Source organism: Sylvia atricapilla, chromosome 14 (genome assembly GCF_009819655.1).
Source record: "Sylvia atricapilla isolate bSylAtr1 chromosome 14, bSylAtr1.pri, whole genome shotgun sequence".
NCBI classification, from domain to species: domain Eukaryota; kingdom Metazoa; phylum Chordata; class Aves; order Passeriformes; family Sylviidae; genus Sylvia; species Sylvia atricapilla.
In genome coordinates, this window is record NC_089153.1 from 10,787,518 (window position 1) to 10,857,685 (window position 70,168).

Sequence of the window (70,168 nt, forward strand, 5' to 3'; positions counted from 1 at the left end):
TCTCTTTTTATACCTTGCACAGACAATACCAAGACTGAACAAATACGAAAATCAACTCTATGGCTTAGAGTGGCACCTTGCCAAAGATATTACAGTCCTGGAGAAGCTAAAGCTTCCTCATCCTCCTTCTTGTTGCTTGGATACAACAGTCATCAATTCTCACTACAGTCACTACAAAACAATAGAAATTCAGGATCGTCTTAATCCATCACAGCACTGTCAGGGAACCCTGACACCGCTGCCTGCTGCTCTGGCTTCTGTAATAACCCTCACAAATGCCATGGGGCACAGGGCAACAAACTCCGAGGATGCCACAGGACTGAGCTCATCATTTCAGCTGTGGTTTTACCTGGGCAGCTTTTTTACTCCTGCAGAGCAGCTTTCAAAGAAAACACGAGCACACACAGCAGAGCACAGTCCTGTCACTGGCTGCTTTGTAAAGGCTCCTTCTCCCACTGCAGCCAAAGAGCTTTTGCAGGGATTAGTGATACCTTCAAACCTGCTCATGGTCACCTAAAGTCAGCTCCAGTCTGGGGCACCAACCACCTGTAACTCACTGCACACCTGGAGGAAGGGATGGGCTGGCTCTCTAAAGCCTTGAGGAGGAGCCTGGCCACTGTTTAACAGTAATAGTATTGTAATAGTGTTGATCCTAATTACAATGAAAAGTCAAAAACCTTAATCTGGGCCAGGCGCTGCATGAAATCAACTCAAAATGTTGCTGCCTCTCCCCCAAGAGCTGTCAGCACTGCTTCTTCCTTGGAGCAGGGGCACTTCAGGCAGGGCTGTGGAGCCACTTGGACAGTCTGGAGCAGCATCTTCATGTTTGACCAGCCAGTTACATGGATAGAGCATCCTCTGTGATAAGAAATCTGTGGAACAGCAGTGGAATCAGCTCTGAATCACCACTGCCTTTGTGGAGGGTTAACACCAGTGTCCCAGCAGTGTATTTGGGCCTTTATTGTGGGAGAGGGATGGTTTACAGTCCAGTTTTAGAGAGAAAGGGAAACACACTCCAAATGATGAAATAATATAGGCCAGCTGTAGCATTACCACAGACCAACAGAGGGTCAGAAGATCAGTGTTGGGTGCTCATACCATGATAACAGCCCAGGCTAAGCCCAAGCTCTCCCAGCCCTTCCCACCTAACCCAGGACCATCCCTGTCACTGTTTCACCCGCTGCCTCTTGGCCATGCTGTGCTGCTGTCCAGGTGTCCATCCCAGCACCCTCACCAGTGACAGCAACCCCCTGTTTCTCCTTCCCAGCAGGTGGAAATGCCCCCACAGCCTCATTCCCCTTCAGGCAGGAGCGTGGGCACAACTCAGGTGGCCTTGGCTGAGGGCACCTCCATCAGTTCATGGAGGAAGGTGAAGTTTGGGGTGCAGGTGCCAGCCTGTATCAGTGGAGACAGACAGCTCATCCTCAGGGCTGCCCAGCACACTGAGCCAGGCTGGGGCTGTGTTTGTGTGGGGGCTGAGGGTGTCACCTGGCACAGGAACTGGGTCTCTGCTGTTTCCTTTACTCCTTCTCACAGAAGAGAGTGCAGGGATGGCTCTGCCAGGGAATTCACACCATCCCTGCCACCGTGTGCCTCCACAGCCTCTCCCAGCAGGCTGGCAGGGACAGTTCTGCTCAGAGATTGATATACCTCTGCCCCAAGCTCTCTCCTCAACATGTCACACTACAGCACAGTGACCCTCAGCAAGCAGAGAATCGAATTTAATACACAAACTGCAGGTTCTGCAGATGATTTTGCAAAGCAGTTTGGACGTGGATGGATTTTGGCCTGGCATTGCTCCCTCCTGCCCTGGTCCCACCCCAGCTGGGGGCTGTTCCCTCCCCCAAAGCCCCACCACAGCCCCCACTGCATCCCACCAGCATCCCTCCTTTCCCCCAGCCTGCTTCCCTTCAGCTGTTAAACTCCTTGCCTGCTGGATTACCTTTAATTTATGCCCCCAGTGCCCTTTCATGGATTATAATTCTGTATGAGATGTTTGTGCTGTATCCTCCCCCAGTATTAAAGTGTCAGGAGTATATCCCCAGGCCATCCATCTTCAACACTTCCGCCAGGGCTTGGCAATTCTCTGACATGAATATTATGGCTCTCCATGCAGAGCCTCCATCACTCAAGCTGACAAGTGTTAGAATCTCCTCTCTTGAACAGGGTAAGTGACCTTTTCATATGCAGCGTAGGTTCCCGGTCACGCTGCATCTGGTGCAGGGAAACCAGTGAGTGCCAGCAATTCCCTAAAGTCTTAGCAAACAAGCCACAGGTCCTTTTCCACTTGCAAAACCAACCCTTAGCAGGAAAAAGTTAAAGGCCTGAATCAGCCCCTGGTTACCTGCTGCTGGTGCCAGTGCCATAGAGGAGGATGGAAAAGCATCCATCCCTTGCCTTCTGCAGGATTTACCAAGAGGTATTCTCAGGGAAAGATGGGAGGATTTGGGTGTCTGGCTTGTTGGGAGTACACAGGAAAGATTTCTGTCACCAATTAGTGACTTTAGTGACTTGGAAACCCCAACTCTAGTTTTAAACAATATATTTTTAAGTGAGGTGCCTAAAGTTAGATCCCTAAACCTCACCAGCCTGATTTTCAAAGCTGCTGAACTCCTGGGCTTCCCACAGTTGTGTGCAGGAGCTTCCCTCTACCTGTGCCTACGGAGAAGCTAAGGAAGAAAACAACCTTTAAAGATGTTTTCCAGCTCTGACTTCCCAGATGTGCTGCCCCGGGGATACTCCAGTCCATGTTGCTCGACAGAAGATGAATCCCCTGGAGCAGAACTGTGTGGTGATTCCAGTTAAATCCCTCCTATAAAATTCACATGTTACCCCAAGCCTTTGGCTAAAGAGGTGCCTAATGTTTTTTTCTTTAGAGGGCAAAGGGACTTTCAGAACAACTTTGCCACCTTCCCCCGGCACAGGGACTGGAGCTGGCTCACTGCCAGCACAGAGCAACAAAAACTTGCTAACACCTTTTCGGCTCCCTCTTAATAAAGTCGGGGCAATTAACAGCTTCGCTATTTACAAAACAAATCCTCTTTGCAACACCTGAGAAAAACAGTTACAAGTGTTTCCCAAACATTTCTAAGCTGGGGAGGACACCTAGAATAACTGTCTGCTGGGATGAGCTGCATCTGCTTTCCCTGTCCGTGCTTCCCATGGAATGCTGCATACTCAGTACGAATTCATACTGCATTTCCAGCCAGGAGTCCTAATCGAGCACAGCTCTACTGGGAAAGGCTCCAAAGGTTACTCCAAGGAGAAAGAGGTGTGCAGGCAGCCAAGATGTCAATTTATTGCCCACTTGCTGGTCCATATTTCTGGTATGGCCACATGGTACAAGAGGTAGACACAGAGCAGGTGTCTCCAAAAATGCCCCCAGGGGCGGCCGGGAGGGAGTTGCTAATGTACAGCATATTTATATCTCTGCAGAGGGATTCACAAGCTCCCCCACCTCTTTTTCTGGTTCCCTGCTCTCTCCTAGGATACAATCCGTGCCCCCCACTTTGCAAATCACTGTCCTGGCTTACAGTGCAGTAAATTCCCCCCTTTCAAGCAAGCCCCAAGGAGCTGAGCCATATAACAGAAGATTGATGGATTGGAGAAAGACAGATAAATGTAACTTGCAATGTACTTTCAAAATTAATTTCTTCTTTCCTCCTTTTTGCTTTCCTATCCTGTTCCCCCTTTACCAAACACACAGAGTGGCTCATATTTTATAAACAAGAAGGATGAGGTGCTCCCTAATTAAGCTATAATTTATCTGTAGAGATGGCTGCTGGGACAGTTTCACACAAGAGCTCTCCCAGACGAAGTGGACTTGGTTCAAATACTTCTGGAGATTAGAAAAGACCCTTTTAAAGTGTGCACCAGGTCTTGGACCCACACTCATCCCTTCCAGAGGGTCTGAAACACAGAGAGGAAAGGAGAGGGAGCTGGTGGCAACTCTGAAGTAAGGAGCAGAGATTGATGGCTGCAGCTAAGAAATGTTCACCCGACACAGTCAGGATGCAAAGATGAGTTCCAATCGTGAGACAGAGTGAGTCAGAGCCAGAAAATGAAAGAGAGTAAGTCTGAATCTGTCATAGAATGGGATAGTGGGGCTATACAAGTAGTAGGACATGATGGGAAATAGGGAGATCTCTGATAGTATTTTAGCTATTTGTTTTCTTTCTCTCTCTATTCTTCCTTCAGTGTCCCATGCAACATTAATTGGAGCCCCTTGTGGGCACAGCCAGGAGAGAATAGCTCGTCAGGGGACATGTGAGCACAGAGCCTGGACAGTAAACAGCCCTTCATTTCCTCCTCTGATGTTTTCAACAGCACATGGGATGCCATAAAAGATGATAATGACGAGGTCAGTAGAAAGACTGTAAAACAGTGGGGAGAAGCACAAGGGTTACCTCACTTGGGCTCAAACTCGGGCCATGCATGGGCTGAGTTTGCTGGTTTTAAGCTCTGTTTGGGACTATGGCTGCACTCCCTGTCCCATCTGGCCTGGCTGCCAGCACTCCAGCTGGGCTGTGATGAGCTACCTGGTCTGAAATGTTGGGTTGTGATGTCAGTGGGACTCTATTGACTCAGATCAAGCCTGAACACAAGCAAGGATGAGAAGTACTTCTCACATTTCTCAATTCCACAAGCTTTTCTAACACACAGAGCTGCAGCTCCTGGCCTTCACTTCTAGGGGTCATCCATCAAGAGCAGAGTCAGCAGCTTTAAAGGCAGTAATTTCTATTTCTCTCCATTTTGCCCAGCTAAACCTACTCTGGCCCAGCTCTTCATTCCCATTCCTGCCAGGCAGACTTCTGCTGGCTGGCTGCCATCAGTTGTGATAGGGACAAGGTACCTCCTCCCTATCTCTAAGTGGATTTTGAAGCCAATGAGCAGGAGAATAATTAAATTAACTCACTCCCAAATACCTCCCGAGGTGCCAAGCATTCCCAGCATTACAGCTGCACCACAGGTGTCTGGAGAGCAGGTAATTCCAGTCAGGGGCAGGCTGCAAATGTGGCTCCTGGGGACATCTCTGCTGGCACAGGAGCGCCAGCCAGTCCTGGACAGGGGTGCTGGGAAGAGATTCTCAGGATGCCTTTGCTCGAGCCAGCTTGAGTCCAGGAGTTAGATAGTATATTTATGCTTTGATGTGCTTAAGTTAATAAAATTTATCCCAGGGCAAATGCAGTTGGGTTTCCCAGCCTGGACTACTTCACTCTCCTGTTTCTTGCTTGTCCCATGGGCTTTCCCCCCACAGGGTGTGAGCACTGTCATCTCAGGTCTCAGCCTCTGTTTTACCAAACAACCTGCTATTTGAATTCCCTGACAAACACCTATATGCTTTTGACTGTACCACACTGATTTCCTTCTTTCACCTACTACAGGCCATGAGACTTGAATCTGGATTTGAGACAGCCCATGATTCGGGAATGATCAGGTCACAGCCTGCACTCAGCTCCAGCTCCAAAGTGTGCATGGGGAGCCTGGCCCAGCTCTGGGCAGGGTGGAGGCAGGACAGAGGACATCCCCACTGCAGAGCTTTATCTCACCCATCGCCAGAGAGCTCACAAATCACTGTCCAGTCCCTTTCAAGCAGTTGGAAGCACTAAATTGTACCTCTTGTATCCAGACACCATCCAATCTCCCAGCACCAGGCCAGGTACATTGATAAGGAGATAGTGTAAATGGTCAAACAGGATGGAGCCAAAATTCACAGTTTCCTGTGCTTTAACTTAGCGAGTGCCATATCAACAGAGGAGTGTTTTTTGGATTATCTCCCAATCCAAGGGGGCTGTTGTGGCCAAGGACCTGCCACTGTACTGCTTCAGTGCAGAGGATCTCTGGTTTATGTGACACTAAGTACAAGGTGCTCTGTACATTTTCAGCACAAATTTAATTACAACTATGATCCAATAAATATTTGGGAAGAGTAACAAACAGTGCTACAAAGAGAACAGAGTGGCTGTCAGCTCCTTCCAGCTCCTCAGAGTTTTAAATCCCAGATGGTCTCAGGGACACTTCCACTCTCTCTGTTCTGTGCAGAAGATAAAATTAATTTCCACATCACCCTGATTAGCTCAGTATCATATAAACTACCCTGCCTCCTAACCAAGCTAACAACTGACAACCCCTTCAGCTCATTCTCTTGGCTGTAAGCAGACACTGACCTCACCCCAGGGAACTATTTTCCTGGAGATGACTTTGGGCACTAAATATGCAGCTACATCTTGGTAGGTTATTAAATCCACATGTGAAAATAAACTCATCTATCATCTCATGCATGTGGTTTAGCTTCCTTTTAAGAAGATATAAATGTACGAGAGCACCCCATTAAAACAATTTACATGTTGTGCTTTATTTTCCCAGACAGGACATTTCTTCCTTGGAGATGACTGGCTTTTGAGAAAACATATCAACTAAGGAGTCAGAACTGACCTTCAAGTGCTGCTCCTTGAACAAACACCACCCTGACCTGCATTTTGAAGGATGGGTGCACAGGCTCCTTTTTGCACAGGCCCCTTCAACTTCAAGACATTTCTTTTCAAAGCCTCATCAAGGTCCAGAGGCTGGAAAAATGAAAACAGAAAGCAAATGAAAGCTCTGCTGAGATGAGCTCCACAAGCACTTGAGTGCCAGAGACAGGCAGAGAGCAATGGGACATCCCATCTCCTGCTCACCCACGGCACCAGTGTGCAGCTCCCTCTGTGAGGGACCAAAGACAAAGCTGCATTTTCTGAGACCCCAGGGCAGACACTTCTCTCCTGCCTAAAAGATGTGGACTCTCGAGACAGCTAAATAAATGAAACCAGAAAAGATAATTAGAAAAAAAACCCAACCAAAATCCTTTCTAAAAGGTTTGGATGTGCTAGTCATCCTTCTTAATTCCAGCTGTGTCCCTGTCACCATGGACATATCGGCTTTCACCCTGCTCCTCAAAGGTTTGACTGCTAATCCACCCACCAGTCCTTGAGGAATACACCCCCTGGAGACATCACCTGTGTTAGAATAGTCCTCACTGCTCAACAACAGCACTTTATGGCCCTGGCTGCCTCTGCTGTGGCGTGTTTTCCCTTGCAAGTTTCACTGTGACAAATTACAAATTACCTAAAAACACTCCTTCCACATTAATCATGTAAGAGGAACAAAATACATTGTGCCAACATTCTGACACTTGCCCTGGAGAGGTCTTTTCTCCTGGAGAGTGGAGCCCATTGGTTTGCCAGGGCAAGATAATCAAAGCACAATCATCACATCAGACTTGGGCATCTCCAGGAGGGATGTATAAGAGAAGGTTGTAAGAAAAGAAGCAAATTTATGCTTCCTGCAGTGATGAAGACAAATGTATTGATTGGACCTGAAGGGATGTAGCAGAAAAAGTTTATTTTCTGTAGAGCAAACCATTCGAACTAAGAATCTCCCATTTCTTCTCTCATTCCCTAGAGCCTTACTAACTTAGCTGAATGGGTTAATTGTGACTCATCTTATTATTTCTTCCAAAGAAAAGATCCAAAAAGTTACTGCATTCCCCTTGGATATCTGCACCTCCTGCTGTGGCCTGAACTTAAGACACCAGAGGAGCTGCAATATTAGCTGCACTGGAATGTTTTGTTTTTCCCTTGCAAAACAGCCCCATCTCTCCAAGTGTGAATGTGCTTCAGTTACCTAAACATACTTGAGAGGGGCAAAAAGATAGGAAATTTCAATTTTTTTATATTTAGCTGAAGAATTCCCATCATTGTTGAAAGGAAACAGAAAAGGGCATGCCTCAACATGTTCCCCTGGCACTATGGACCAAGGGAAAATAAAACTTTTAGAAGACAATTTCTTTTCTATAAAAAATAAGCAAAATCCCATCAGTAATGTGTCACCTCTGGACCAGTGTGGAAATCCTCTGGCCTCCATGAACAGAAACAGTTTAATGTTACACGTGTGAACACACGAAAGACATATTGTGTTTTTGGAAAACTCTCCTGGTACCAGATACAGCTATTTCACACCCACAGGTGAGTTGGCACACATAAATGGTGAAAATTATTCTGTATTTAAACTTTCTCAACCTTAAAAGACACCCTGTAGCAGAACTGTAAATTAATACTAGGTGACAATGAAACTATTAATTTTCATTGGAACTGGACAGATAGATAAATAAAGATCCAATTTCTTGTCAATACAAGGGAATGAAAATCAAAAGCTGCCAGTTTATACAGTTAGGATGACACAGTCTCGGGTCATACCCAAATTGATATAATCTGTCAGAGATTTGCCTCAGTAGAATATAGCAGATTATAGTACCCAAGAACATGGCCAAACATCACATTCTGCAGCAAATCTCTAAAAGCACACATAAAATAGTTCAACTTAAAAATATACTTTACACCTTTTCCCTCATGCCAGCTGATGAAAGTCACATCAACTGTTTGTACCTGGAAAAAACCCCAACATTTGGAGCAGAATAGAAATAGCTACAAATTTAAATCGTCTTTCAACATTTGTTCTCTGTGCCCAGGGCAGTCCTCCTGCACACACCTGTGATCATGGCTGAGCTGAGAGAAGCTCAGCCAGGGAATCTGAAAGGTGAATGTCCTGGTTTAGGGGTAGGGAAACATTCCATTTCTGTGTGTTGGAACAGAGGAAGACAGCAGAGGATTACACATGTGCACATTTGGCCTCTTCTCTACCTGTTCTGTTTCACAGCTCTAAACACGGTGTCAGTGAACACTGTGTGATTTCCCCTTGGATCATCACCTTTGGTGGCTGTAGACAACAATACAGAACAGAAAACAAAACAGTTGGAGGTGCTGCTGGGGCAAGAGGAGCAGGGATCCTCCCAGCCACAGACCCATCTCTACCCTGGGGAGGAATTACTCCCACCTAGGAGTTTGTGCTCAAACCTGCTAATTCCATACACAACTTCAGAGCTGTGCCAGCTCTGCTTTTTTCCACTTCCAGAGATGAAAGAAAACTGGCCACTAATTTTTGATCACTGCTTTAGGAAGTCCAGAAGTGATTAACAGACTAGCAACAGCATTACTATAGCGATAGCAGCTATCTTCATCAAAACCTCATACCACAGAGAGAGATCCTTTACACATATTCAGGTAGAAAAGCCTCCAAAGAAATGATTCAACACATAAGATGCCAAGTGATCCAAGCACCAAACCACTGGCAGACCTTGAGAACACACAGGTGTTAAACTCCCCATCCCTATCTCCAAGTAGGCACTTTCACAGAGCACATGCAGTAACCATGTGCATTTGCCCCTATTTTCCATGGTTCTGTGATTCTAGATCTTACTACTGCTCCAAGGGAGGACTCAAGGAGTCTTTTCATGTCTCTGTTCCTTACCATCACACTTGTACCACCTGTGTACTGCCAGTTCCTTTGTACATCATCGCCCATCCACTGAGGAGAGATATTATCAAGAAATCAGGTATTACTATTAAAACCATGTTTATGGATGACTTGAAATTGTCCATTCCAGGAATCCCACATAGTCTTAAAAAGGAACATTTTTCAAAGAGACAGAACAACTGGTAAAGATATATCATGGCTGCTTTGTGCTGTGATGACAGCCTTTGCCAATGGGAATGACAAACTAATATCAATAATAATGCTAAATTTGGAGCATGCCTCAGCACTGAGTCAGCACTCAGGTAAGACAATGTTTTATTGCAGCTCATTAAAGAAAAAAAAAAAAAAAACACTAAAAGGCTTAAGAACCATCACAGATCCTGACTACATGAAGCTAATAAACAGTATGATAAACTATCATTTACATGAATAAGAAAAGGAATGGACATTTCATTTCCTATGCCTTTGTTGCTCCCATTCAGTTGCACTGATGGGGTTGTTTGGGGAAGCCCCACAGAGCCTGTTTACAAGAGAACTTTGCAAAACAAAGACAGTCACGGTCAAAACTTTGCTGGTCAATTCAGTATATTTACATCGAAGAGCTGGGAAGAAAACAATTATTCTGAAATAGCCTCATGGGATAGTTCAGCTGGAAGTGGTAACTAGCAGGGAAGGACCTCATGGCTTTCTAGATGTGTGGTGGCCACAGAAAAAGCATCTGGTTTTCAAACAGAGGCTTGATCAAACTTTCTTCATCCAGGCAAAAATACCACTACACAGCTCCCTGAACAAAATGGCAACTGCCAAAGTGTTCTGCACGCAGGGAACAGCATTGCTCAAGTCTGGCTCCTGAGAAATCAGGCACAAGCTCTTAGCTTTCCATAAATGTGGAAAATGTGCCATGCCAACACCTGACAATACATTTCAGATGCACATACACCATCTGAGCAGCTCCCAGAAATGATCTCATTTTCCCTCTTTAACTAACAGAATGGAATTGCTCTCGATTTACAACGAAGGAGCCTAAAAGCACAGTTGGAACCACTGTTTTTAAGAAGACCTTGCTATGCCATAACTTTTCACAGTTCAGTTGCTAAATTACACATTATAAAAATAAGTAAGTGCAATTGAAAGACTGTGTTAATCTCAGAAGTTTAAACACTGCTCTGTAATGACTGCTTTATAGTGGCCCATAGTAAAGTGCTTTATGGGGCGTGCAGGAGATTTGTCCGCACGCGTCCGTTAAACACTCCTGGGAATTTTCTCACACAGGGAGACGAGGCCTGACACAAACCTAAACATGGACAAAACACTGCCTCATTCACACAGCACCAGGAATGCCACCCAGTAAGAAAACACTTTACAACACCTAAGAGAGATAAGAACCACCAGGCAGCATAGTAATAAGACATTGCTTTTGGAAAAGCAGAATTTCCTAACCTGACAATCCATGCAGATTCTGGAAGCGTGACAAAACCACAACTGTTTCATAGCAAGAAAATGGGAGCTTAAGCTTTATCATAAAGAGATGATAAAGAAGCATGGGTGGTTTGTAGAGTATTTACTAAAGCCAAGAATATTTAAAGCAAATTTAGGTTCTTGCACATAAAAATTCCCTGGAACTTAGGGTGAGTTCACATGTGATTACTTGCTCAGGCAGTCTGCAGCTGACAGACTACACACAACTGCTTTTTCTCTCTGGCCAGACAGGATCCATCCAAGTTGACTCAGATTCCAGGGAAAGACTTTTCAATAAATTAAATATGATGGTAACAAAGTTGCAGACATGGTACCAGAACTGTGTTTTGGTTTTATTTTCTCAATAATCACACTTCAGAATAGCACCACAGCTAAGCAAGATGAGCCAGTCAGGAGTTCTCAAGGGACAAAACTTGATGCCACACTAGACAAATATAAACACACCCAGCAAGGCACTGCATGAGGATCTTTGTGCAAAAGCATTGCCTCCCTCAGCCCTAAAACACTCACAAGCAGTGAACTGAATTCTCAATCCTTCAGTGTTACCATTATTAGAGCATCATTCACCTACTTGTCCTCAAACTTGCCTTCTTCTCCCACCAACTGCTCCATCTCACAACAATACCTCATCTCTGGCTCAGAAGACCAACAAAAAGCTCTCCCCTGAGCCTGGGCAGTGTCCCCATGATCACTTGGCGGGAGGCAGCATGACAATGATTTGACAGGCATCCCCCCGAGGAGAGTGCACACATCAGTCACACTGCTGACACACTCCACACTCGCAGGAGCTCATCCACACCAGGGGAGGTTTCTAGGTGCAGGCAGCTGCTTTTGATTGACCACCCTAAAGCAGCAGGTTTTCCTGTTTCACCACCAGCAGAACCAGGAAGTGCCTATTTGCTGTGATGGTGCTGGTGCCACCGCCAGGCTAGTTTGTGTGAAGTCTGCTTGAGTAAAGCAAAGCAGCAGGTAATGAGTAGAGAGGACTGAAGTCCTATTTCTAGTCCAAGGACAAATCTACTAAAAGGAATTAGCACTGTGAAAACAATTGCAAGTTATCTTTTTATGATGATCTTCTTATGATGTGCAAAGTTTTTCCAACAAAATAGAAATTATTTATCTTCTGATTTTAATTTTTTTAAGGAAATTGAAGAACCACAATGTTTTCAGAGTACAAACTGTTGTTGGGTACCACCAAAAATAGCCAACATTTACTGTGCAGAACACCACAAATTATCTGACTACTCTGACTGAATGAACGAGCACTGACCCTCATCAACTGTTGTTTGAAGGATGGTCAAGATGAATAGCTTAAATGAAGGAACAAACACAAATCTCCTCTTCTTTTCTTACATGAGAAAAGCAGGGGTTTGCAAATCTCTGTGAAACAATCTTAAATCTCCCGAATGACAGTCCTGAGCTCTGACCAGTGACTCACTTCTGAAGCTCGGCACACTGGAATGCTCTGACAGATGCAGGCAATGGGAAACTGCCTTTGACTGAGGCTTCTGCTATTTTTAAAGTATGCCTAAGGTTCCTGGCAGTTTAACTGTTCCTGAAGATAATAAATCCCTTGTGAGACAGGAAGGCTGAACAACCACATACTTCAAGACTACCTCAATCTGTATAGTTCCAAGAACAACTTCCAGTGCAGGTGATAGCAAGCATATGATAAGCAAAGTTCCAGGAGGAACTCTATTGAAAAAACAGAATTATGGGAAGCAGACTCAACTGCTCATTTTATGGACATAGCTCTATTCCAGCACTCAGGCAGTAAAACTAAAATGAACTCCCTCGAAGTTAAAAATGCCCAATAAAACTCAATAGGCAAGGTAATTATTTTGACTTGACAGAGGGGGAGGACAGGTTACTCGTTCCCACAGAGACTATCTCATCTTGCTGACATCGAATAGAAAGACGTCTTTCAGTTAATCTGTTTTTTTCCCCCCAAAGCGACATTTTCTCTGTTACAGATTTATAACCCTGGCCAAGCCTGTGCCACTCTGGGCTAAATAAAAAACCTGAAGACCATAAGCAATGTAGCAGCACATGCCCCAAGAGCCTCTTCCGTGGTGTCACAGCTCCCCCCGCAGGAGCAGGCTGCTCGGCCACCTCACGTTCCCAGGATGGACCCTCTGCTCACATCCTACTTATCAATGCAGGTTCCTCAGGATTCAGCGGTGACATCTGCTGGATCAATACTTGTCCTGCGTGTAGGGACACAGCGAGGCAGGATGGCACCCACGGGATAAAGGCAACTTCTCTCTTCCCACCCTTCTCTTAGGAAAATGGAAGCAAACACCAGTCAGCAATTGAAGCTGTTAGCTCCAACATTAAAGAATAATTCCATGAGATGAACACCTGAATGACTGAGAGCTTATACTGTGTGGGTGATAAATGTGACATTTGCAACATCAGCTGCCTCTGTCCTTTCCCCCACCCCCGGGTAAGGACCCACGTGCTCTCATGCAACATAACACAGCTCTGGCACAAAAGCAAAACCGGAAACTCCAGCATAAAGGATGCATAACATAAAGGGAACATTTTATTTTCAAATTTTATTGTCAAACAGTAGCACATCAAAATAAGCAGGTAAATGTCATAGTAACTAACAAAATACAGGAGAATGCCTTGTGAATTCACCAGATTTTAGCTCCTGGCATGTTCAGAAAATGGATTTTTTTATTTGGCTGACGGGAAACCACAAAGGCCAACTGTCCTGTAATTGGAGCAATCAGATACATATGGGCACAATAATTATAGGCAAAATAAACTGGCTGTAAAAATATCTGTTCACTGTATTTCTAAGCACCTCATAATTTTTTAAAATTATTTGAGGACTTGGGCTTTCTTTTTTTTCCTTATCCTAGCAGACCTGAGATTTTTAGGTCTTGGTACTGTAGGGACCTGTTTCTAAATGTTTATTATCTGGGCTGGCAATAGTGGTTTGTTCCACTGAGAAGATAAACAATTCACTTAAACAAAGTTTGATGTTACAGACAAGTTATGTTTCTTATAATTACTCAAATTGTGGAAACAAGTTTTTTCATTAAACAAATTATGAAATTGCTTGTTTGCTTAGCATTAGTCAAGTATACTCTTATTTCAGAGTTATGAAAATTACAATGTTGTCTTCATTACAGCCAGTCAGACCATAAGATACAAAGCTTGAAGTTAACAGCATAAGTACAGCTCTTTGAAGGAAATTAAAAAGCCCCACATCCCCAAAAAACAGTTTAGTTACTTCATAAAAGGCAATAGCATGGGATTAACCCATTGCCTATGGAAGAGCACTCTTGTGAAAATCTTCAATAGAACACATGAAAGTGAGGAAAAAAACAGAAATTTGTGTACCGTTAGGAGCAGGAAACACAGAAAACACTCTCAAAGTGAGTTGTTCCAAATAAGCACCTTTATTGCAAACAAATGTTGGAAGACCACCTTAGTCCTTGACTAAAATACATCTTATAATTTATAGTCACTGATATCCAAGTGCCTCCCTTCAGAACTGAATTTATGCTAAAAAATTGCTGAAACACAACCTTTGGCTTTGCAAAGCACAGGCCAGGCAGATATCACTTGGGAACCCACATTGCTGTAAATTATTTTGTTCTCCCACACAGACAAACCAAGAAAAATGTGGACAACAGCAGTAAGTCACACCCACTGAGAACATTATCTTCTTTTAATCACCCAATGCCATAAATTTATTGTGTAATTCTATATCCACTTTGTTGGTAGAGAAGGTATTAGAACCACTACATCCCGGTTAAGTGTAAGGCTGTTTATCCTATGAGGACACAGGTAGTTATGACAAATGCATTTACTTTAGACAGTATTGTTCATACAGTCAAAGGACACACTGACAATGACAACACACAGCTGTAACTGGGAATGTGTGAGATGGTTTCTCACCGCCGATGCTCTTACTGAGAGACGCCGTACCATAGTTTAGGTTTATTGGGATTGTGCTCGATCAGCCAGTCAGCAAGCCACATCTGTGAACAAAAAAACCAAACCCCAAATGTTTCCAGCTTTCTGTTGCTTTCAATTAAGTGCATAGGAGAATATTAAAAGCATTAATTGAAACTTCTGCTACAGATACTCCCCTACTGTGCTGAAAAATTAAGACCTTTCAGAAAATAATGGACGTGCAGATGACCATTCAGAAATGTTTTTCTGAAAACATTTCTGTTTTCAGAAAATGTTCTTTTAAATCTTCACAGCTTATATTGCTTTTGAACAATGCACAATGACCTTTAGAAGACAACTTGTCCTGGCATTGTTTATCTTTGTGAGCCATTTGAGCCATACTTCAAATAATTCAGCCAGCTCTGTTTTGGAATGTGGCTGCACAACATGCATGAAACTGCTTTATGAAATATCACTGCTGACAACACTGAAGAGATACTTCATCCAGTAATCATTCATTGAGAGTGCCAGCCCTCTGCACTGAAATCACCTTACAGTACCTAAAACTTAAAACCAAAACATGGTAACTTTTTGGAATTCATCTTGTAAGTTTTCCTGCACGACGTACTTAAATGAGAATGTGGGAGGCAGGAATGCCTTGAGTTCTAATTCCATCTGCCACTCTGGGCCTGGCCTTAGGCAAATTAACCTTTTGCCTTGATTTCTCCACTTGTAAAGCAAAGTTTTTAACACATCCTTATTTATTTCACAAGGCTGTTGACGACTGGTTTCTGGAATGCTGAGAACAACAAACTTCATACCACACTGTGAAGAGCTGAGAGAGCAGCAGACAGGGAAGGTAAGCAACACTCTGCTTTTACTACCATGGATAAGAAGGGTGGTTTGCAAAGGGAGAGCCAAGCAGAGCACTACGACAGGTAAAACAACATCAGCACAGTAGTAAGAACCCAAGACAAAAATGGAAAACAAACAAGCAAAAAAATCCCAAACTATAAAACCCATTGGGAAAACTACTTGGAAAAAAAAATTCTTCAAATCATTTGAACTACATAAAATTATCATGTATTACTTAAGGAAATGGCTGAGACAAACTGTGTGCTGACAGCAACTATTTCTGAGTGCACAGACAGTTTCTGATGCCATCTCCAAATGGAAAGGAAAGAAGAAAAGGACACTGGGAAAAAACAAAACATTCCAAGAGTCTTCCTGTAAGCCACGTAGCAGATAACAAACTGAAAAACAACAGGCAGTTTCTGAAGCAGTATCAAATCAACATTATTTTCCTTCTGTTGCAAGGTCACAGACATTATGGACAACTAAAAAAGTGCAAACAGAATGTTTTTAGCAAAGCTACCGACACGGTATCGTGCAGCTTTCTTATAAGCAAGGAAGGAAAGCATTGTCTTGATGAAGTTACTGTTAGATACCTCATCATTGACTAGAAAATTGTGCTAAGAATGCAGATTAACTGGAAGCCAAAACAATGAGTTAAAAAGATGGAACTTGCAACAAAAAAAATCTCAGTATTTAATATAGTAAAGAGAAGATTGAAGGGAAAGAAAATGGGAATACTCTTCAAATATGCAATAGGTTGCTGCAAAAAAAAAAAAAAAAAAAAAGAGGTATTACTTTGTCTCCAAGGTCTTCTGGGGATAGTAAAAGGGGAAAAAAGGTAATAGGCTTAAAATTGGAGCCAGGAGATTTAGGCTATCTTTTAGTGAAAGCTTTTAACAAGTATAATTAAGCACTGAAACAGATTGCCTGGGGAGAGACTGTAGATTCTCCATCATTCGGAGTGCTAAACCACAGGCCAGACACGCATTTGTTAGTAATAGATACAATTGGTTTGGTCTTTGGGCAAAGGAATGGACTTCATCTCTGTTTTCTAGATTTCTATGGTAACAGAGCCAGACATACAGATAAAGTAAACAGGTTATAAAGCTGGAACTATCAAAGTACATTAAACATTGCCTCAAGTATATCATAGTTCATAGGACCACCAGAAGTGATTTTAAGGCTCTTTTTTTTTTTCTGGGAAGTATCCTTTAGAAAAATGCAATGTTGATTGTAAACGTGATAATGATGTAAAACCCACCACAACTGCCAGCAAGTTGTCACACAGATTAATTATCTGTATGCTTAAATAAGTAGTGGTGTGAATGGCTGAAACTTTAAAAATGCAAAGATACATTTACCATGTTTTTCCAGATGTAAGAAAACTGATTTTGTTTAGGGACTTAAAACACACCCTTGTTTCATCTCTAACAAACAAATCAGCTTCTTGAAGCATTAGCTGACAGCTAAAACAGCCCATCTCCTCACCAACAGAGTAGTTCTCCCATGAACAGGGACTTTACTAACAGCGAGGGCAGCCCAAAGCTGCCAGCAGCGCTGGGACACTGCACATACCAGGGGGTCTGCTGGCTTCTCTTTGCACAGGGCAGTGAGCCCCGCCAGCAGCGTGGGCTTCACATACAGGTTCAGGTAATCCCGAGCTCTTTGTCCAGTGGGAATTGGCTCCAAGATTGCTGCAAGGAGGAACCACAGGTGTTAGAAAGCAGCCTCCTGAACGATTAAACCCAGCATTCTTTCAAAGGTTGTTTATATGTCAGCTGCTCTTTTCCTTAGTCAGTTAATAAGACATCATGGGTTTTATAGCTTCTCCCACAACGAATGGCAAAGAAACTCCCTAAACTTCTTTGCAATGTCCCTGAGGTAATTTTCCTAATTAGAGTCTATTATGAAAAGGAAGGAAATCAGATAATCTGGAGAAAACCTTAATCCTTGAAGATGCATTTAGGGCAGAAGAGAAACAGTATGTCCCATGTTTAGCACTTCCTTCTTACAGTGTGAAGCTGGTTTCTGATGATCCTAAAAATCTCACCTTTAGTCTTGCTCTGTTTGTCAGGGTGAGGAGGAGACATGGTTTACACAATGGGTAAGGTTTGTAAGGACTGCAACATCTTTTATTAAACTCACTGATACAGCTGACAAAAAGTATCAGTAGACACCTTTTGCAGCAGTTTCACTTGCACTTTTCTGTCAAAGAGCAAATCCTGTTACATTACAAACCTCTTGCAGCCTTTCCAGGTTCTAAGGCCCTTTTCTCTGGCACTTAACTTTGGAATTGGACTATCATATGAGCATCCAGCTGCTTCTGAATAGTAATTACTCAGCCTGAATCCAAGAAAGAGTCAGTCTTCTCAAGTCAACAGGAGTCCCCAAGGCTGACAGTGCCAGAAACACTTGCTGGAGTGTAATAGCTTCCTATTTCTTCTCATTTACCAGCTTTGACTGTTCTAGTTCTCAGAGCAGAGTTTGAAAAGTGGAAGCAATCTCTGTAATTACACTGGCTCTTCAGACAGATTTTTGGTAAGCCTTTCATAGCAGAAAATGTATTACATTTCTTATACATAAAGAGACCCACAGTCATGTAAAGCAAACAAACCCAACCTCTGCTAAATCAATGGTATCTGGACTCAGGGCAGGACAGGGAAGAACTCCCCCTCCCCAGGACCAGCAATGAAGTAAATGTACCATTTTACCTTCTGGAAATAGGAATCGAATTTCTTTCTCTGCTGAGGAGATGCTGAGACTGCCGTGGAGCCCATTCCTCAGCTCATCAGTCCCATAGAGTGCTCTTAAACTAAAAACAAGGGAAATAACTACTTGGAGGGCAACTGCAATTCCCTTCCAAATCTCTGCAGCCTGAGAGCACAGAAAAGCAATAGATATATGGACTAATTAACAAGACATTGGCTTGATTTTGTTTTAAACATAAGAAGTAGCTACCTAAAACTTAATGTTCATACACTCAGCATTCCCCATAAAATAGGTGAACTTTTGCATGCTAAAAAGCAATGGTGAAAAGCTGTTGAACAAAACCGAAGAGATAAGAAGCCTATGTCTGTACTGTACAAACAAACAAATCACAAAACTGGTCTCAATCAAAAGAATGACAAAATCCTACTGACTTGCCCAAGGCCAAGTCACTGAGTTACCTGTGAGCATGAGTTATCCTAGCTCTTAGGCTGTTGGATGGTCCAAGCAATTCCTTCCAGTATGAGACTGCAGAATTTCTAGCAAGAACCATAGCAACTATAGGACCAGAACTCATATAGGCTGTTAAATTGGGAAAAAACACTTTTCCAAATTGTTCTGCGTAGAAGTTGCTACATTGCTCTGGGCTTAACTGGAGCTTCCGTTTCTATAAAGAGTAAAAGACAAAAAAAGAATTAAAATTACTTGCTACACTGAAACAGCTTAGAGCATTAAAAGGCAGGATAGTCTCCTCTTGCAGTGGTCTCTTCAAGTGCAGAACACAGAATAACTTCTGAAACTCTCTGATTCATCCAGACAGGATCCTCTTTGAGATACAGAGCAAAAGTTTTCCAAGTTAATTAAGGAAACAGTCCATTTCAGTAAGATGTGATTTTAGTCCAGGCAAACTGCAGTATTTTCTAACTGCCAGATGACAGAGCACTGTACAGAAAAAGTGAAGAGCATTACAAGGGCAGGATTTTATTACTCAGCTGCTATAGAATAATGTTCTACTTTTAAACAAGTTTCTCTTCAGCCCACACTGTTAATTATGCAATTGTTCTATTTTGCATTCAGTGCTTTGTGACTCTTTCAATACCTGCCTAGTCTGCAGGTGACCAGGATCAGGACAACTTTGGAGGTTATCAGAATCCATAGGGCAGTCAAAAAAAATTTTTAAAGTGTATTCTTCGAGCTCAAACTTATACAACATAACACTTTTATATACTTAGAGTCCTAATAACTTTGGTGTCAAAAGTCTGCAGACATCAGAAGATTCTAATAACATATTGCAAATAAATAAATAAATAATCTATTCTGTCTCATCTTCTGATATGTATTCAGTAAATAGAAGCACGGAATGGTTTAAGTTGAAAGGTGTCTTAAAAATCATCTTGTTTTAAACCCCCTACCAAGGACTGGGAAACCTTCCACTAAACCAGACTGCTCAAACCCCAAACCTGGCCTTGAACACTTCCAGGGATGGGGTGGCCACAGCTTCTCTGGGCACCCTGTGCCAGGGCCTCCCCACTCTTCGTGGGGAAGAATTTTTTCCCAATATCCCACCAAACCCTGCACCCTCTGGCAGTACGAAGCCATTCTCCCTTGTCCTGCCACTCCATGCCCTTGTCCAAAGCCCCTCTGCTGCTCTCTGGAGCCTCTTTAGGACGTGGAAGGGGCTCTCAGGTCTCCCTAGTGCCTTTTCTTCTACAGGATGAACAACCCCAGCTCCCCCAGCCTCCAGAGCAGAGGGGCTCCAGCCCACGGAGCATCTTCATGACCTCTCCTGGAGTAGCTCCAAAAAGATCCATAAACAAACAAATACAAATAATAAACACAAATAAATAAAACAACAGGGAAGTCTGGGGAGGAAATAAAAGCAAACCAAAACAAGACATTGCCGAGAGGAGCGGGAGGGGCCCCGCCGCCCGAGGCGCGAGGGCGCAGCGCCCCCCAGCGGCCGCCCGGCCTGGAAAATTTAAATATTCATGACCTCATTTCAATATTCATAAAGTCTATTTACTGTAAATACAATGGAAACAAAAAATTAGTTAGGCTGCAACCTAAACCTATATTTACGTTTAGGTTTATTTAGGTTTATTTATAGTTAGGCCAGCTATAGAATTCAATTAATTCTCTAATATCCACTTGCACACTGCACAAAATCTTGTGAGATTTGAATGATGTATTCTCTAAAGAGTTGCCTTGTAAAGTTCCCACGTATGGTCCATACGTTTGCCAAATCTGGGTTTACTAACAAAAGTCTGTGTTTTCCTGTGGTCAGCAAAATAGTTGGTCTGCTCTGTTTCATCCTATGCATCAAAAAGCATCTCCTTACAGAATCTGGCAGCAATGCTTGATGAGATGAAGAACATTAATCAATTTTTGGACACACAAGCTTTTAGTTACTGACTTGATTGCTAGAAGTTAAATACTTTCCTGACTTATAAACTACAGCTGTTTTCTCCAGAGCACAGCCTGTTACCTGAATGATGTGGAATCCTGATCGGAGAATGATATCCTCTATTTCTTCTTCTTTATCAATGATATCTGGTTTGATGATAGCCAGAGTTCTTTCCACATAAATCTGAGGTTCAGGCATTACGACCTCCATTCTCGCTCCTAAATTAGAATTCACTTGCCCCTTTCGTACTGCAACGACACCAGTCCATGACATTTGGAGGTTGTCTACTGCAGTCACCTGCAGTGACACTCAGTCACATACTCCAAGAACAGAGAGGGTCACACCCACCTCACAGAATCCCTATGAGATCTTCTCTGCACTTGTTAGCACTCTGTAGTTCACATTACCATTTTAAGTGCAGTGGCATTTTGTGGAAAATAAGGCCAAAATTTAATGTTGTTATTCACTAAGTTGGACAATGTATGAGGAAAGAGAGGCATTATCACACACCCTCCATGTGCTAAATAATGCTAAAGGGGTGAACCCTTGATGTGGGTTCCCTGGGTTCCCACACCCTCCATCCACCATGGGCTCCTTCAAACCCCAAATCTGTATCTTCACACAAGAACTGTGCTGTGGGACTTATGACTTGAAGCTGGTCCACCCTAAGCCTCAGGGTAATTTCTCAAGTTTTTTTAATTCCTGTATTTATGGGCTCCAGACAAAGTGCCATTTTTCTGACTGAGCAGATGCACTGGCAAGCTGAGAGCACAGAATTGTGTTGTGAGTGGTAGAACCAGTGAGGAGGTTTCCTACAGACCTGTGTCCATTTGTAACCTTCTTTTCATCACAGAAGGGTTTGGGTTGGGAGGCACTCTAAAGACCATCCAGTGTCACCCTGCTATGGGCAGGGACAACTTCCACTATCCCAGGATGCTCCAAGCCCCATCCAACCTGGCCTTGGACACTTCCAGGGATGCAGCAGCCAGAGCCTCACTGAACAACCTGTGCCAGGGCCTCACTATCCTCACAGCCAAGAATTACTTCACAATATCCCATCTAATCCTGTCCTCTGCCAGTGGAAACCATTCCCCTTTTTCCTGCCTCTCCCTGTCCTTGTCCCAAGTCCCTCTCCAGCTCTTTTGGAGGCCCTTTAGGCACTGGGAGGGAGTCGAAGGTCTCTATGGAACCTTCTCCAGGCTGAACAGCCTCAGGTATGTCAACCTCTCAGAGAGAATGGCGAGCGCAGGATGCTGCGGGGGATCCTGACAGAGCCTCAGGGAGCTGCACACAAAGCCGCCCGCAGCCCTTCCCTCGCCCGCTGCGTCCCCCACGGCTCCCAGGCCTGGCTCTCTCCATCCGCTGCGGAGCAGACCCAGACACGCACGCCCTGCCTGCCTGCAAAGCCCCGCTCCCTGCTGCAAAGTCCGTTCGTAAGGCCCCAACTCCACCTGCCTCCGGGCCCGGCCGGGCTTTGCTGCCTCGGCCTCCGCGGGACGCCGCCGTTGCCGGGCGATGGCGGGGCCGGCCCCGGGCACAAGATGGCGCCCGAGCGCCTCGGCGGGGCGGGACGAAGATGGCGGCGGGGAGCGGCGCGGCCATGGCGGCGGAGCGGCCCTCACGGCCCGGGAGCGCCGCGGGCTCCGCGCACACAGCCCGGGACCGTGCCTGCCCCGGGATGGCTCCGCGTGGGGTGCGGGAGTCAAGGGGGGAGTGGGGTGATCTCCGAGGCTCATCTCAAAAATCTCATTCCTCCCTGACAATGAAAGCTTTATGTAGGTTTCACCTCAGGCTAAGAACTGCTGAGGGAGCCATGCGCTCATAGCAAACGCTCGTGAAGCTACGTAGCGCGATTTATTGGCGGGGGAGAAAAAGAAAGGAAAAGACTGCAGCCCTTGCAGCTCATTTATCCGCGTTCGTGAGGAGGTTTCCCGGGACACGCCCGAGCAGCGGCGGCAGCTCCCGGAGCGCTGACAGACACCACGGCTCTCTAATGGTGGCTCTTAGCGCCGCCGGGGAATTACAGCGATGCCGCTTCACCTTCAGGACAAAAAGACGTAACGAGTAGGAAACCTTCACCGTTTTGTGCATTAAGCCATGATGAGCTGAGCATTAAGCAGAGCTGGGGAGCCACATTCTCCGGGGATTTCCCCCAAATTTTACCCCCGCGCTGCCAACGCGTTTGCTCCCTCCACATCCCCCGTTTCCCCGGCTCTCTGGGGGCAGTCAGCCGGCAGGAATTGGCTGTTCCGTAGCCACTGTCCGTCCATCCGCGGCCTGTGGTGCCCCGGTGTCACCCCCTATGGCCTGTGGTGCCCCGGTGTCACCCCCTATGGCCTGTGGAGCCCCGGTGTCACCCCGTGTCCCCGTTTAGCGGCGCTGCCGGGGTGGAGCGGGGCCAGCTGGCCGGCCGCTATCGGGGCGTGGGCCGGTGAGCGGCCCGATAACTGCGGTGCCCCGCTCCCCTCTCCCTGCGCCTCGCCCCGTCTCCTCACCCTGCTCTCATAAAACTCTGCGATCCGAGGTGCTGGAACACCTGGGGCTCGCCAAAACTGGGCATTGCGCTCAAACCCTTGAGGTGACACTGACAGAGGGACAGAGAGAAAACACAGCTCTGCAGGCTTTAAATTTTAATGGTATCAGACTGAAAGTAAAGGAGAAAAGACAAAAAAACCCCCCAGGGATTTGGAGCCAGAGGTGCTTGACACTGTGTGCCCTGGTTAGGTGAGGAAATAGTAAATTTACAGCAAAAGTTGGTTTTAGCATAAGAAAAACCCATTTTGCCTTAGTATTTTTCATGAGTAATGTGAATAATATTAATATAGAAACAAGAAATAAAAAATGCAGTTATTTCCTTTCAGCCAACTTTAAATATATTTAAAAACCAAAGAATGACATTTTTATTCGTGTACCTTAAAAAATAAAAGTTGCAAGTGCACAAGACAAATTCAGATTCAGGCTTTCCGTCACCAACACAGGCACATGGCATTTGTTTCTTTAACAGAAATACCTTAGCCAATATTTCATCTGAAGACACTGTAAACACCGCAACTTCACAGAGATAATGGATAAACATGTTTTATTTTTTAAGAAATGCTGATAGAAGGAGTCCACCAGTTTTTTAGTTTAGTTCAGCGTTAATTCAGCAAGTCATTTCTCTTCAAAGTCAATGAGCATAACTCTGACAACCCTTGCTTAAATTTAGCAGTTCAAAGGCTTCCTCTGCCTGCATGAACACTTCAGAATTATTATTACATAAGAAATGCGGAATTTAATATCCCTGTTTCACTGTTAACGTGAATCTCTTGCAGTTTCTTTATCGTGTGCATTTTTTCCAGCCAGGACATAACCCCTGAGCACGTTCCTGTGCACCCCGAGGCTGCAGTTGGCGGGGTGCAGGGCTCTGTGCAGCTCCCTGCCTACCACGGCTCCAAGGGCTGTGTCACAATTTCTCCTGCTCGCTGTTTCCAGAAGCATTTCTGGAGGGCGGAGATGGTCTAATTTTAGTGCTGGGAGAATCCTCCTCTCTCCAATGAGCGAGCGGCTGCATCTGGAGCTGCAGCCAATTACCCGGGTTTCCTCCTGCTGCACTTCCCACGATGGTTTAAAAATGCAGAAGCACAAATTTAAAGCGGCCCCACATGTTAAGAGAAAATAACATTATGCGCTCCCTAACAAAGCCGTCCTACAGTAGTAGAACCTCAAAGGTTTCTTCTAAAGTCTTGGATTCCATCAACCTGACCTTAAAACAATGTGTTAATATAATAATGTTTTCTATATAGTGCTTGAAATAATATTTCTGATAACTAAAAGGCTGGTCTGAAACATCTTCTCTAACTTCTGTAGGCCACGGATGTATTTTTAAGAAAAGAAGAAAAGGAAAAAAAAAACCACCAACCAACCAACCAATCTAAACAAACAAAAAGAGGAAAATTATAATTACAATGCAGTGAACCATTGTGGTTCTGAACACTTCCCAGGGCATAGCCTGGCTGCTGTATCTTATCTGTTAAGCGGTTTAACAAGCCTTAGTTGTCTCACTTATTTTTAGCTGCCAAGGAATATAACACCAAAAGATTGTGGATGCAGGTGTGTTTACATCCTAGCAACACCAGATAAGTAACATTTTAAGGAAAAATATTTTTTCAGAGCTTCGTCCTCTGATAGTGCAAGAAGGTGCAAAAACTAAACTCTTGCAGACTGTTAAAAAAGGAAGGAAAGAAAAACAGAATTATGAAAATTAGTGAAGTAAAGCTAAAGAAGTAATACCAACTAGTAAAAATGATTAAAAATGAAACATATCTTTTAGCTTTGTTTGCATTTTGATAAGTAGAGAAAAATGTGTTTGCTTCAGTGACAGTGTTTTAACTATACACTTACCACACATACAACTTGCATCCACCATGGGCTTTTTTACCTTTTCTTTTCATGATGAACTGTCTTACCTACCCACAGCACCAGCTTACCTTCTACTGCTCACTCCACCCATGCCTGCTCTTGCAGTGCAGAGCGTCTCTGACGGAAATCCTGTGATCAGGGCAACTTCCTCTCCCACACGCCTGCTCTCTCCTCTGTTTCTGCCTTCTCACAACTAACCAATTCTCCTTCCACAGCTCATCTGTACGCTTGTAATCCCAGTGAGCTTTCCATTGCTGCTGTTTAACCCTGTCAAGCTTTCCTGTCTGTTATCCTCTACTTGTTATCTCACCATTTTCTGCAAAGATAAAAGTGATAAAATATTCTCTTCATGCTTCCTCTGTCTACAAGTCTCTAAGTGGCAATAACAAAAAGCTTATCAACATGTCTACTGAAACTCCATCACTTGCCCTGGTAACTTCACCCTGTTTCATTTCCTGATCTTCTCAACACTTATTCCTTCATTTGTTCACAGCTTTAGTCATTCAGTCTGCTCTGATTCCTAGCACTCATAGAGATATGTCTATGAGTGTCACTTTTTCTTGTCACTTTCACCATTAAAAAAAAAAAAAAAAGAAGAAGAAGAAAAAAACAAAAGCCTTTGGTATATGTGCCTTGTCACCTCAGAGGTTCTTCCAGTCATGTCTCTTCATCTCTTGCTCGGTTCTACCCAAAATCCCTTTCAAACTTAGTTTTGCTTCCTCTCATCATCTGAAAGCTTCTCAATCCATCTTAAATCAATCTCGTTTGCCCTTTGGTCACATTTAGCATATCTAGCTCACATCTTGGCTTAGTTTTTTGCAGTTATTCTCACTTTTCGCTTCTCCAGTCACTGTTTCAGCTTGGCTTGCCAAGTCCCTTCTTTCCTTGTGTTTCTTTCCTTTTTCTGCAGGAGCACTGGTGAGCACTGTCCTTGATTCTCCTCCCTTCCCTCCAAGCCCACAGCTCAACATCCCAATATACTTTTTGTTTCACTCTGTAAAGACATCTGTTTCCTGCCAACCCTACAACTGAATTCCACTACTGCCCTTTCAAATAAACACCTTCCTGCTTTATCCCACCCTGCTGCCCAGGATGAGCCCCTGTTGAACACCTGCAGAGGTTGGGGCTGACAACTGATTTCCTATAAAGACGTCCTCATCTATATACAGACATTCTATACAAATACTGTATATATAAATACTCTGTATAAATACTGCATATAGGTATCAGGCAGGTATCTGCTCTTTTGTAGAGCAGAAACACTTGCATGTGTTTGCTGCTTTATTGTTCTACACAATGTTTAACGTAATACTGGCTTGGATTATCCCTGAGGCCACCAAGCTCAGAGATTAGTAGTCACTGTGATCCTACCACAATGAAGAAACGAGTGTATGAATAAACCAATGAAAATCTTTTGTCTCACAAATTAAAATAGGCAATTGGTTAAATAAGGCTTTTTTAAAAATACATTGTTGATGCCTACCTAAAGACATCTTCTATTAATCTTAATTCCATGTAGCATAAGAAATCCTTTTTGCCATACTTATTTTGAGCCATTACATTCAGTCCCATCATTAAAACATATGGGATTACTTGCATAGTTATTATTATTAATAAAATGTTATTTATTTATGCTGCACATAAAGACTAGTTTGGACAGAAACTTCCTATAGTATGGTATTTGGTACAGAGTAGGCAGTCTGTGACCTGAGATGCTTAAAATCAACTTAGACAAGATAGGCATAGGATGGCAGAAATAGAGAAATTACACCAGGTTTCAAGGCAGTGGATGATACGTTGTTCTCTCTCTCTCTCTTTTTTTTCTTTTTTTTTTTTTTTTTTTCTTTTTTCTTTCTTTCTTAGAAGAGAAGCTAGAAAAATCAACAGAAGGGAAAAAATGAGGATATGGAGGGGGTGACCAAGAAAAAGAAGGAGATAATGAAGACAGGTATGGCACAAAACTCATATGAACAGACGGCAAGGGCGGGGCTTGGCATAAACTGCAAGTTTGATAGAACAGCAGAATTAGACCCAAGATCAGAAAGCCCATATGCAAGTAAAATTCAGTGGAATTTCAGTCAACACCATGAGTAAACATAGCAATTACAGGATTAAAAAGCGGCAAACAATGATAGGGGTTTTTTTCTCAGCAGAAAATGTGTCATATAGGGAGAATTACCACCCAAGAAGGTATGTGTGTACTTTTCTTTGATTAACCACAGGCTTTGAATGGAGAGTGAAAAGCAAGACCAAAACCCAAGTCACAGCACAGAGGAATTCTTTAAAATTACCTGTGGCATGATGGGGCCTGGTGAGACAAAAAATAATCATGACCCATATTCTCAAATTCCTCAGTCCTTGATGTCTAGATGTGTAAGGAATGACTTTGTTAGCTGGGCCAGTCACAAGTTCTCAAACCAGGCTGCTTAGCCAGTCTACAACCACATTGTTATCCTGCTCTTGAATATGGGACACAAAAGGTTCAATCAAATAGCCCTTAACATGGGGCAACTGGGAACCACAGAGAGCCCTGCCAGCTGGGGCCTGCTGTCTGGAATTGCCAGCATGGGAGATTGAGAGGGACCTGACCAGGAGAAATGGACAGCTGGAAATGAGCATGGCTTTAAAGAAAGCTCTGCTAGGCAGAAACAGAAAAAACACCTGACAAAGTGCCAGCTGTAGGAAAGGATGAGACAAGTTCAGCAAAGCACAAAAGAGAACTGGAGAAATAAGAAGATATGAGAAAATAAAGGGAAATGTATGTGGATGTCCTAATGAGATGACAGTCATTCATGTTGATAAAATGACAGTCATTCATGTTGATGAAATAAAAAGCAGATGTTATGGACAGTGAATCTTGCAAGAAAATAAAGTTATAAATATATAATCCAAAGCACTGAGGTTATGTCCATCAGCTGAGCTTGACAGACCCATGCAAAGTGCTGCAAATTTTACTCTCAGGTGCTGGTCTGTAAACTTGTAACTTCAGCACAGATGTATTTCTGCAGTCACCAGCCACAGCTGTACACACAAAAGCCTGCAAAAAGGTGGACAGGGAACCAGAGCAGTGACATTCACCACCTGAGCCGTGCAATCTGCAAGCCTCAGTCTGGCCTTGGCTCTCTGTGATTTAAACAAACGTGTGGTATTTTCCCATTAGGCAGGCTGTCAGCACAGGGAAAGGGAATGCACTTAGCTGACAGACAGTGGCTTAGATGGTTGTAATCACAAACCACATCTTTTTGGTAGAGACCTGGAAGGTTTAAAATCTAAGCCAAAGCTGCCTGAAAAATGACAAGAAGCCCCCTTGCTGCATGTGGGGTAAGCTCCTCTGACATGGTATAAATTATGATATCTTATAAAAAATTGTTTGCTTCTAACCACTCTTCCTATTTTAAAGTTCAATGAAAGAAAACAATATAAAAATATATTCTCATGAAGTTGAGCATCTCCATCAGCCAACATCTACAACCTGAGGATGTGACAACTTTCAAGTGTCCCGGTCCTGCTCTTTCTACTGTCTTTACTGCCCTGACTCCATTGAACACTTTTTTTACAAAGTTCAGCCTAAAGTTCCTGGTTGAGAGTTTGTGTATAGCATAACTTACCCTGTCAGTAGCCTATGGTGAGACAGGCATCCCTAAAGATGAATTCTGACCTATTGTATTTAGGATAAAAACAGCTGTAAAAGCAGCTCAGCTGAAGGACAGCTCATGATCCAGACCAGATCACTTAACAAAATGCTTTGCCACTGTTTCTACTCACAAGTGGCTGTGGGCATTTCTGAGTTTTAACAGATGAAAGTTGAGCCACAAGCCATATTTGACAGAGGGTGGAGTAAAAACGTGTGCACTCATTACTGCAGTAAGTTAGGTAATACTTGTTACTTTTTGCCCACAAGCAAAGGCCTTAACTTTTAGGGTTGGTTTTTTTTTTAAAGACGTGTAAGCTTTACCTGTGTATCTAGAAGGCAAAACCTACCCCTTTGGCATGGAGAAATAGGACATTAGGAGCTGTACACCGTACAGCAATGTCTGGTTATAAGTCCAGTTGTCTTCAGGACTGCTCACCCACAACTTTGCCAACAAGGTTGACATATCCTTGGGCAAAAGGAATGAAGGCCCGGGCACGTGCTCAGCGCTCCAGCTCCCCGAGTTATGTAATATCCAAATCTAAGTTTAAAAACAACAAACTCTGGCCCCTCTCGGTTGCAAAACCAGCAGAGCTGGAAACATTAAGCAAACCTCTCGCCCTGGAGTAACTGACTCAGTGCCCGTAACACACCTCGAGCTAAACCAGGGCGGCACTCTAAGTAAATACAGCGCACCGGACGTTCCTCGTGCGGAACCGCGGGCCCGGGACCTACGCGGCGAACCACGGCGCCTGTTAGGAGCACATGCCGATCCCAATCCGGATCCCGACCCCAATCCGGATCCCGATCCCGCCCGGGGCTGTCCCGACCCCGCCGGCGACTCCCGGTGCCGCCTCGCCCGCCTCTCCCATTGCGGCCCCGCCCGCCGCGGCCGGGCAGCCAGCAGCGAGAGCGGAACCCCCTGAGTGACAGGCGGCGGCGCCCAACCAGGACGCGCCTTGTTGCGGTGTGGCGCGGGCTCCGGCGGTATAAAGGCGGCCACGCGTCGCGGGCGCGGGCCTGAGTACGTGTCTGAGGGGGAGGCGGCGGTGGCGGCGGGGCCGGTGCGGAGCAGCCGCGGGGAGCGGGATCGGCTCCAGCACCAGCGCCGGGGTGGTTTTAATTAGACTTCGGTCGGCCCGGGTTTTATCGGGAGCGGGTTTTAAAAGTGAGTACGAGCGGGATGGCGGCGGCGGGAAGGGGGAGGGGTGTGAGCGGACCGGATCAGACCGGCCCGGCCGGGGAGGAGCCGCCGCGCTGACCCGCGCTCGTCTTTCGCAGGCGCCTCTCGTCCCTCTCCCTCTGCGGACGGGGCACCATGTCGGAAGCGGAGCAGCAGCTGGCGACCGGCGCCACCCAGAACGGGCACGAAGCGGCCGAGAGCGCCGGGGAGCAGCAGGCCGAGACCGGCGGGGCTCCGGCGGCGGCGGCAGCAGCGGCGGGAGCAGCGGGAGCGGCTGCGGCGGCGGGAGCCAGCCCAGCGGCGGGAACGGCGGGCACGGCCGCCAGCCAGAATGGGGCCGAGGGCGATCAGATCAACGCCAGCAAGAACGAGGAGGACGCGGGGTAAGCCCGGGCGCCATGTGCGGAGCGCCGGGCCCGGCGCGGCCCTGCGGCGGCAGCGCCCCCGGCCCCGCTCGGCCCGGCGGGGAGGGCGGCGGGAGCGGCCCCGCCGAGCCCGGGCCCTGCAGCACCAGCGCTTCCTTTGTTCTGGCGCTGCCTTTTGTTGGCGCCATGTGGCGGCTGGGGGAGGGGCGCCGAGCGGGGCTGTTGCCGTCTCACGCTGTAAAATGGAAGGGGATTTACCTCTCCCGCGTTTTCTTCATCCTTCACCTCTTTAGCGAAAGGGGCGGATGGAAGGAGTTGCTTTCTGTTGGGGGAGGGGAGCTGGTTGAAACTTTGTGGGGATCGCGTGGTTTATCGCCAGCGGCGTCGATGTAAATGCGAATGTGTTTTGTGTAAAGCGCATGAAAAATAATCCTGGCCTTGAAAGGCGGAGGGGTAAGCGAGCTATTTTTCAAGGGAACCAAAGGGAAAATCTGCACGATTGAGACGATGCGCGGTGTGTTTAAATCGGTAAGAGCGATTTTGGTGTGCTACTTTGCAGCATTGTCAGAAAATGCCTGAAGTCTTGCAAAGGATTTCTGGAGGAGTCAGTGTAGTTTGACTGTGTTTTGGTAGTGGAATCCGTGTGTATACAAGTAGAGTTTTTCCTGTCGTAGTTGGTTTGTTCATAAATACACGTAGTTGACGTGAGGATTATCTGGTTATTTCTCTAGTAGGTCTTTGTTATTCAGGCTACCCCATGTATTTAATTGGAATTCCCTTTGTTGCCGCTGGGCTCTGAACCGGAGGGTCAGATCACTCAGGTTAAATAGAGAGCTGAAGGCAGTGTAATAGATTTTTTACTATAAAGGAACGAGTAAGACTTGCACAAGCTTCCTGCAAGCTGGGGCCGGATGTACTTTTTGCAGACACAAGAAGGATTGAGAACCAGGCCTTTTAGCTATGTACGAGTTTTTATTTACTGTTTATAGTATTCTGTGCTGAAAAAAGGATAATAGTATTTTTCTTTCATGAACAGGAGGTGACAAGCTTCAGTCCCAAATCGGTATGAAGTGAAACAACTTAAGAGAAGCAGTTATTCAGGGGGATTGACCTATGTGAAAAATGTAGTGCTCTCCAAAGCACTGATTTTACAGTGTTTTATTAGGAGCTAAAATAAGCTTCAATTTAGCTGCACTGATATACTCAGGAGGGAAAAATGACTGTGTTAGGAGTGCAGTTGTCCAGTTTGTGTCCTCTGAAGGCAAAGCCAGCTACCAGGATTTTTGGTTTAGTTTCAGAGGTTCAAAAGTTTTAAATGTTGTGTTATTTAAATTAGGTATCAGTTTTTCCAGTTACAAAACAAAGCAGTGCAAATTGCAAAGTGTAACACATACAGCTGTGGTAAGAGGTGAGTTTAGCATGTGGCAATGCCACAGCTCCGACCCAATGCCATAAAGCAGCCAAAGCTGCCTCCAGACAAATTCCTGTTGTCTCCCAATCTCTTGATTGTTCTCTGAGTGTGGTCAGGGATGACAGGGTGTGCCGTGGAAAGCCACCGTCAGTCTGTACAGGTTAGAGCAGGCACAGTCAGCTGTTGAGATGGGACGGAATTCCCCAAGCCCCTTTCTTTGACCTGGTATTGAAAGGCTTAATAAACTTTGTCAGGCTGTTCCTCCAAGGCTCTGCTGTAATGGCTGCAGGAAGCACAGGCTCTGCTTGCACCCGATGCTTCCTGCTGCACTCACCAAGAGCACACAGCTTGGTCTGCTGAAAAAACTTGACTTCAGCCCATAAAAGGGTATGGTTTTACTCAGTTTGAGAAAAAAGGACAAAACTCCTGTAAGGTCCCACTCCCCCTCCCATTGCCTCTTGTACGTAAACAGATGCTGATTATTGCAAAGTTACACACAAACACCAAAAGCCATTTTTATTTAAACATAGTTTAATTTCTGAAGTGCTGCTACCTTCTAGTGACAATCTAGGTTGCCTCCAAACAAGAGTAATGACAACTTAAACTGCTTCAGTCTATAGTTAGATAAAAAGGCTGGAATGCTTTTTAAAGCTTAGTTTGTTACCTTGGAAACTATGAAAATAGAAAATGCAGCCCTGTTATTAATGTTTTCATTTGAAGTGGAGCATTTGAAAAATGCCTTATTGCCTGCTATCACTGTTCTGTTTGTTAACTTCATGTCTGCATTGTGCCTTGAGTTTAGTTCCTTGAGCTAGAGATCCTCCTTCACAGGATATTTTGTATGGAAAAGTGGGCAGGGAAGAACAGTAACTGCCTATTTGCAATAAATAACAATGGAGAGACTCCTGTAGTACTGATGAAGACAGCTAGAGTCAGTAACTAAGCAGGAAGAAGTGCACAACATAGTAGTTAAGGCAGGTCCAAAGTCCTGTCTGTTGTATGTGACTGTTATTTGAGGTCACGGATACCTGGACTAAAATTTTACAGCTGTTTAACCAAAACCTAAGAGAGCTCAAATACTTTGCTTTTGATACCTTTTTTGCTGAATGCTTTCAAAGCAGTAGGAATGATCCTAAGTTCTTTGCAAAAACTGAGTTGGCAGTACTTGATATAATCAATACTGTTTTCTTGCAAATTATAGAATATTTTTAAGAACGTAAGTTACTGGCAAGGAATACTTCAGGCTATTCTTACTATTTCTTATATCCTCTAATAAATGCCAGGGTGCATTGTGTCATTCCCTCAAAAAGAGAGAGGGAGAAGCCCACCCTTGTGCACTCCTGTAATATAAGCAGCTTTTGACAAGTTGCAGGTGTTGCATTTGGAACAGTTGGTCCTGTTCTGACAATGCTGCTGAGGTGTGTACCACTGAGCATCTTACTGCATGTGCTTTTCTCTAGCGCTTCCTGAATCTGAATAGCTCATCTCTCCTTGAAATTTCAGGAAGATGTTTGTTGGTGGCCTCAGTTGGGATACAAGCAAAAAAGACTTGAAAGATTACTTCACCAAATTCGGTGAGGTAACCGACTGTACGATAAAGATGGACCCTAACACAGGAAGATCCAGAGGCTTTGGATTTATTCTCTTCAAAGAACCTGGGAGTGTTGAAAAGGTGAATTGAAGCTTCATATTTTAGATCTTTAACTTCTGAGGGAAACTTTTCAGCTTGAGATATTCATATCAAACTGTCTTTTAGGTTCTGGAACAGAAAGAGCATAGACTAGATGGACGACTAATTGATCCCAAGAAGGCCATGGCAATGAAAAAGGATCCAGTGAAGAAAATATTTGTTGGTGGACTAAACCCAGAAGCCACAGAAGAGAAAATCAGGGAATACTTTGGAGAGTTTGGAGAGGTGTGTAATGGTATCTCATTAAATTCTCAAGGTATAGTCCCCAGTTGCTGTTTAGTTTACTAATAATTTGCAAATTTCAAGTAAGTTAACTCCATTTGTATCAAGGATTCTGTAACATCCAGAAGTTTTCCAACTTGAGAGCAGAGGTGGCACTTCCTGTACTATGTGCTTTCATTGCTAGTTAGATAGCCTTGTCTTTAACTCAGAGCATTTTAGCTGATGTTAAAATCAATCTGAAGAGTTGTAAAATGAAAGTCTCTGATCTGGAAGCCAGTGTTAGCATAGAAAGGCTTACAACATTGGTGTTGCCTAATATGTATAGAGAAAAAATTTAGTTTTTCTGTCCCATATTCTGTGCATTTAACTGTGGTTCTAAAACATGAGTCTGAAAATACTATTTTGCTTCTTCAGATTGAAGCAATTGAACTGCCAATGGATCCAAAGACCAACAAAAGGAGGGGGTTTGTGTTTATCACTTTCAAGGAAGAGGATCCAGTGAAGAAGGTTTTGGAGAAGAAATTCCATAACGTCAGTGGAAGCAAGGTAGAAACTTTGACTTGTAACTCTTTGTCCAAGGACATTATCTCTACATCTATAACCTGAGAAGGGTTTTGTAGACCTCTTGTGTCAAAGTACCAAATTTGCAATAAGGACAGCTTGAAGTTTACCACAGTATTGTTTTGCCATAAGTTCTGTCACAGAGGCTACCATGGCTCTTTGACAGTACTTGTGGCTTCATTGCTGTATTTCAGGGCGTTTTGTAGATAAAATATCTACTTGCATTTATTAAATATGTGTGGAGAAATTGGTTTGTGTAGCAGTGGAAGCCATTCCAACAGGTAGATGCCTATTTTCAGCATAAGCACTTGCATAAATGAAAGCCTTGCAGATGCTTAACTTTGCAAGCACCTGGCTGAAACTGGCTCTATCTGCTGGGGGGCAACTTGTGGTTTTTTTCTCTCTGAAGCCCCTTCCTGCAGCCCCTCTGCTACCAAAACCTTGTCATGTAAACCCACTGCAGGGGTCCAGGGGGTGAATGTACACTTAGGGATCTTGTGCCTGGTCAGCTGGTGGTGGGAGATGCTCTGACCAGCTGCCTGCTCATCTGTGGGAACAGCTAATGGAGAGCTCATGGAACAACAATGAAGAGACACTGGAGGCAAATGATGTGAACTGGCTTAAGGTGTCTCTGGTCCCTTGCTCTGAGGCCAGTGCTGATCACAACTTCTGAGCCCTGTCACATTTGGTTGTACTGTCTGACACTGACTTGGATTGTATTAAGACTGGTCTTGACCCAATACAGAGCAAAGTCTGGCAAACCTAATGCAGTGAGAAAATCACTAGTTAGCAGTGAAATTTGTTTTCAGGAGAGATGAATGCCTAAATGCCAAGAGAGCTGAGAAATTTCTTTACTGTACCTTGTGTTGTAGCCATAGATAATAAAAAGCAGATTTACCTTAAGGGTCCTATGGTGAAGAACCTCCAGCCAGTCTATCTCGGGTGCTGTTATTCCTTTTGCAGCAGCAGTAGCTTTAATCCTGGACTGTGCACAAATCCAGGAACCTGGCGGTTGGCTGACAGCTTGAACTGCAGCCTGGGAACCTGCCTTGGAAATGTCAGTTACGGATGGTTTTACCTGTTAGTATTTGATAAATGGTGATTTCAGGCGTTGGTAGGGGTATGGTACAGTCCATCCACATGCACAGTGTGTAGGGTATACAATGGCTGCCAGGAAAACTTGTTCTGGTGTATTTCTCAGAACCTTGTTCATTCAGTGCAGGTCAGGTGAAGCAGACTGATAGCAACAGCCTTGTCCTGGAGGTTGTGCCAGGTGAGAGGGCAGCCTTTTGTGGCCTCAGCACCTCTTCCATGGTGACCCTGATGGTAGGGAACAGGCAGGATAAAATGCCCTGAAAGCAGTGACCTCTTGGAAAGGCTGCCAGGGAACTTACCTTTGCCCACATGGCACAATAAATCAGATGCCCCTGGATATGCACTATTGCTGCTCACCTGACCAGGAGCACAGCACGTACACCTCCTTTGCCTCCAGAGGAACTTCTGGCTTCTCCAGGTGCTCAGGCTGGGCAATCCTGCTGTGAGACACTTTACATACTCTTCCTTGTTGTTTTATTTGCAGTGTGAGATTAAGGTAGCACAGCCAAAAGAAGTGTACCAGCAGCAACAGTTCAGTAGTGGTGGAGGAAGAGGTAGCTATGGAGGAAGAGGCAGAGGTGGAAGAGGCGGCGGTAAGTACCACACACACTACTTTAGTATGGACACATTCTAAATAAGTTGTGTGTACTAAAATGGGATTTTGTGGATGGTTTTCCCTTCTATAGCTCAAAGTCAAAATTGGAATCAAGGTTATGGCAATTACTGGAACCAGGGTTATGGGAATCAAGGATACGGCTATCAGCAAGGTTATGGTGGCTATGGAGGCTATGATTATTCAGGATATGGGTATTATGGATATGGACCAGGCTATGATTACAGTAAGTAAAGAGAACTGTATTGGGTATAAGCAAGCATAACTAATTAGCAGTTTAATGCATTTATTCTCTCGTTCATAGGTCAAGGCAGTGCAAATTATGGGAAGACACCAAGACGTGGTGGTCATCAGAATAACTACAAGCCATATTGATCAAACTTATTCAGGTATGCAGTGGCATGGTCTCTTTTGGAAAATGACTGCATAGGTTTTGTATACAATGCTGTAGATGGATACTTCAGTTCTGTACCAAATTTAACTTTACAATAAATTTCTATGGCCTGTTAAATGTGCATCTTACTTGGAAGAGCTCCCTGGAAATGTTTTACATGTTTAATACTTACCAATAACTAGTTGTCTAGACAGTGTGGTGTGTAAATTTCAGCATTGCTGAAGATATTAATTAATGATTTTATTAATAGGTTAAACTGAAACTGATTTTGAGGGTCTGCTTAAGCTGCAGCTCTGCATCTAGGGACTGCCTCTTGGAGTTAACTATGGACTCTGCATTACTCATTGTACAGAATTGTACATTGTACAGAATGAGATGCATCTTAGGGAACCAGTGTCACTTTCCACCTTTTTATTTTGTATTGTTTTTGTGTCATACATTTCCTGTAATGGAAGTGTTAATTTTACTGTACTTTTTGGTACCTTTTTGGAATCTAATGTATTGTAAGGTATTTTACATGTGTTCTGATTCACCATGACATGGATATTGAAGCTATCCTAGCTTTTGAAATAAAAAAGGCGTAATCTAGTGTCTTGTGCCATTCTTCAGCTCATGTGTTAGTAAAACACCAGTATCCTGTTCCCAGAATTTAGTTCATGGCAGTACCTTGATAGATTGAGAGTTGTGCTTAAATGTTTTTAATCTTAAAACTAGAAGGCTGTGTTGGTAGTTGTGCTCACTTGCAGTTAAGTGGCAGCTAAAACCTGCTGTCACTTCTGCTTGGAGTTTGTGGAGGAGAGCTCAGGTGAGAAGCCCCAGCTGTGGTGGGGCTGTGCTGGTGAGGTGGTGGCTCATGCTCTAGGCAGGCACAGAGGCTTAGAGTAACTGTAGTGGTGTCTGCTTTGGGCTCTGCTAGGAGGAGCCAGAGCTGTAGGTTTCAGGTAGGGCTTGAGAGCCTGGACAGCACTGCAGGAGGGGGAGCCAAGAGGTGTGCAAGAAGCTGGCTGCACTTACTTCATATTTCACTGTCTTGAGTCTGAGACTTGTCTGCAAGTTGTTAATAGGATGTATATACCTGCCTTGAAAGGCTGGTTGCACAGACATGAAGTTGCCAATGCAAAGTCTGAATTTTTGCAGTCTTTTTGTATAACAGAAAAGGCTAAAAGAACTTCCGCTGCAGTTGTGGATGGAAAAAACATCTCTTTCTCTAGAGATAAGTGACCAGCTAGAAATACTCTCATTTTTTGACTCTTCTGGTAGTTTACTGCTATTTTAAGGTGGTAACTGGCATGTGATTTGCCTGTTTTGTTGCAAAATATAGCAAGCTCTACTGCACAAAGTAAACTTCTAATCTTTGCTGCAGTGATCAGTTCGATTTTTAACCTCCTTTTAAAGCTAAACATGGCAGTTTTTTTCCTTGTAACAAATTCTGTTTGAACAAGTAACTAAGACAAGAAACAAGCACATTACTAGTGACCCTCCCAGTTTTTTTTAATAAGGGATGCTGCTTTTTCTGCATGGACTATAATCTGCTGCTCCCTGCTGGCTGTCCTTGAAAAGAAAAACTTGCTTGTAAATTTAGAAGTCTGCAAAACTCTTCTGGTGTTAAGTGTAAGTCTTGAATATTAAAAATAATCAGATTTTAAATCGTATAGTTGACAGATTTATAGCTGGACCATGTAACCTCCAGCCCAACTTGCAGATAAAAAATCCAGCAGATTACTGAAAGAAATGAGTACGGTATTTATAAGTATTACTGTCTCAAGATTTAAATTTTAATTACTTTAACTATTTTTTCTGTGAAATAAGGGGTAGCAGAATATTTTTCTAGCAAACACTTGGCCCTCCAGTGGGAAATTGCATGATACCAGGACCATTGTGCTGCAGTCCTTCTGACTAGTTGTGTCCTAGCAAGAGTTTGTCAGCTGGTGTTATTGTGGTGGTTTTTCTAAGTGCTCAGGGTAATGCTTTCTTACCAGGTGATGTGGCCTTTGGCAGAAACTGAGGATACTGGTACTTAAATGCAGAGCTGGTTTTTCCCTTTCTTCTTTGCATGAGAAGTTTGTGATACAAAGAACTGCCTGGTGAAAGAATAGGCTTGTACACAAGGTTGTTGCTTATGGCTGTAATCTACTCTTAATTTACCAATCCTCCTTGGATATTTCTCAAGGACAGGCTGTGTTTGTAAGAAGTGGTTTGGGAGCCATAGCTCTCAGTGTCTGTCTCTCATGTGTTTGATGTTAGGAGTTTGGAACTGAAGTTTTTGACTTAACCTGGTGGCTGAGAGTGTTTGTTGAATATAGCAGTGCTTAGGGCCCTTGTTCTGACACTGGCTGCTGAAACTGGTCAGAGGAGCCTGGGAAGAACTGGCTGTACTGGCATCTGGAATAGTGTTTGCATAGGTAGCTGAAGACTTCAAAATATCAGAACACCCATTGGCTCATCCCGATTTGAAAGAGTCGTAACTTCAAAGTGCATAAATTTAGAAAATGTATTTTGTAGTGTCCACTAGAAAAATCCTTCTTTATAATCAGTTTTAGATATGCTGTTTTAAATAAAAGCCGATTCCACACTGCCAGATTTAAGACAAGCTCTTGTAAAATTTATTTCTCCTAGACCTTTTACTAAAAATAAGATAAATGAAAACAGAAAAATCAAAGGTGACTTATCTGGTCTAAGACATGCTAGGATGAAGATTAAATGTGCATTATTACAGTAGAATAATGTTTCTTAGTAGTAGATCTTGAGCATTGTTTGAAACCTATGGAAAGAAAATAATGTTATGGTTTTTTGTAAAAGTATCATTAAAAAATTACGTAATTGCCTCTTTCGCTTACATTATATGTAAGTGTCTTACTAGTACTGTACTTAGTAAGAGGCTTTTTGCATTCTTGGTTTCCTGTAGAAAATAAAGGCATTTTTCTTGCTTAGTTTAGATTATAGACAAGCACATTAAGTCATTAGCCCTCTAATTTGCACTGGCACTGCTAAGTAATCTTTCTGTTCCTAAGAATAAGTAGTATAAACAGTTGTATGTCTTTCCATTAACTTGCTAAATAAAATATTAACACATTTTTCTTGTGCCTGCTATACTAATATTACACTGAACTAAAACTATATTTCTCCTTAGCTCAGGGCCATAGCACTGTGAATCTCACGGTGGTTGAGGCCACGAATGAGGACACAGCTCACAACAATCACATTAGGTGCATTCCTGCCCAGCTATCCAGAGTTCTGCTAAACACGTGGTTGTCTTTTAGCCAAGAGTAGTCTGAAGAAGTACTAAGGGTACCAAAGGGTGTTGTGACCAAGGTGTTAACTCTAAGTGTACACTGTGTTCATGAGTATGCAACAGACTGACTTGCAGTCAGATGTTCTCTTGGCAACCTATTGAGGGACCTCAACAGATGAAGACATAACAAGGCTTTGAAGACTTAACAAGACCAATCTTACTCTGATACCCACAAACTTTTGAGTCTAGGGGTAAATGGATCCTGAAGGATGAGATACCGGCTGTGAACCTGAAATGACACTTAAGAGGAGATCTGCTGAGAAGTGGTTATGCAGCTGGGCCAGCTTCTGGCTGGAGCCTGAAGGCACTGAGCAGCAAGCAGAAAAGCTCTGTGTTTGTGTGGCTGTGCAGGCATTTGCATGCTCTAGAGACAGTCATGTCTGGGACATGTTGGCCCTAACTTACAAACAAGTGATGCACACAGTATTGCTGGGAGTGTCAGACTAATAATGGATGGTAGTTGTGAATGTTGGATGTACACAAGTGTGGTCTGCGCTTGGAGATTCCCAGAAATTCCTGCAAACTTGGAGTAAAGTCATCTCTGAGGAAGCTTTATTCTCACTGTGCTTGTGAAGTTATGTTTAGGAACCTTAGCTTTTAAATAGTACTGGGTGACTATAGGTAAATACCTGCTCAGGTAGACAAATTGGTGTTTTCTAATGGTTCAGACATTCTTTTTCCATATCTGGTGAGAGAATAAGCAACAAGTTAGAGAAGTCATGACTTAAGTGACATTTTTAAACTAATTTTCTAAATGCTAAGTGTGTAGAAGTTGTATAAAAAGCTAAGTGGCAAAAGTATGTAGATTATGGCTTTCAGGAACATATGGAGGGACATCTTTTACAAGTTGTGCTTGTTCAGATAAGCTAAAACTCAAACCTCAGCCAGAGCAAAGCTATTTTAAAAGGCACATTCAGCTGTAGAGGAAGTAGTTTTGTTAGAGAACTTCAGCACAGAATATTTGAGAAGGGAAGGCTGTGTGCTCAGCATTTACCATTTGGGCTCCATTTTAGCACAGCTGAAAATTAGGCTCAGCAGCTCAGCATTGTCTTCAAGAAAGTTCAGAAACCACTCTCTATTTTTAAGGGTTTTGATCATTTTTTACCTGTTAGTATTTTGTCAATTGTCTCCACAACAAATTTTGCATCCTCCATATTAAAACACATCGGGGGCTTGAATTTCAGCACATTTCTTCCTGGCCCATCTGTACTCAATAGAATGTAGTTCTCCTTAAGTCTGGAAAGAGCAGTAACAAAGAATTACATTCACCTCTGCATGTAGTTCAGAAAAACTTCTAAACAGCAGCCTGCTGGCTGGTTTCAGTTTGGGCGAGTTGGTTTTATTTTAACAACTCCTGAGTGGCAAAGGTAGTTTGTAATTGTGTGCTTGCCTCCCATATTGAGGACCTCCATGGTTGTCCCATGTACCTTGTAACTAAATCCTCTGCTTCTGCTGTGGCTGGAGTTCTTTTTACTTGGTCCTTGATTAAGTCCACTCCAATGAATAAGCCACAACCCCTGTAAAAGAAATAACAGTCAGTCTGTGTCAGAGGAAGGAACTACAAATGAACTAAAAAGTTTTTTTTAAGACCAGACCTTTACTGCATGAGAATTACCTGATGTTTGACTACTGCTAGAAAAGGTTTTGCTGTTCTGAAGAAACATAGCAATACAGACTTCTGCTCACACTGGCAGCGCAGGACAGCATCTTAAGCATGTTTTCCATCTAGCTCAGCACTTCTGTACCCTGTGCACCTGAACTTTTGAATTCAAACAGGAAAGTGAATTCCTTTAGCAGCTAATAAACTGATAAAACAGTTCAGAGTGGCAAAGTATTCATGTATTTCTGATAAGCTCAAGCTTGTTTTACTTAATTGTACAGGAGGCTCTTTATTTTTGCTGGAAACACAAAATATAATTAATTTCTTAAAACAGTATCTGTTGGATTGAGTTGTTCAACTGACTGAACCAAACAGAAAGCAGCTGAAAATGTAAACAAGGCACTGGTACCTGACATCACCAATGATGGGATGCTTGAGTTGCTGCTCCTTGAGTAGCTTCATCAAGAAGTTTCCTACCTCTGTGGCATGAGCCTGAAGGTGTTCTTTCTCAATCACATCTAACACAGTTAATCCAATGGCACATGAAACAGGGTTCCCACCAAACTGAGTCCAGGCAAGGAACACACAGAGCCATGGAAGGGAAGAAGAAAGATGCAGTCAAGTCACTGAAAGTGTAGTCTCAGTGCTACAAGGAGCATACTCTCATTATTATCAGATGGAGCCAATACATGAGTGTCACAGACTAGAAACACAGAAATAGTACAGAAACACAGTTTGTCTTCAGTTACTGTGTGGTAAATGCTAATAAAAGCACAGTATGAGTATCTAATTTTAATCCTTAGACTCCTTTACAGAAGTAGACAACTTTTTACTTACTGTATTAAAATACTCTACTCCTGTGGCTGCAAATGCTTCTGCAATTTCTTTTGTTGTTGCTACACAAGCAAGTGGGTGCCCATTTCCTATTGGTTTCCCCATAGTGACAATGTCGGGTATAAAATCTTCTCCCTGAAGCTGGAAGGCCCAGAAGTGCTTGCCAACCCTGCCAAAGCCAACTTGAATTTCATCAGCAATAAATACACCTCCTGCCTTGTGCACATGCCTGTAACATAACAGATTTGATTGTCTCTTAAAAGGAAAGTGAACACAGCATTTACTGTTCAGGAACATACAGAAAGTGCTACTTGGCAGAAACAAATGTGTAAAAGCCTATATTATATACTGTGTGTTGATAAGCAGGTCTTAGCCATATACAAGGTTCACATTCTAACATGAAGCCTTGGGTAATTTCCTATCTATCAAGTTCTATGCTAGAAGAAATTATCTATTTACCAAATATATTAAGTCAGAAAAGGAAATGAATGATGACTTACTCTGCAACCTTCTGAAAATAACCTGCTGGGGGAATGATTTGACCACCCACACTTGGTAGAGATTCAGCAAAAAATGCAGCAATCTGAAACACAGCATATAATATTTAAACATAATACAGAAAATTGTGGAGTAAACTCTTTGTCCTTACATGGTTTTTGAGCATTAACGTGATCTTTTCTTTTTGACAAGTCCATACTACTCAGCTTTAGTAACTCAGAATTCCATGTGCCTGACTGTCAGTGCAATTCAAAGACAAACAGTTAAGGAAATGATATTTTACCTTTCTGCCTCTCTCGCGTGCATGCTCAATAACATTTTTTACTTCATCAGCATAGGCTGTTACTGAATTTTCATGGTCTTCTCTGTAGAGTCCTCTGTATGTGTCTGGAATAGGAGCCTATGCAAAGGAACAGTATCCTATATTCAGTATATAAAAACAACTTCATTCAATTGACAAGTAATTGATAGGTAGGCTGAAGTACATACCACGTGGACCCATTCCTTTTGTCCTCCTAGATTTCTGAATTTATATGGGCTTATGTCAATCAAAGATGTCAGATGTCCATGGTAAGCACTTAAAAAACAATTGGCAGAACTAAACAGTAATTTTCTCAGTATCAAGAGTTCTTTAGTATTAGCATGCCAAATAGTAAAGAGTAGCCAGCTCCTATCACCTAGTAGAAAATTCAGTAACTTAACCTGAGAACAGCTTTGCAGTTTCTTTTCTATCAATAAGCTTAGTTCTATTTTATTTTATTTTATTTTATTTTAAATATATAAGGGATGCAGAGGGACAGGACTTATCACTGGTTTGCCTACACCAGTGAGTGGAATCACAGCAGGGAACACCTGAGCATCATCACAAGACTGCAGAACAACAGGAAGGGCCTATTTCTGAATATCTTCCAACAATGGAGTTTCCAGTGACTGTAGGCATCCTGTTCTAATATTTGACTCCTTTCATGGCAAAAGACTTTTTTTTTTATATCTCATCAAAATTCCTCAGGTTTGAACTTACATCTGAGGTCTTTTTTCCTGTCACCATACATCTTCACACTTGTCCCATCTTTTTTGCTCCTTCCCATGAGACAGTTTTAGTGGCAGTGAGATCTATCTGGCTGTCAATTGCAGCTAAACAAACCCAGTACCTCTCACTGCTGTGCCTCCCTTCCCATCATGGCAGCCACTGCTGGCCTCCTTCCAGTGTGTCAACAGCTGTCAAGTCCTGGAGAGCTCAAGCACAGCTCTCAGGGCTGGACTGGCAAATACTGAACAGAGGGAAAAATTACTTCCCTCAACTTCCTGGTTACAGTCTTTCTATTACAGGAGGACTTCAGCAATGCTCTGTGGGCCAAAAGTGAGCCTTGTACCCCCAGATTGCCAATATACTCACTGGTCTAAAACGATGACATCCTCATGTTCTGTGTACTGCCGTGCCAATCTCAGGGCAAGGTCATTGGCTTCAGATCTACAAGGGAAACATTCAGTAATTGTTTCATTGTGGGTGTCTTTGAGTTTTGAAATCAAACCTCTCTTGCACTGCTATGAACAGACAGAACTCAATGCATGTTATACACAATTTCCTTAGTAATCAGCACTCACTAGGGAGGACTGTTCACCAAAACAGAATCTGTCTTAAAAAGCCAGAGTACAGGAACTACCTCAGAAACAATTTGGTTTTTTCTTCTTCCAGATGAAGCTTGCTTAGGAATATGCCCCCTTGCTCCCCATACCCCCCCCAGCAGAGGCAATGCATCGGTAAATTTAATTTTGAGAATAACTGTCAAGTCAGAAGACAAATCAGACAAGAAACTAATACAGCAATTACTTACTTACATTTCTGTTTTGTGGTCTAAGGTCTTACAAATAAAATAAAACCCTTCTTAAATAAAGCACTAGTTTAGTTCCCAGGTAGAGAGCTTGCAGAACCCAAGTCATGTTTTCGTCAGTATCTGCTCATCCACACCAGACTGAAATTGGTTGTTGATAAGGAGGTGTGTACTTGTCTGTCTAGTAAAGCCCCAGTATCAATTCTGATGTACCCAACTTACCCAGAATTCAAAAAATAGAAGATGCATAATTTCTCAGGTAGTGTTTTTGAAAGTCTCTTAGCATAATCAACCAAGTTGTCATGAAGGTAACGAGAATTTGTATTTAACAATTGATTCTGTTCATGAGCGGCCTTTACTATATCAGGGTGACAGTGCCCAACTGCAAGAGAATGTGGAGAGTGGTTTGAGAGTCCTTCATATACCCATGGTGTTCATTCACCTGCCAGCTAAACACTTCAAACATTTACATTTCTCTAATAGTACAGAGATATTATCAGTAGGGCCTTAATAATGCTACATCTTGTAAAAACATTCTTGTGCTCCTCAGAAAGTCCGAAGTTGCCTCCTACTGTATTTAAGGTTTGTAGTTAGTACTGGAAATTGATATGCTAAACCAAATAGTGTCTGATTTGATGCTTGGATTCAGGCATTTACATAGTTCAGGAGTTTGGAAAAATGCAGGTAACCTTTACTAAAAGAATTACTGGTGGGGGTTAGGTTAGAGACATTTCAAATCCTGTAAGAAAGCAGCAATTATACACAAAGCACCACACTGAGCAGTGGTTCTGTGACTGTACATGTAACAGTAACTTTTACAAAAACATTTTTACAGTGAGGTGCTTTACTTGAGTTTCCATGGAAAAAAATCTGTACGTTTTAGACACATTTATAGGAAGACAGGACAGGAAGCAAGTCTGGAAAGCACATTCACACACAAAAGTTCAAAAAAAACCTGTAATTCCCCAAACTACACCCTCAAGAAAGTTTCCTTCCACTTTTCCAATTAAACATCCCCTCCCCCAGCACAGTGCAACCGTAGTAAAAGTACTGATTGTTCTTTGTTCTGCTTAAAAAAACACAGCAGCAAATAACGTGCAATACCACGACTTTAGCTTACCGTGAGCGACATTGTTTATGCAGTCAAGGTATTGTCTGCCATTCTCATCATACATGTACTGGCCTTTTGCCTTCACGATCTTCACTGGATCATTAGAAAAAAACAGCTTGCAAGAAGAGCTATAACAAGCATCAGAAAGCAAAATAAATCTTAGTGAGTTTAGTTTATCCTGCTGGTAAAAGACACTTCTCCTGTTTGCTGGCACAGTCATCCTGCTTTTGGCCCCTAAACCAAAGGCCTTGTACTCAAATTTTCTTAGACTTACAGGAAAAAAGCACATTCCAAACCGGAAAATCCCACTCTAGGATTCTAACCACAGCAGTAGGACTTGCCTCTATAGTTTCATTCCGTCTTAACTGCAGTTCCTTCCCATCTGTGCTGTCTGCCTTTTTTGTTCCTCCGTGTCTCTTACCTTGTGCTACGTTCTTTTTATTATTCTTATTATGTTCTTGCTGTTCCTGCCAATGTCCTGATTTTCCAGATAGTTTGCTGCAGGTGATTGTTACAGCTTCACTAACCATAGCTTAGAACACTTGAGTGATTTTATAAAGCTGGGTTTACTTAAGCGGATTTGTTTTGTTTCACTTTTTAAATGAATTGCCAAACAAGTAAAAATGGAAAAACATCTACCTAAGCAGGAGTTGCAGAGATTTGACTCTGAAGGGCAATGCCAAACTTCCATACTTTATTTAGTAAATTTATACAGAAATAATTTGATGATAAATACAAAGCCATTGTCAAATGGATGACAAAGGACAATGGTGAAATAATAAAGTGCTTCATTATCCCTCCCCAAAGTATCCTGATACTTTCTGAGTGAGCTGGCAGAACAGTTGGGGGTTTTTCTAAGCTTCTCCTCGCTATTCAAAAGAAAGTGCTTGCAGAGGCTGGGTCTTTGTTGCCAAGTGGCAGGGCAAATCAGTTAGAAAAAGATTTAACAGCCAGTGTAGAATTTTTCAGGTATATGTAACTGGCATAATTCCAATTTCAGAATTTACTTTCTGCCCAACTTTTGTATTTATACAACACATAAAAGTAGCCTGGGATTTGAATAGATATGATGTAAAAATATTCCCACAGTTAAACAAAAGAGTTGAGTTGCCATTCTGATGGTCGACAGAATTAAGACTTTTAGGGAGGTTGAAACACTACCGGTAATGGGGAGTTCAGAACTGAGTCTTGTCCCTCATTCCGTCAGAGAGCAGACATTTGTTCTTAATTCCATCACAGTTTTGGTGTAATTAGTTTCCTGAAAGATAGGCTGTAATAGTGGGTGAGGCAGAAGCTCGCCTGGCCCAGCACGGCCTCCAGCCCCAGCCGTGCTTTCGCCGGGCTCACAGAAAACACTTTCTAAGCACTTTAGACTCTAAACGGGCGCGCTCGGTGTCATACGGGTTTTATAGTGCAGTTTCGTAATCCTCCTCCTTAAGAACGGCTAATTCCTGTTAATTACAGCAGCGCACCGGGCTGTGCGGCGCGGCGCTCCGGCGCTGGTTTCAGCCCGGGCGCGATGGCGCTGCCGCCGGGCGGGGCCCCGCTCCCGGCTCCCGGCTCCCGGCTCCCGGCTCCCGGCTCCCGGCCACGTCAGGCGGCGGTGCCCGCCCGGCCCCGGCCCCGCGCCCTCCTGCCCGCCCGTCCGCAGCACTCACCCCACCAGCTGCCGCCGCAGGGCCAGGGTCTGCTGCCGGGAGCGCGGCTGTGCCGCCCGCATGGCCGCCGAGCCGCCCGCGGGGCCCGAGCGGCCTGCAGAGCAGCGGGCGGGAAGGGAGCGAGGGAGGGAGCGAGGGAGCGGCCGCCTCCCGCGGGGCAGGGCCGCCAGGGCAGGGGAGGGGCGGCGGGACTGGAGCGCTGCCTGCCCCGAGCGCCCGGCGGGGCGGGGCTGGACACAGCCGGGAGCGGGGACACGTGGGGACGGGCTGCGGGACTGCCGGCGGCTCAGCCTTGGACCGGACATCCCGGGGGTTACACTGCTCTAACCAGACACACCGGGGGTTATACTGCTCTAACCGGGCACCCCGGGGGTTATACTGCTGTAACCGGACACCCCGGGGTTACACTGCCCTAACCGGACACCCCGGGGTTATACTGCTCTATCCAGGCACCCCGGGGGATACACTGCCCTAACCGGACACCCCGGGGTTATACTGCTCTATCCAGGCACCCCGGGGGATACACTGCCCTAACCGGGCACCCCGGGGGTTACACTGCTCTAACCGGGCACCCCGGGGGTTACACTGCCCTAACCGGACACCCCGGGGCTTACACTGCCGTAACCGGACACCCCGGGGGTTATACTGCTCTATCCAGGCACCCCGGGGTTACACTGCCCTAACCGGGCACCCCGGGGGTTATACTGCTCTAACCGGACACCCCGGGGCTTACACTGCCCTAACCGGACACCCCGGGGTTACACTGCTCTAACCGGACACCCCGAGGGATACACTGCCCTAACCGGGCACCCCGGGGGTTACACTGCTGTAACCGGACACCCCGGGGGTTACACTGCTCTAACCGGACACCCCGGGGGTTACACTGCTCTAACCGGACACTCCGGGGTTACACTGCTGTAACCGGACACCCCGGGGGTTACACTGCTCTAACCGGGCACCCCGGGGTTACACTGCTCTAACCGGGCACCCCGGGGTTACACTGCCCTAACCGGACACCCCGGGGTTACACTGCCCTAACCGGACACCCCGGGGGATACACTGCCCTAACCGGACACCCCGGGGGATACACTGCCCTAACCGGACACCCCGAGGGATACACTGCCCTAACCGGGCACCCCGGGGGTTACACTGCTGTAACCGGACACCCCGGGGGTTACACTGCCCTAACCGGACACCCCGGGGGATACACTGCTCTAACCGGACACCCCGGGGCTTACACTGCCCTAACCGGACACCCCGGGGTTACACTGCCCTAACCGGACACACCGGGGGCTATACTGCTCTATCCAGGCACCCCGGGGTTACACTGCTCTAACCGGACATACCGGGGGTTACACTGCTCTAACCGGGCACCCCGGGGTTACACTGCTCTGACCGGACACCCCGGGGGTTACACTGCCCTAACCGGACACCCCGGGGGATACACTGCTGTAACCGGACACCCCGGGGTTACACTGCTCGGGCGCATCCAGCCCCACACCCCACTCACCTCGGAGGGAGGAAAGGGTTCTTCAGGATCATTAGTACAGCAGCAACCCCCTTTGTTTGAAATACACATCGAGGAAGTCTCGTTTACAGTTGAAAATTATTTGAGCAGGTCGCCAAGGTGGTAGAACTGAAATAATTCTTCCACGTACTTTATTGTTTAAGCAGAAGTAAACCAAACCTTTTACACGTGCCCTGTGTTTGGTTGGTGGCAGATAAGTAGACACCTGACTGACTCCTTTAGAGCCAATCCTAAAGCAGGTAATAGTAAGGATTAAAAGAGGAAATGCTGTCAATCAGATTAGAATGATCTTTCTTCCATTCCTGTTTGACTGGAATTAGTAAAGAAAAATAGGAAGATTACCGGAAAATAGGTTCTGGGATGAGTTGAGTTCTGCTACTGCAGGTGGTATATCTCATAACCAAGTTCATCAACTTGTCCAGTTTGATTCTAGAAAGTGACACATTTTTTTTCCTTCCAAACACACATTCATGTTCTTTTGGTTTAAACTGACAAACAGCTCTTAAAACTAGAAAAACAGAACAGATAATTTTAAACTACGCTTGGCAGACTTCGCTTTCTAGATAGGCCACCAGTAATTATCTCTAGTTGCAATTACTTGATAAACAGAGGTGCAGTTTAAATTTTGTGCAATATGGAGAATGCAAAACCAAATTGCTGTGTACTTAAAGACAGACTGAACTTAGTCTAACTCTGTTGTTTCACAAAGATCAGGTTTTAAGTAACAAAAGACAACGGAGAAAAAGTTAATAATGGCTGTTAATCTTTATTTGAACTCTTGTCTGGTTAAGATATTTACTAGCTATTTATAATAACAACCTGAACATTTACAATTTGGAAAGTTTACTCTTGGTTACAAATGCAGAGTTCATTATACATATTCACACAATTGTAAAAGTAATCTGTACAGAGAGACCATTTTTAAAATCTAGGTTTTGCTTTTATTAAAAAAAGCACAAGAAAAAAAGGGGTTTTAGGTCTCAAGGTAATGTATTGTCCATTACAGCTTTAAACTAGAAATACATGATGCAGTACTAATTAATACCATTTTAACATGTTAAAACAATGGATAAGAAATACTGTTATTAATGCCTTCATTTTTAAAGTAGTTGTTCCCCAAAGACGAGTAAATAGAATGCTTTTTGTGGCACATACATGATCAAAAAATCACAAAAAGTTTGCAAATGGAGATGCTAAGTACATTTTCTGTAATTTTAATATCTATATATTCTTTTCAAAGGTGATATACAGAGATTTAGCCAGCTTTGTATAAAATACCATGTAAATACATTCAAAACTCATTTTTGGCAAACTGCAAACACACAAACAGCCCTTTCTCCTCTGAACAGCCTCCCTGGAGTGATGCAACTGCTCACATAAATAAGGGACACTTGCTTAATGTGGTATAGGATTAAGCTCTATTGACATAATTTCAAAACAAATTTGGACAGATAAGGCACATGTTGCATGTATTTTTCTAAACTGTATACAGATTTTCTAAACTGTATACAGATTTAAGATACCAGCAGGTACAGTTTCTCAAATGCTAATGTATACACCAGTTTTGTATTATTTCTATGTCCAAAGTCATGTAATGCAGCAAAGCAGGGGGCTTTCAGTTTTGACTGTGGTAATGTGCTGAACATCCTTCATATTTAGTATTATTGATTGTTTTTAAATTAGCAGAAAAGGAAACCCAAATTGAAACACAAAAAGGTGGTATGAAATTGTTTCTAAAACTGCACTCTGTGTAACAAACCAGCAAACACGACTTGGATTGCACTGGTGGAAGCTTACGACCTTTCCTGCTAACTTCACAAATTCAGTGGGTATTGGGTGCTTTTGCTTTGCAAAACCAGACTTTAATTTTTTAATGTAATTGCAGAAATACAAGTTTGATAAGCACTCACCTACACTTAATAAATTCCTGTAAAATGAACTTTTCAAATACAGTGTTTAACAGTATAATAAAAAGAGGCAGATGGATCAGTGTCATTTACAGATGCTTGGGACACCTATGTTTTAAGTTTCTGTTCATTAAAGTCTAAGTTATGCAAGAAACTACACAAGTGAGCTGACACAGAAGTGAGCTGACTGTTCCATGAAATCACACTTAAATCAACTTCTAGGACAACTTAAACAAAACAGGAATTGTTTGTCCTAAGACATAGGGAAACCACAAATATTACTAATGTATTTCTTACACCACTATCTTGTCAATAATTCCACTTCTTATGCATGGAAAACTCGTGTTTCCCAGCCTTCCTGTGGTTTCCCCCAGGCTCTCTACAGTAGTATACAGTAATATAATCTACTAAATCCTTCCTCCATTCACATCTAAGTGACAGAATTTCAGCACTTATTTTAGCTGCACGTTATAGAACAGTCACACATCCCTTGTGTTGTGCCATCTAATGGGACAAGAGCACGTGGCAAAGTTGCAGTAGTTCACCTGGGGATGTGAAAGTACTTAAAGTAATTTTTAACTTGCAAATATAAATGATCACCAGGGAAAATAAAGTTTAGGAAATGGATTTTTTTTACTCACTGGTTTGCTTCAGTCTGCAATGGATTCCCCCAAGTGGAGCCCTGGAGTATTTCAAACTGAACTAATTATGGCATGTCCAGTGCAGTGCCAGGGAGATGGTTAAAATGCAGGTGACTCCAGTAAATGACACTGAGACTGGACTAATTAGAGTGACCAGATGTTTCTCTCTGCCCCCTCCTTTTTGTTAAAAAAAAAAAATTAAAAAAATTAAACACTATTGCAAAAGAGTCAAGAAATACGCTTACATAAACACTGTCCTGTAAAGTTGCAAGGCTCAGTGTGTGCCACAGTGATTGTCTTGGCAAGTTAAAGTGTCACAGCCCTTCTGAAATTATCCATATATGTAACTTCACACTTGAAAATCTTCTAGTTAAACCTCTGCAAAGCTGGCTGTGCTGCTCAGCATCTCAGCCTGTCCTGAACAGGTAAAAACCAGGAGTTTCAAATTAAACAAAGCAGTATTGAGGTTCTTTCCACCCCTGGACACTGCTGAGGGCACTGCTTCCTCTGCTAGAGCACATTGGAACCAAACTCACTGATCTGAATTCAGCCACATACCTGCACTATTTGTCCAGGATGAGTGGTTTGGGCACATTTAAATTTTTATACCTTAATCATTGGTTGTTATTAACATTTTGTGTATCTTAAAGAGAAATCTGTTACCTACAAAGGAAATAATTCAGAGCTTCCACGCTCAACATTTTAAAAATAGAAATGTGTCAGGAAGCCTACTAGATTTTATTTGTGTAACACTGCAAATTATCTGGGCAACAGTGGGACTGAAAAAATGTGAGAATACAATGGTATTTCCCATAAAGAAATACCAGATTTGGAAAAAAATTAAAGTTTCTATCCATGCACTCCTGTTTTTACAAGTATCTGCTCAAACCGTAGAGTTACACAAGAACCACGTGTGCTGTAAATTAGGAGACACTGTCACGACATAAAATTTGCTTCTATTAAAAAAAAAAAAGTCTCCTGTAGAGGGCAGCATTGAACCAGCATTCAGTGACCGGGGAACACCTTTATAATGCACATATTATATTGACAGGCCAGGGGAGTTATTCACCGTTATGATAAAAAGCTGGAAACTTGCTGGCATCTTAATAGTTCGATTAATTTTTATTACTTATTTTAATCAATTGTGCATTACAACATGTGAGTTCTTGGTTTCTTGCCCAAGAGCCTGCTATGCTTGGCTGGGTGCAAATTCAAAACTATACCCAGGGTGGTGGTTACTGTAACAATCTTAGAACCACAGGTATAATTTTCCATGGATTACTTTGCATCATTGCAGGGGAGGTCTTAAACTGCTGAAACCTCCCATATGTTTTGCTGGTTTGCTTAAGGATTTCAAATGCTGAATCTATGAAATTACAGAAGACAAAAACTCATCTAAATACTTTATCTATTGGTTTCCTAAAAAGAAAACACATCAGAAAGTCGCTTACCATTAAAAGAAACATTTTTAAATACACAGGAGAAAAATCCATACAGAAATAAATTCATCACCACTGTATATACAGGAAGTGTCAGAAGCAGTGCATACAGGAGAGGCAACTCCCTACGGGAATAAAACAAAGCATGTGGCAATGTCTTGATTATGATGTTTCTAAATTAAAATACTGATGAATTGACACTTGGGAACAGTTTCAGTTTGGGGTCAGATCAGGATTTCTCTGCCACCTGTTTTGTAATCCAAAGAAATATTCCTGAACTCACTGGCCAAGCCATGACTGAGCTGCAAAACTCTTAATTAATCTCATTTGTTCCCATCAGAACAGGCCAAATTATCGGGTTCATGCTCTGGCAAGGTTCCTCTCAAGCTGTGGAGTTACACTCATGGGTTTTTTTTTTTTCTTATTCCCTTCTTCCCCAAATCCATCCTCCCCAGAAGCTTTAGCTCACAGCTGGGTGCAGCATCACCACTCCTGGAGCACCAGCAGTGACACAACCACAGCCAGCAGCAGCTCCAGCCTCAGTCACAGAATGCACTTGCATTCTCATGGCAAGGCAGCCCTGCCTGCAGAGCTTTGTGGCTGAAAAACCTTTTAGGGGTCTCAAGTGAGTTCTTGTGCCCTTACGATTCAGTTTGGGAACTTTGCTTCCAAAACTGATTGGGCTACAGTGTGTTAAGAGGGAGGATGTTGGTGGTGACTGGAAGGGTGGTCATTAGCTACAGTTTGAAATGGAACAAGCCTTAAAGAAAGCTGTGTGTCCTCTACTCCTGGGCAGCAGCAGACATGGGTGGTTTAACTTCATGGAAAGCACTGTACTTTCATGGGCAGTTAAATTAGAGGAAGGAATTTTTGTCAACTAAAAACCAAAAATGTCTGAGTTTCAGGTTCCCGCAATATCAGTAACTTCAGTGTGTTACCCAGAATGTCTATTGATGAATCCGTGAAGTTACACCGAGTACTTTAGTGATCAAGAAAAATCAGTGGCTCAGTCACAGACCAACCCACATTTCGTAAGCATTAGCAGCCTCTCTGTCAATCATCTTCATTGCTGCTGACATAGAGTGGTAACATTCAGCTGCTTTTTGGAATTGCTGTAAAGTAGTCTCAGATTCTTTCAAACCAGAGGAGAAAACAAAAGAGCGATTTTCTGGGGAAAAAGGCCCTAAGCTTTGTGAAAGGCTGAGATCATGACTGAGTTTTGAGCAAGACTGCCTGTACTACCTAGAAGTAAAATTTGTCTTCGTGAGCTATTCACAAAGTCAAAGTATTCAAAGAGACCCACATAAACATTTTCATATGGAAGGGGAAAATAATCAACTGATCTGGCATGAATTTGCAGAGCAAAGCACATCTTTTTAACTCACTGCAGTAAGATCATGACTGCTTTATATTTAACAACTACTCTTCTAAATGTTTGTGTAAGACACATGGAAGTCTCTAAACAGATTTCCTCTTAGACTCTGTGTAATCAGTACAAAACCCAACAGTTTCTCTAATAAAGTCTGTTGATCTGAGTAATGTGATTGATAATCACAGAATGGCTGGGCTTGGAACAGTCTTTAAAGGTCACCTAGGTCCAGCTCTGTGCCATGGGCAGGGAACCAGGTACACTCTGTTCAGAATCTAAAGGCCAAATGCTCCAGTCTCAGCTGAGGTCCAGGCAGGACTTCAGGTGCCAGTGACAGCCCTTCTGGGGGATCCATTCCCTGCTCTGCTCCTGGGAGCTCTGCTCTCCACAGGTCTCTGCTCCTTTGATGATGAGGGGTTGGTAGAGTGGATGTACCACCCCCAGGCCTTGGAGACCTACTGGTTAGTTCCTCATAGCCAAAGTGGCAACAGTGTGCAGCAGGATCTGTACCTGCCAGCATTCCTGATGGGAGGGGCAGCAGCAGGAGTCCAGAGAAGCTACTGCATGTGAGCAGTGAGTCCCAATGTCCTGAACAGTCCTGACTGGCTGCACGTGCATAGATGGTCTTTGTACGTGCAGAAGCAAGGGCCTTTGCCTGGGAATTTCCAAAGAGGATGACAAAAAGGTTTGGTACCTGAGCTGCAGCACTGGTGGGGGTGGATACAGCTGCACTCCTGTGCTAGAATGGCAATTCCGGCCTTCTTCCATTACAAACAAATGCCTTGGGAGCTGTGGCAGCAGAGGCTCTGTGCTGGGAGGGGGTCGGTGGCCTTGCAGACTGGTGAGAGGGTAAAGCACTATTTTGGTATTCTGTATCAATGTTTTGCAGGCCTGGCAGTGGTCACAGTTGATGCCTACAAGCACTGGATATTCCACAAGTTGAAGACGGAATACTGACTTGTTTACCTGAAGATAATAGGACTTCGGGGTATTTCCTCAGAGAAAATATAAATTTTAATATAATTTCATAAGCTTTGGAGGTTAGCTTGTCTTGTAGCTTCAGTGATATCAAACTTCTTCAAGTAGGAGCTAGATAGAAAGCTGTTTAGTTTTTGCCAGCGTATGTAAAACAAGACTTTTCTATCTGCATTGTAGATTGTTTGTGGACACTTCCAGATTCTTGTGCTTTCTGCAGTCATTCTGGGGACTGAACTCTCATTGATATTGAAAGAAGTTCCATGAACACGACATGTGCAGGAATTTGAGTGTAGAAGCCCACAGCGTGGTTTGGAATAGTGAACTGCTTTTAGTTTGGAGATGACTGAGGGAGATGGGAAGAGCAACTGTACATTAAGGGAACAATTACAGATCTTCCTGATGACATCAATGAGAGATTTGCCTTCAACCTTTCACAGAAAAATTTTTAGCTTTAATTTGAGATATTAAAGGGGTTTTTCAAAAGCACTTAAGGCCAGTGGAAGCTTGTTAGCTGCTCCTTATGCCTTTAAAAACCCCTACACCAAAAGTGATAGCTGAGAACATGAAATGGAAGTAAATAAAATGCATTTTCATTGCTGTTTTGAGTTACATAATTGTTGTTTCTTGATTTGTTAGCTGATCTGAATTTAATATGGATTTAATCTGTATGGTGACCAAGGAAACTGGTGAGTAACTGGTAGAGATGCCAAGTACAGCCACAAAGCCAGTGAAGTGTAGGTGTAGCCCCTGAGCAGCCAACAACAGTAACAAATCCACTGCTACAGCCCTGAGGCTGTGTCACCTCTCCCGAGCTTGGTGGCCATTTCAGCACTGACCAGCACAGAGCACAGGCTCCCCCTGACTCTGGGGATAAGCTCAAGGACACCCAGAGCCTGGTCACAGATGAGAACTCACAGACACCAGACATCACCCTGCCTGTGTGGAGCACAAAGCACACTCCCATTGTTCTTCAGAGTATCAGAGCAAGACCTCCAGCACCAGGTCAGCTTGCACAGGGCAGGTTGTACCTGGATGGTCACATCCCTCTCTCAATCCCTCTCTGGCAGGAGCTGCAGTAAGGGTGGCAGTGAAGCGAGAGTCTTAACAGAGATTTTGGATCTACCCAGTGCACCAAAACTGCCTCCCTTCTGTATTCTCTAAGATCAAGGCCACAAAGAGCCATGATGCCATGTTTAATATTACGGCCATTTCACCTTAATTTCACCTAAAACTCCTACACAGAACCCAGCAACTTGTATTGAGCTAAGTATTTCCTTCAGACACAATCTCTTCAATTAAAAAGGCATTAAGCTCTGGTTAGGATTAACCAGTTTTACCAATAAAAATCCACAGTTTACTTTTTTGAGTTTGTGTGGTTTCAACTTCTACCCATTGGATGAATATTTGTATATCTTTTTCTGTCCAGTTTGAAAACTTGTTAATACAAAGTATCTCCTCCCTGTAAAGGAATCTGGTTGTCTCTTGATCTTCATTGTAAGCTGAACAGACTCGGCTGTAAGCCATCTTCTTCCTCTTTGAAATACTTTTTTATGGCTCTCTGCTGCACAATTGATGTTTTTTCAACATCTTAAAAAATGTGAGCTGTGGAATAATTTGCAAATTTTAATTGTTCCCACAATGGCATATGCAGATATCAAAATAATAATGATTTTATTCATTTCCCTGCTCTATGTGGGATGTGCCTGAGAATTGATAATTTAACAAAAGGGGCTGAAAAGGTGAAAAGAAATAAGACAACGAGAGTGCAGAGTTAGTTTACAGTTAAAACCATGTAAACCAGAAAGAAATAAAAAGCAAATGAACCCCACAAACCAAGACAATTAAATACTCCAAACTCCCATTTTTGGGAACCCCAAGAGCAACATTATGTGCTCTGTTGTTTAGGAAGGAACTTAAGCAGAACCTTCCCTGTCCTGCACCTCCCTGCACCGAAAGTATTGCCAGGTTTTTGTTTTGAAATTCTGCAGTGGAGGTTTCCTGGGGAATTTGTGTCCCACAGTAACAAAGTGCTTGCACATCTTCAGGCACAGACCCCAGAACAGGACCCAGAGGTGATTCCTCTTGAGGAAAAAAGTTTCTCTTGATTGTAGAGGAAATAACCACAGGCAGTCAAGGTTGTTCTGTTTAGCCCCAGAGATGCTGTTTCCATCACATGCACGGCAGGTAGCGATGGATGGAGCTTGGCTTTGTTTCCTCTGCAGCTTGCAAATCCTTCTCCTCTTTGACCAGACAGTAGACTGCAGCTTCTTTCATTTTTAGGGCTGCATCCTTCCTTTCTTTGTTTTCAGCCAGGTTTTTTCACCCTTTTAATGTGCATGTGCAATGCAAATATGAAGTTGAGAGCCAAATTAGGACAGGGATTTTGCCTTCCTTCATGCAGTGAGGCACACGAGGCTGGCTCAGTACTGTTAGTTCACACTGCAGCATGAGCAGGGAGCATTGTTGGTCCCCAGCTACTGTCATCAGTACCTTTAGCAAATCCTGGTTGTTACCATGCAATGGTATGGGTTTGGGAGTTTTACATTATTTTCCAAGTCCATAAATGTCAGAATCCAGTATAAAAAAAGGTCAATATATTACTGTCAGAAGTTTTTTTTTTCCTTTTTTTATACAAAAATTAAAAAGATCAAAATATATCACACTATTTACATATTGTGCTTCATGCTTAGCGATCACTGAAAAAGAACACACAAACAAACATTTTAATCAGAGAAATGCTCCATTCATTACCCTTACTAGCCTTAGTATTAATACTGTAAGGATTGGCATTCAGATTTATTTTAATATTAACAGTATATCCAAACAAATCACACAAAATTAAAACCTTTACTACACTAAGGGTGTGCTCACATTCTAACTGAGGGTTTGCAACCAGTTAGTGACATGCTGTTAACTCCACCTGTGTCCACATACCACGTTTACAGCTGGATTAGTAATTCCACTGAACTTCAGTGCCATACTCGTGGAGAATGAGGGTTCCCCTACAAGTCTGGATCAAATCCTCATCCTATAGGAGGACACATCTCTCCTCATTGTTCCAGGCTGCCAGTAGCACTTCCAACCCCTGGGTGCTCTGGATGCATGAGATGCTACAAATGACCTGACCAACTGCACCCAGGCTGCTGATCCAAGCACTGAAGCAGTGCAATGGTTGTCAGTTATAATTACAATGGCAAAAGGGTCTTTGTTAGAAAAAAAATGTTTGGAACTCTGCAAAGGGACAACCCACTGTTAACTTCTCAGCTGGGAGGGTATGGACTGAGTAAGTCACAGGAGCACATGGTGCAGCCTTTCCATGGGTGGTTCCTAAGCTTCCTTGGTCATAATAAAGGCCCAAACAAACTTGTAAAAAGGTATTCTACTGACAGTGTTAGCAATGATTTGTCATGCTTAGCAAGTTTTTGGTGTTTCCAGCACCAGTCTAGAGCTGAGGAGAACAAGACCTGAAGCTGCTGGAATCCTGCTCTCCCAAGGCAAAACATCATGTCTGCCAGGCCTGGGAGGTGTTGCTTAAAGCATGTGCAGCAGTGCAATCACCATGCAGGGAGCAAAATTACTCTCAGGACCTGTTCAAGGATATGCAATTATTAACGTTACTGTACCTTATGCCAACATCCTGCTACTGGCAGTCCGTCTGGTCCCTGCAAAATTGAATTTAGAGATTCAGCTTTCCTGACAGTGACTTAAATGTCAGACCCAAAAACCCAAAGCTCATTTGTCATAACAATGAACAGCTTAGCACCAGTGTTAATTACCATGCAAAACCAATTTACTGTATATGCACAAAAATGAATATGCAGGCAATGTAATCCATGTGTCACGCACAACACAAAATTAAATACACCTCAGGTTAAAAAAAAATTGAAAATCTACACTTTTTTTCCTTTAAACCAAGAAAACGTGTACAAATACAAAGATATGAAATCACAGTTCACTAACTTCATAATCTGCTTTATAAGGTAGTGTTTTTTGCAATCAGACATATGTATGGAAAGCATGATGTGGGAATGTATTTTTTGTTAAAATGTGCTTTTCTGTTCGGGGGAGGTGATGTAGGTATTTTTTTCCTAGATGGTATCCTAATTGTGTTAAATTTGATCCTGCAGTACTTAGTTTCTTAAGAAATCTTGAGTTGCTGAACTGAGACTAGGATGAGTTGTGGACTATGCAAAGGGAGTAAAAATATTTGTCTTATTCCACTGGAGATACAAGAAACACACAAAAATGAGAAAGCCAGAAGAGCTCTCACTGACCAAGAGGAGAACACTGGAAAGAAAAGAGCCCCTTAGAAGAGGAACGAGCTATGTATGACCAGTTCTCTCAAGACACTTCAGAAGAAAAAGCTGACTTCAGCTGCCTTTCCTGATGCTGGATTCTTTTAAGGCTCTTGGATCTCCGATTACGTGAATTTCTGCATGTAGAGCCACAGAGAGCACACAGGCACTGACCCTTCCCTCAGAGCCACCTCTAGACTCACTGGGGGTGGGAAGGTGTGGATGCAGCAGAGAGAACTGCTAGTGCAAATACAGGTCAAAATGCAATTTTACATTTTTTACTGTAAATGTTAGTCATCACATTTTTTGTATTCTGCATTGATTTTATATGTAAAATAGCCTATGCCCAATAAAACAGATGCAGTGAAGTAAGGTAACCCTCTCCAGCTACTCATAGTGTAAGAAGTCATGCTTTCCTGTAACCTTAGTTAGAAAACATTTTTTTCTGCAGACACAGTCAATATTTTGGTCCAAAGCTATTAAAAAAAAAAAGTAAAATGTGTACATTTGCCAGAGTTGTCTGGGGGTGATGGGTATGGGGGACAAGGTGCAGAGTGATTTTGACCTAAAATGTCCTGACCTGCTGTTAAAGTGCCCCCTAACACTGATGGTCAGGGGGGTTGATTTCTGCCCTGAGCTATTTCTCCTTCTTGTGCACTCAAAACACTTATTTTGGCTGTCATAAAACTCCACACCTTTCTACCAAGTTTCACTTGAGTGACTCCAAAAATGACTCTGTGGCTGTGTGTGGGGCTCATGCTTATGCTCCTGGACTGAAAGCCCAGCAAGCCTCTACTGCACCCTGGGCTGCAGAACAAAGTCAACATTTCAACCAACATGCAACTAACCAGGAAGATGCACAAGTGCTTTAATGACTGGTCATGTTGTGATTAATTGGAGGAATCACCTACTGCAGTTTACAATGCCTTCAACAGAGATGGGTCCTGTGTTTTCTCTATAGTTAAGATGGGAGATGCTTGGAAAATAGAATATCTCTGGGGAGTAAATATGAAGTTAGAGGAGGCCTGCTGTTAGGAATTGGTTTCTTGGACACATCTGAAAGTAATTTAACTTTTTGAAAGAGAAACAGCTTACTGCCCTTTTGTTTCTCTGAGGACAACTGCAAATCATCTAACAAGAGCATTTTCTGTGGTTAAAAAATGAAAATAAAACAATGACCTCTCTTAGCTAGTGGTGCAGAGCACAAACCTTCCTGCAAAACCACTGGATTCAACCTGAGCTCTGGGCAGAGCTCTGTGCTGACCCAGTAAAACCCTTCTGATGCCCAGAGTGCCAGTGGCCCTGCTCTGCAGGACTGGCCTTTTGTTTGAGGAAAACTTTCCAAATGCAACCTGGGAATGGGACCCACAGGGCTGCAGCAGCACAGGCATGAGGGGAACCAAACTGGGCCGCAGGTACTGAGAGAAACCATAACTAATTTTGAGCATCTGTTACCATAAAGGGACTGGCATCCCCTGTGTGATCTCCCATGATTTACACTCCTTATCTAAAGTCATTTTAACTGGGAAGAAGAAGGCACGACACATTGGCATCCTTCCCCAAATGCCAGAGTGAAACATCTTGTTCCAGCTCTGCTGCCTTGTGTCCTTCCTCTCCCTGGAGGGCTTTGCTCCTCGGGACAGGGCTTGGCCACAGCAGGAACACACACAAGCCATGCAAGAAAGAGCTGATACTGTACCAAAGGGCAGGGCAGGCTCACCCCATCCAGGCCTGGCAAACCTGGGTCCCTTTTGCTGCCTGCAATGCTATGATCTCCCTGTTTGGAAAAATAACTGCTTGTTGAGAATGATAAAGGACACAGGAGTTACACAGACAGACACCCATGTTTCAGTAAAGGGGGAGGAGGACGGGTGTAGAGCTTCCCAGCTCCATTTCTGATGACACAGCAAGTCAGCAGAGTGGTTTTATGGTAGGGAATTCACATGACATGCAGAGTCTGTCACCTGGGAAAGGTCTTCTGTACACAAACCAGAGATTCACATTTGTAAAAGTGCAGTTAAAGAGATAAAGGATAAATCACCCAACATGTTGAGAGAGGAAAAAATTAATTGCAGTTCCCATTCAATCTCCAGGCAAAATAAAGCATATTGACTAAAGGAGCTTATTGCTGGTGTAGTGGAGCTCCACAACAGCCTTGGCTGCCATAGTTGTGCTCAGAGAGCGAAAAAGGTCACATATTCAGAGAAGAAAAGGGTGTTAGAATGGTGGAGCAAGCAGCTGTCTCCTTTTAATTAGGTGCCTCTGAACTGAGTTCTAAACAGCTACATTTAAGCAGTTTCACTTCACTATTTGATACTTCTCATCCCACAGCTTCAAAGCACTTCAGGGAAAGGATCTGTTTAGTTTTAGTCATTATATGAAAAACAGTACTGAACAGGAGGTAAATTTTAAATTTTACCAGGTCAAATAACTTCTTATAAACCACTCTAGCTTCTTTTTTTTTTTTTTTTTTTGGTAGGTTCTATCTAATGATATCTAATGAGCGAGAGGTTCTGGAAGTGGACTTGGGAGATGCAGCTTCCCCAGGCCCAAACACCCAGGAGGTTTCCTGGAAAGCCCATTGGGGTACAGGGTGTGTCTGGGAAGAGACAGCTTTAGGCCACAGGCACAGAAACCAGGGGAGGTCTCTTCTCCCAGAGGCACTTCTTGGCAGCCTGGGGAGCTCCAGCTCATACATCACTTATGGTTGGCAGAACTGTGATGTTATTAACCCCAATATGCTTCCCCAGGCTCATCCCTTGCTCGGTTTGCAGGGATGAAGGGATGGAGCTGGCCTTGTTTTCAAATCGCCTTCCCATCCCCTGCTCCCAGTTACTCCCTGATTCCAAGCACGCTCAGAAGCCAGGCAGGCAGCTTCACACTATCTCCTGAGGAGCTCTCCTGAGGTCCATTGTTCCTGACTACAATAAGAAGGTCTTTACACAAAGATGCTTTATTTTTGCTGCCGTGGCTTGCTCCCATCTGGCCAGTGAGGAGCCCTTACAGCGAGCAGTGAACTTCCAGCAGTGCAGATAAACCATTACGAAAAGTGAGAAAACAATAACCATCTGCTCTGATTTACTGCAGAAGAGAGAACTCCCAAATCCTCCCTGCTTTTTTCCTGGCTGCAAAGCTGTGTCTCCTTTTCAGCCCAGGCAGCCTGTGCTTAGGAGGAGTGAAATGAAAGACGTACCACGGGACAAGGCTGATCCAGTCCGGGAGGGCCTGGTTCCCCCTTCTGTCCTTTGGCCCCTTTTCTCCCTGGTATTCCTCGTTCACCCTGTCAGCACAACAGGAAGATGTCAGGAGCACAGGGAAGAAACACCTTTGCTTCGTGTCTCACAGCACTCGCAGAGTCCCAGTCCTCACCCAGTAAGGGCACTAGTGTGACCTCAGCTGAGCAGTGAAATCACTGTGAAAATCTTCAGTTAAAGCTGGGTGGAAGTATTGTAATAGATAATTTTATGATGGATTGACTAAATGAGCAGTTTCTGCTGGAACCCAGGTTGGTATCTGACAGCAAGTGGGAGCGGCAGCTTCCAGCTCCTGCCCTGTGCTCGGCTGGGCTCCTGGCTCCACCTGGATATCCCTTTGTTTAAAGGTCCCTGTAACAAAACCTTTAACATGGATCCATTTTCAAAGTCTGTGAACCAAGATCTGTGATTCTTTGCAGTCTGGAGCTGTCAGGCTGCTCCATTTCCCCACAATGGTTGGGCTGGGCTGGGGGCAGGCTTGCTAAAACCCTTCCAAGTGGGTAAGAAGTAACTGCCTGTCCTGCCCTGTGCTGGAAATGTGCAAATCCTTGGGCTGCACAGAAGGCCTTTCAGCAGTGGCTCCCAGCAGCACTGCTTGCCAAAAAGAGCAGCCTGTCCTGCCCCATGAACATCAATACAGCCATAACCCACTCACCTTCTCGCCTCTTTCACTTCTCTCTCCTTTCTCTCCTCTGAGACCAGGGAAACCCTGTCACCACAATTTTTAGGTGGGAAAAAGGAAAAAAAAAAATTGTAAGCTTAGTGTGTGAATGGCTCAGTTCAACATGAGCCAACTCCAGCCATCAGCCTGTCCTGCCACAGTGAAGAATGACATTTTCATCCTCTTGACTTGGTATATCAGCAATTTCATGGAAAAACTGGAGTGCTTCACCACACCCCAGTAACATTACAGCTACTAGACGTTTTCGTGTCACTGAATCCAATACAAATATGCTCACTTGGAAAGGGAAGCCCTGGCAGCATCTTTAGGTGAGCAGTTCCACTGTGCAGTGGAAGTAGCCCAGCAATGGGCTTGAATTCAGCCCTTTTCTACAGCCATCATTCCATGGGCATTGTGTTTAAGGGGAGACCAGTCTACACTGTGTTAGCTACATATTTTCCCAACAATCTCAAGTTACATGTATGTTACTTCTGTTTCTACCATGAATAATTAATGGATTCCATACTCACATCCAATCCTGGCTCCCCTGGCTTTCCCTGCAGATGTAAAAATAAGAATTAAGATGTGCTGTGTTGAGTTTGGTGTTGGAGACAAGCTTAGATCCAGTTGGTTTAACATGGTAGTGACAGCACGGGCTCATTCAGGAGCCCCTGGGGCTGGAGGCTGCTCCTTTCCCACCCACCAGGGTAGTGCTGGCCCAGCTCTGTAGTTTTGGCTGGGTTCCCCACAACAGGATTTAACAGCCCTTATTTTAGGATTGCACCCCAACATCCCTGCTCCTTTCCCACACCTGTGGTTACCTTTTCTCCTTTGGTACCAGGTAAACCAATGAGCCCTGGAGCACCCGGGAGACCCTAAAATTAAAAAGAAACAAAGCATTGGGATTGTTTCCTGTGAGACAGGTTTCTGTCAACAGCCAGAAATGAGGTTTGGGAAAACAACTCACAGCGGGTCCGGTGTCACCTTGGTCCCCCTTCTCACCACTGTCACCTTTTTCTCCCTTTGCACCATCCAAACCCTGCAGAAATGAAATGGATGAGCCAGGGAGACCTGGCAGCTCTGCCCAGGGCAGCCCCTCATGCACCCACCATCTCCCACCCCCTCTCTGTGTTGCTTACACCCACACTGCTGTTGATGTTCTGCTCTTGGCCACATCATATAAGAAAACAGCTGAAAATAGAGGTTTTAAGGTTTTTTTTTGGTTTAGAAACCCTAACTCTTACCAGTCCTCGGGACTCTGTTCTGGAGGAGGGTTTTGGATTGTAAATGCTTGGAAGGAAAACTGGCTTGTTTTCCAAAATGCCAACTGCTGAACAGTGTAACCAAGGGATGTGTTGTGACAACAGTGACAAAAAACTCAGTCTCCAGAGCTGACAGGCTTTTGTGAGCCTGTAAATAATGCACTGGCAGCTGGGAAACTGGGTGACATTTAATTTATTGACTTACTTTAGGCCCCTGGATTCCTGGAGGACCCTGTGGGAAAGACAGTGGTGCATTTGAAAAAAAACAGAATTTCAAAGCATACCCTAAACTTTCCTTCCCAAACCATTTCTTGCTCAAATTATGGGCTGGCAATGGTCAAATACTTCTTTTCAAGACAGGTGACAGTTTATTTGTGTTGTTGATATTTTCTACAATATCAAATTAGAGCGTAGGGGAACTGAAAAGGAACATTCTGTGTAACAGGGGACAATAAAGCTCTGCAACACAAACACTGGGGAGTGAGAGCCCCCAAAATCTTTGCTGAAGAAAGTGACAGGAAGCTCTGGGGGTGGCATTGTGCCAGCATAGCCCTCCACACCTGGGCAGGGCTGGGATACCCCCCAGGCTGTCAATGTCACCTGAAATGCCACCTGCTTTTGAAGTATGGTCTCTTAAAGTGAATCTTGGACCCAGAAGAGGCATCCCAGCCTTCCCAATGTCCTTGACAACTCCTTTGGGAACATTGTAGGTACCAAATTCCTTCAATATCTCCATGAAAAATGCTCTGTGTGCTCATCACCACCTACCTCCTCTCCCAGTGCAGCTGATGGCAGAAAACTTAATGACTTGGATGAATTCATCACCATTGTGGTGGGGAAGAGATTTTCCATTCCACAAGATTATATCTTTTCTCCCAAGGAGCAACTAGGATTTTTTTTGCAAAATGAGCCATAAACTCTGATGTACTCTCCTAAATCAGGTGCTTTAGTTTCTCCAAAGACAGGTCAGACCAGTAGCACTTCCCTGATTTTTTTTTCCCAGATTCAGACCAGCCCATAATGATTAAACAGAACAAACCACCCTTGTCCTTATCTATCACATACAATAACAAATCTACAGGAATCACTTCCAGAGTCCTACCATAGGGCCAGGTAATCCGGGGGGTCCAGGCTCAGGTATGATCTGCAGAAGGGAATGAAACAGCACATTAACAAGGCTGGGCAAGAGAGGAGATGGCTCAGGAGTGGAAACCTCACAAAGCCCAGAATCATGATTTAATGCCCAATTAATTACAACAGCAGCATCCAATATTTCAACCACCAATACAAAATCTAAAGTAACTTTGTAGTGCTAAGTGTGTGAACTGCTATTTCCTAATGAATAAACCCCATTTAGATACTTGTAGAAAACAGTTGGATTTTGCTGATGGCTATGAGGTTGGTGGGTCTGTCCTGCATCCCCAACTTTGCCTGATCCTGTGTCATGACTTTGCCAAGATCTTACATGATTATTCTGTAGACATGGTGACCCAGTGTCTCCTTTTTCTCCTTTGTCTCCTTTTGGCCCTTCTGCTCCCTGAAAGATAAAAATGTCACACTGACATGGTGCATCTTCCAGGAAAGCAAAAATGAAAGAAAAATAGGTTTGTCTCCCTCTAAACACCAGCCTTGGCTCAAGCAAAGCTCATGATCATCTCCAGGGGACTTGGAAAAAATATTTTCTCCTCCTTTATACATTCTGAATGAGCTGATTAGAAATGGAATATCAAAGCTCCCACCAGCTCCACAGTAAGGTGATGTGGAGAGGTCATTGCTTAAATCAGCCAACCCAGCCCCATTCTGAGCATTTGCAGAAATCAGTGCATTAAGAAACCAAGAGTAGAGGGACAGGGACAGACAAAGGGACGTACCGGGGGTCCTGCTGAGCCCATTTCTCCTGTCTCTCCTTTCTGCCCCATGGTCCCCATGCTGCCCTGATCACCCTTTGCTCCTTTGGGACCCTGCAAGTTGACAGAAAACAACATGTTTAGGAGAAAACTCTTACAAATAACTCCCCCAACACTCCTGCCTTCCTGCTGTTCCCCTCCACATCGCGATCTCATGAGAACATGTTTTAAACACTCAACCTCACAGATGCCAATTTTGAGGGTGCAGCAGAATTTGGCTGGGCTGCAGGAAGGATTGCAGCCATTTGGGTTTGGGAAGGTTTACAAAAAGATTTGAGACAGCATCTGATGAACTGCTTGTGAAAGGAGCCCCTTCAGCTCTCCAGACGTGGCCATGAGCAGCATCGGCACGCTGGGAGCAGAGCAGGGGCTGCAGGCAGAGGGCCATCAATTCAGGGAGACACAGCTGACACCACACAGCACAGCTTGCTCCTGGCAGCCTGCATTTGCTTTTCACAGACACGCAGGAATCTTCCTTTTCATTTGGCTCCTGGCAAGGCATTGCTTGATCCAGCCATGCCTCACTCACCTTTTCACCATCCATTCCAGGTGGACCTGGCAAGCCCAGCTCTCCCTGAAGGGACACAAAGAAAGGGGAGCTCATGGTAAATTAAATTAAGAACTCATCTTGGGAGAGCATTGTGCAAGGAAATGAGTTATTCACATACAACTGTTGTGGTTATGGATTTGCCACTCTCAAGCTCAGGACTAAAGAGTGTGTCAGCAATGCACCAGCATCACCAACTGATCTGAATATTGAGTCAGAGACCTCAAAAGGCACCAAAATCCTGTCCCATCCCATTCTTTCAAGAGATGCTTTTCTACAAATTACATTCTTCTTTTTAAGAAACTACAGCTGGCTGCAGGTTACAGACTAATGCTCATGAAGCAGGAGGACAGCAGGTCCTGGGACACAGGGAGGTTGGGAATGAGGGTGGCTCAGCACAGCCATCGGGCTGCCAGCCCCTCTCACAATTGCTTCTCCCACTAGAGGGGCTGGGATGTCACCTGTCAGGTATGGGACTGGGACAGCATCCTCTGGAAGAGACTGAAGGCCATGAAGCCAACAGAATTTTGGCTTTTGTATGAAAGCCAGCTTTTTTTTCAGCTTTAAACTCCTCCACAGACAGCTTCAACTGCCTCATTTTGGCTTGGGAGACTCTTCGTGGAGAGCTACTAAGCACCATGTTGCTTGGCAGATTTCAGGCTCACCTTGGGACCTGGAGTGCCTTGGGGGCCCGGTGGCCCTGGGGGACCTGGTGGACCCTGAAATACAGCAAACAAAACAGGCTTGGTCATGAGCAGCATGAACATGGCAGGCTGTCCTCATGCTGTGGGGATGAGCAGCTCTCAGCCATGATCTGCCAGAGACATGAGGTGGGTGGAATTGCCTGAGCACTGAGATGAGCTCAGCTGACACAGAGTGACCAAGTTACTCTGCCACGGGGTTGTTCATACAAAACAGAACACAGTGGCAGAGAGTTAGGTGTACAGCTGCCAAGACATGGATTAAGACGCAAAATGCCTTTAGCCGGAGGTGGGACTCCAAATCTGATGGTCTCTTTATGCATCCTGCCCACTCCAGCCAGCCTGGGAAGCAGCATCGTGCTGAAAACAATGTCAGACAGCCAGGGAGGTGCAATTAAAGGAGGGGAAAAAAGAGATTTTGTGTGAGCACAAACAGGAAAACCTTGCACACTTAAAGAAGTTATTTTTCCTGGGCACTGCTGGATGCAAAGACCACAAACCACCTTGAGATGAATAAATATTTTCCAACTTGCAAATTATTTCAAGCAGCAAAATTTGTGGTCTTGCCCAGATGAAAGCCAAACCAGTATCATGTCCTGGAGCACCTTTCTCCATGGCTGCACACTCAAATGCTGTTACATTTAGTCACACTGGAAGCCTTCCCAGAGCCTTGTCCATGAGACAGGCCAGTGCACAAACACTGCAAACAGCAAATAAGCAAGAAAACAGCAAAGTTTGTTTTAGAGATTCAGTGATGTGCCCCTCAGCAGTTTCTGCATGCAGAACATGGGACAGGGTCTGGGTCCAGCAGATGAAGCCTCCAGACATTTGATGGAGTCTCTCCAACCACTGCACTCCACAAACTCCACTCCCAAAGCTGCGTGCCATGCGGACATCTGGCAAACGGAAAATTACCAGCACTTTGTGTATCCCTGCAGCCTGTTATAAAACAATTAGGATGGTTCTCAAACATGTCTGTAATTAAGTATTTATTCTATTCAGCTTATTTCATCCTAATGAAAAGGTCAGGGGACTGTTCAGTTGGGCAGGTTAAGGCTCAGGTCTCGTTCCCCTTCCTCCCACATCCCAACTGCTGCCATTGAGCTTCGCCACCGCTTTTGCTGCTACACCCTGAATATCCTCAACCCCCAGATGCAATGAGCTCTTTCCTCCCTCCCAACCAGCTCTGTGCCAAGACAGAATTCTCAGGCAGAGACATAGGACAAGCTGGCAGAGCTTGGCAGATTTCAGTCCTTTCCCAGGACCTGCAGGACCCAGCCTTGGTGCAGGGCTTACCTTGAGCGCGTCCAGGATTCGGCCGTCGTAGTCGATCACGACAGTGTCTCCCTGCTCCCCTTTCAGCCCAGGGGGACCCTGCAGGCAGGGATGAATCCTGTTTAATCTTGCAGCACTCAGAGGTGGCTGGTATGAAAGCAAAGACCTGACACGCAGCATTTGGGAGTTATCACCTTACAAACACCATGGATTTAACCAGTCCTTAGTCTGACAGCTGGAACTGTCAAACCTCAAAAGGCTGTCAATTTGTGTAAGGGAGAAGTGCATAAAAATCCTCACTTGATTACCAATATTCCCAGCTTCCCTCTTGTAGAAAAAAGGGTCACAGGATGGTCACGAGGAGAAGAAAATTGGACTTGACTGATTTCCCATGTCATTATCCAGTACCTGTACAATCATTTGTTTAAGTATGCACCATCTCTATTTTCTGACACTGAACTAATCGTGAAGCAATTCATCCACATACTAAGCAGAAAGAGGTGGTGAGGCACAGCTAAGGTTGAGACAAATACACAGATCTAAACTGAAATCCTGAGCATCCATACCCGGGGTCCAATGGAGCCAATTCCTCCCTTCTCGCCAGGTTCACCCTGAAAATCAAAAATCACATTTTTTTTCAATGAGACCAAGGAAAACATAAAATATTTACTCTAAAAATACTGTACCCACCCATAAAGATATGCTTTAGATTAAGAAAAATTATGACACCAAGAAGAGACTGCTTCTCCTAGCAGAAAATAGATTTGACCTGAGAGCGAATACATTTTACAAAAAACACCGTTGGTCTACCAGCAAGAGAAGTAAGAGGAGGTCTCATTGCAGGGGGAGTGGAGTGGCTGGCTCAGGTCAAGATCCCTGGATGAGCTGTGCTGCTCCTCCCCGTGCTCCATCTCCTTCTGCTGGTTCCACATGGCTCCCTTTGCTTCAGGCTGAGTTATGCATGTGGAAAGTTTCAACTGAGATGTTTAAACCATTTTCAAGGGTGAGTTTAAGGAAAAGTTCTGTGCCAAATTGTTCCTTTTTTCCCTTCCTCTATTTTATTTTTTCCCCCTTCCCCTCCTTTTCACAATTTGTTTTTAATTGGAGAGTTTTAAAAAGTCATAGTACTCTCACAGAAGTTCTCCTCATGACTCAAAAGATGTCCCATTTGTCACATCCATGTTAATCCCCTTGCTGACCAAATTAAAGCTCTTCAAAAATTAAAAAATGGTAAAAATGTATAGAAAAAACCTAAATTCAATCAACACTGCTACTGTGGTTCTAGAAAGAGTTTACTAAGGTTTACCAG

General features: G+C 43.9%; 3 protein-coding genes and 1 long non-coding RNA gene across 17 annotated transcripts; 1 reads left to right on the forward strand and 3 right to left on the reverse strand.

Moving 5' to 3' along the window:
• Positions 1-14,220: 14,220 nt before the first annotated feature.
• On the reverse strand, positions 14,221-22,195 carry NME5 (NME/NM23 family member 5). 2 transcript variants are annotated; one of them, XM_066329079.1, is made up of 7 exons: positions 22,159-22,195; positions 21,056-21,098; positions 20,789-20,955; positions 18,765-18,970; positions 18,309-18,409; positions 17,173-17,291; positions 14,221-14,828 (listed from the first exon to the last, which is right to left on the reverse strand). In XM_066329079.1, the coding sequence occupies exons 3-7, from the start codon at positions 20,915-20,917 to the stop codon at positions 14,757-14,759; spliced, it is 627 nt and encodes a 208-aa protein (XP_066185176.1). In that variant the 5' UTR covers positions 20,918-20,955; positions 21,056-21,098; positions 22,159-22,195; the 3' UTR covers positions 14,221-14,756. The 2 variants fall into 2 exon arrangements, with proteins under 2 accessions (XP_066185176.1, XP_066185175.1); XM_066329078.1 differs by lacking the exon at positions 22,159-22,195 and having other exon boundaries at positions 21,056-21,202.
• Positions 22,196-23,769: 1,574 nt separating this feature from the next.
• Positions 23,770-27,896, reverse strand: LOC136367459 (uncharacterized). Its single transcript, XR_010744694.1, has 2 exons — positions 25,088-27,896; positions 23,770-24,292 (listed from the first exon to the last, which is right to left on the reverse strand). It is a non-coding gene; the product is annotated as an uncharacterized lncRNA (long non-coding RNA).
• Positions 27,897-29,744: 1,848 nt separating this feature from the next.
• HNRNPAB (heterogeneous nuclear ribonucleoprotein A/B) lies at positions 29,745-55,571 on the forward strand. Of its 8 annotated transcripts, none has more exons than XM_066329087.1 (9): positions 29,745-29,904; positions 30,018-30,302; positions 33,199-33,367; positions 33,452-33,610; positions 34,022-34,153; positions 35,748-35,856; positions 35,950-36,102; positions 36,181-36,265; positions 54,869-55,571. In XM_066329087.1, exons 2-8 carry the CDS (start codon positions 30,055-30,057, stop codon positions 36,249-36,251), a joined length of 1,041 nt encoding a protein of 346 aa, XP_066185184.1. In that variant the 5' UTR covers positions 29,745-29,904; positions 30,018-30,054; the 3' UTR covers positions 36,252-36,265; positions 54,869-55,571. The 8 variants fall into 8 exon arrangements, with proteins under 8 accessions (XP_066185184.1, XP_066185186.1, XP_066185187.1 ...); XM_066329089.1 differs by lacking the exon at positions 54,869-55,571 and adding an exon at positions 43,279-43,514; XM_066329090.1 differs by lacking the exon at positions 54,869-55,571 and adding an exon at positions 39,752-40,117.
• On the reverse strand, positions 38,851-47,244 carry PHYKPL (5-phosphohydroxy-L-lysine phospho-lyase). 6 transcript variants are annotated; one of them, XM_066329084.1, is made up of 12 exons: positions 47,096-47,244; positions 45,447-45,565; positions 44,549-44,708; positions 43,891-43,965; positions 42,984-43,071; positions 42,778-42,894; positions 42,497-42,579; positions 42,000-42,225; positions 41,572-41,726; positions 40,990-41,079; positions 40,668-40,798; positions 38,851-40,247 (listed from the first exon to the last, which is right to left on the reverse strand). In XM_066329084.1, the coding sequence occupies exons 1-12, from the start codon at positions 47,155-47,157 to the stop codon at positions 40,219-40,221; spliced, it is 1,335 nt and encodes a 444-aa protein (XP_066185181.1). In that variant the 5' UTR covers positions 47,158-47,244; the 3' UTR covers positions 38,851-40,218. The 6 variants fall into 6 exon arrangements, with proteins under 6 accessions (XP_066185181.1, XP_066185178.1, XP_066185177.1 ...); XM_066329081.1 differs by lacking the exon at positions 47,096-47,244 and having other exon boundaries at positions 38,851-39,031; positions 40,192-40,247; positions 42,984-43,092; positions 45,447-46,925; XM_066329080.1 differs by lacking the exon at positions 47,096-47,244 and having other exon boundaries at positions 42,984-43,092; positions 45,447-46,924.
• Positions 55,572-70,168: the final 14,597 nt, after the last annotated feature.

Coding starts and splice junctions, on each gene's coding strand:
- NME5 (XM_066329079.1), bottom strand. CDS start 20,917: ATGGAGGTCGTAATGCCTGAACCTCAGATTTATGTGGAAAGAACTCTG. Junction 18,971..20,788: donor CAGGATTCCACATCATTCAG/GTAACAGGCTGT, acceptor TACTCTTTATAG/AAACGGAAGCTCCAGTTAAG. Junction 17,292..18,308: donor TCGATTCCTATTTCCAGAAG/GTAAAATGGTAC, acceptor TCCTCCTTGCAG/CAATCTTGGAGCCAATTCCC.
- HNRNPAB (XM_066329087.1), top strand. CDS start 30,055: ATGTCGGAAGCGGAGCAGCAGCTGGCGACCGGCGCCACCCAGAACGGG. Junction 30,303..33,198: donor AAGAACGAGGAGGACGCGGG/GTAAGCCCGGGC, acceptor TTGAAATTTCAG/GAAGATGTTTGTTGGTGGCC. Junction 33,611..34,021: donor ACTTTGGAGAGTTTGGAGAG/GTGTGTAATGGT, acceptor TTGCTTCTTCAG/ATTGAAGCAATTGAACTGCC.
- PHYKPL (XM_066329081.1), bottom strand. CDS start 45,726: ATGTGCTTTTTTCCTGTAAGTCTAAGAAAATTTGAGTACAAGGCCTTT. Junction 42,580..42,777: donor CACGCGAGAGAGGCAGAAAG/GTAAAATATCAT, acceptor GCTGTGTTTCAG/ATTGCTGCATTTTTTGCTGA. Junction 40,248..40,667: donor AATTGACAAAATACTAACAG/GTAAAAAATGAT, acceptor TTCTCTCACCAG/ATATGGAAAAAGAATGTCTG.